A 72,089-nucleotide genomic window follows, 5' to 3' on the forward strand; every position below is an offset into this window, starting at 1 on the left:
CACAATACTCCAAGTGTGACCAATGTTTTGCACATTGACATCACAATTTACACTCAAGTCTAACAAAGAAAGGGACCATAATGTTGGGCACTCAGCCATGTCTATCATTTACAAGTCATTAAATGTTTCTTCTGTTTTTATATCAAAACATTTGGTATTAAACACAATAATTTCTAAACACAATAATTTAAACATTTTGCATTTCAATTAAAAATGGTCTCAATTGCCACTTAAGTGCATATTGCCTGGATTGGATATTTGGAATAAGTTGAAGTGTATTTGAATAAAGAGATTTGAAGCTCCGAGGCATTGTTTTCAAATATTTATGAAAGGTTGTCAAATTATAAATTAAAGTATGATGCAAACCAGTGTGTAATAAGTCATAAATGCCAAACTCCTCAGAAGCCCACTCCAGGAAACAAACAGATTATGCTTTTTGATTAAATATGCAACCACTCGACCCGGGTTCGATCCCGACCATGGGTGCTGTCTGTACGGCGTTTGTAAGTTCTCCCCATGACCGCGTATATGTTTGTCCGAGATCTTCGGTTTCCTCTCCCACTCCAAAGACGTACAGGTTTATAGGTTAATTGGCTTGGTGTATGTGTAAATTGTCCTTAGTGTGTGTAGGATAGTGTTAGTGTGCAGCGATCGCTGGTCAGTGTGGAATCTGTGGGCCAAAGGGCCTGTTTCCATGGTATATCTCGAAACTAAACTAAACTAAACTTGTAGAGTTGGCTGTCTAATTTCAACTATTCTGTGTTTGAAAAGTCTTTCATTCCTTCACCTAAATCCATCAGCAATCTGTGAGGAAGGAAACTAGAAAACATATAAAATGTTAACGTGTATAATGTGAGTGACTCATGGAAATAATTGCCAGGTGCCCTGGCCTGCTATGTCTTTCGAAGCTTTCAATCAAATCACTTTGTCCAATTGTTCCTTAGCGTGCAAAACTCCCTTGACCTCTGACTTCTAAATGTAAGTATCATTTTATAAATATCCTTTTCTTGTAAACCAGCATCTACAGTTTTTGTATCCACATTTTACTGCGCTACTGAGAAATCTCTTCAAGGTCAGCCGACTACGTGCCAGGCTTTGTCCTGCTCCTTCTAGCTTTCATCCCCTCTGTTGTTCCAGGTGTGGACTCCTATATATCTGTGACACAAAGCGCAGACTTTGCTGAACTCCTACGCTCAGTCTGCCTTAGACTACGCAATTTCCTGAATGCCAAACATTTTAACTCACCTTCCCATTGCCAAACTGACCTTTCCGTCCTGGGCCTCCTCGGAGTGAGGCCGCATGTTAATTGGAGGAACAGCACCTCATACAGTATTTCGCTTGGGCATCTTACACCCCAGCAGTGTGATTTCTCTAATTTCATGTATCTCTCTCTCTTACCGTCCGTCCCCCACCCTAGTCGTGCTGCTAGTTCCACTGTTCGCATCCACACATCACCTCTTCCACAGCCAACAATGGACCATTGTGGGCTCCACCTGTCCTTATTCATCAGTGCCGGCTCCAATTTGTTCTGAACCTTTTCGTACCTCTAGTTTCCCTCTCCCCTGAATCCCAGTCTGAAGAAGGGTCTTGACCTGAAACGTCACCTATTCCTTTTCTCCAGGGATGCTGCCTGACCCGTTGAGTTACACCAGCCTTTTGTGGCTATTTTTGATGGAAACCAGCATCTGCAGATCCTTTCTACACACTTTGTTTGATCTGATACCGTCTCCAAAACCTCCACATCCTTCCAGTAATGCGATGACCAGAACTACACACAATACCACAAATGCAGCCTCTGGATACATGCATTACAATTGTATTGGACACAGAAGTTAAGGAAGTGTAACTTGTGTCTATAATTGTTGTCCATATTAACCAGCGGGATCAGTGAGTGGGATTTCTCGAGTGTGGATGGATAATAGGACTGGCTCTATCCTGTGGTGTAAAGGAAAGCAATAATCAATAGCAATGTGGCAGGTTGAAGAGCTATAAAGTTCAGTAAAAAAAACTATCAAGAAAGTGGTAGGACCCGTAAACAATGTACATGAAGAAGCTGCTTGAGGTTAAAATCATGGGTAGTTTGGTATTAATGTGCAAATTCATAGAAAGTGGATAGATAGAAATATGAACCCCTTCCATTTGAATAAAAAATAACAGCCAAGATGCAAGGTTTCACTACAAACCTCAAGGTTAAAATATCCTTTAAAACTAAGTGCGTCGGATGTTACAAAACAAAACCAGGTAAAGGGATAAAGAGACAAATTAACCTTGATCTCACTAAATGTCATTGCAGGCTTGAGTTGCTGTCTTATCTCTCTTGCCTCCATATTCCCTTAATTAGATTTTATGGAGCCAGTAGCTTATACTTTTCTTGATTCAATCATTTATTAAAACACAAAGATACCATTTGCACAGTCTGGCTAGAAATCCCCAGCTAGTTCTCCACAATGAAGGTCTATACAATGAGCTCTTTGCTGTCCCTTTCGCTAATAATATTTGGAGAAAGATTATTTACCATGCTATTTACTTATTGACTCTGGTTAGAAGTGAAAGAATAAGATATGGTGTGCAGATCCATGTTCCCCTCTTTCTCTGCTGTGACAGGTATCTCAGACTCCAAATTCACCACATCATCTTTTCATTGCAGTGGGGCGATTTCATCCTTTAACACATCCATCAAATCTTTCTCATCTATTCTGATATGAATGGTTCTTTATTGTCACGTGTACAGATGTACAGTGAAATTATTTTTTTGCACACAGTTCAGTAAAGGATTGTCAACGAAGCACAATCTCTGATGAGAACAAAGTTTATAGAATTAGTCCACTGAGACCGCGTACAAGAATCTCTAGGTTTTGATGCCATTTTCCTCCTGACACTCTTATGTTAAGCAGTAACTACAAGATACAAGATACATTTATTTGTCACATGTGCCAGTTGTCACAGTGAAATGTGATCACCAAACAACCATACAATAAAGTTCAGGAAGTGTAAATTGTGTCTATGATTGCCCTCCATTTAAACCAGCGGGATCAGTGAGTTGGATTTTTTGAGTATGAATGGATAACAAGACTGGCTCTATCCTGTGGTGTAAAGGAAAGCAATAATCAATAGCAATGCCACAGGTTGAAGAGTTATAAAGAACAGCAAAAACAACACACGATAGAGTTCAACATAAAACATCCCCACACAGCAGAATCAAAAGTTTCCCACTGTGAGGGAAGGCACCAAAGCCAGTCATCTTCCTCTGATGTTCACCCGTGGTCGGGGCCTCCGGAGCCCTCCTCAGTCGCTGCTACGGGCAGCCCGCCGCTCAGGCCAGCTCGCCAGGATGTTGCCACTACGACGTCAGAACGGGAGACCAACCTCAGCAGCTTGGACCTCCAAATTGGCCACTTCCCACCGGAGTCCACAGCTCCCGACGTCCCCTGGCCGCGCCGGGCGGAGATTCAACGCTGGCGGCCCTCGGCAAGGGGCCCCAAGTACTCCACGATGTTGGTCAGAGCCGCCCGTACTGAGAGCTCCATGAACCACAGCCCCGCGATGTTGGAGCAGCGGGCCCAATGCTCCGGAGCTTCCAACGGCGATCCAGTAAGGCATCGCCTGCTCCACGGTGAATCCAGTGCTGCGCTGCCGCTGCCGAAGTTCTGGTCCGGTTCCCGGTCTCCGGTAGGAAAGGCCGTGCCAATCCTTATGGTAGGCCGCGAGGTGGGGGGGCGAGGACACGACTCAGAGAAATAGTTGCATCCCCGCCAGGAAGTGACTGGGACGCGGTTATCCCCTTACCCCTCCCCCTCCCCACATAGAAAAACAAAAGAATCCCCAAACAAAACAATTTAGACAAACTAAAATTTAAAAAAAAGATAGGAAAAAACGGACATGCTGTAGGCAGAGGCGCCTTCAATGCAGTGCCCCTAAGAGCTAATCAGAGATGTTCCAAGTACACAAGCAGAGAGAGTAGAGGGGGAGAGGGGGGTTCCATCTTGACAACATCTTTCCTATAACATGGTGAGAAAAACTCAACACAATACTCTAAATATAGCCTCACAAATATCTTACATAATGGCAACATGACCTCCCAACTTCTATACTCAATACTCTGTCTTGAGTATAGAAATCTTGAGCACAATAACAAGCCCTTTGGCCCACATGTCTATGCCGAACATGATGTCAAGGTCATTACTTATTTACCTGCAAATAACCCATATCCCTCCATTCCCTGCATATCTATATGCCCATCCATAAGTCTTTCAAAAGCCACTAATATATCGGCTTCATTATCACCCTTGACAACACGTTCCAGTTGCTCACAACCCTCTGTGTTAAAAAACTTGCACTGCACATTTCCTTTAAGTTTTGCCCTTCTCACCTTACTGCCCCTGTCCCACTTAGGAAACCTGAACGGAAACCTCTGGAGACTTTGCGCCCCATCCAAGGTTTCCGTGCGGTTCCCGGAGGTTGCAGGTGGTTGCCGGAGGTTGCAGGTAGTGGAAGCAGGTAGGGAGAATGACAAAAACCTCCGGGACCCACACGGGTGGGGCACAAAGTCTCCAGAGGTTTCCGTTCAGGTTACCTAAGTGGGACAGGGGCACAAAGCTATGCCCATGCAGTCAGTTAATTTCGCAAGATTGCTTGGTATTTACATAATGTTAAGGTCTTTCGACTTCTTCAAGACATCATACATTTCAATCTACCTTGCCAGAAGAAATTGTTCCTTGTTTTTGTCAGTACTTATTTCCAACAGCCACTATATTTCATTCCATTTGAGGAGGCAATTGTTCTCTGGGTTGATGGAGAGCTTTTAAATTTGCCTTTTATTGGTTTAAGCTTCATGTTCATAAGTTATAGGAGCAGAATTAGGACATTCAGCCCAACAAGTCCATTCAATCTTGGATGATCTCTCTCTCTTCACCCCATTCTCCTGCCTTCTCTCCATAACCCCTGAAACCCATACTAATCAAGAATCCATCAATTTCCGCCTTAGAAATCTCAATTGACGTGGCCTCCGCAGCCTACTGTGGTAATGAACTCCACAGATTCACCACCCTCTGACTAAAGAAATTCCTCCTCATCTTCTTTCTAACGGTACGTTCATTTATTTAAGTATGAGTTTTTTTCCTGGTTCCCACAGTTTAGTCAATGGAATAATGCAGACTGATCCACATCAAGACCATCTCTTCTCTCCTTCCTTCGGAGAGCAGCAAAGCTCAGAATTGAACATTGAGGAGAGGGTCCTGACCTGAAATGTCGCCTGTCCCTGTTCTCCAGAGATGTTGCCTGACCCGTTGAGTTGCTCCAGCATTTTGTGTCTCATAATTGAGAATTTCCCTGGAGATGCTGCCAGAGGGCTGATGTGGAGATGACAGTAGAACCCCCATTAATCTGGATAAAATATCAATGTTTGTAATCAACGCTGTCCGCTATTAATCCAAATTGCCATTGATGATCTCTGCAGCAGTACTTATGTAATTGGGTTTTGAGATTCTTTTAAAATTAAATTGCTACTTTAAACTACTCCCCCAGCCACATCCATTGAACAATAATTCCCATTAACTGTAATCTCCTATGCACTGCCTTTGTTAGATTAAGTTAACATTATCTTGAGTTTTAGTTTTAACGCCATAAAAATTGAAGTTCCAAACTTAAAAAGACTTTCACACTCCAATAATTTTAACTGTGTTCCCATAAAGTTTCCTGGCAGGTATTAAGGTTCACATTTACCAGAGGTTAATAGGATTTTTTCCTGTAAAAATAAATGTGTCCTGAATTCATAGTTCACTCTGGGGTTGCACTAACATAGAGGGGATTCAGTTTACTTGTGGTTTTCCAATAAACGCATGGGAGACTTCTTGAATGTCGTGACACGTCAATGATGTCGCGTAAATGACACGCAAATGACGCCCAAGTGGGACAGGCCCTTAAATATTTAATTTGACATCCATTAATGGTTGGGACTTGCTCTTTTTACCTTACACATGCTATACACTGTCAGTTGACATGCAAAGTCAAGACATGACTCTTTTAGACTTTAGACATTGGAGGTACAGTGTTGAAACAGGACTCTTGGCCCACTGAGTACACGTTACACACTAGGGATAATTTACAATTTTCACTGAAGCCAATTGAACCTGCAAACTTGTACATCTTTGTAGTGTGGGAGAAAACTGGAGCACCTGTTGAATCTCTGGTGAACATGGATTAGTGCTATATTTTGGGTTAGGACCCTACCTCAGACTGAAAGAGGGTCTCGACCCGAAACATCACCTATTCATGTTCTCCTGAGATGCAGCCTGACCCCTTGAGTTGGTCTGGCATTGTGTCTCTTTTTGGGTCAATATCTATACCACTCAGCCCATTCACAACAGTTTAAGCGCAAAGGGTTTTTAAAAAATCATAATGATAATCAACACTTTAAGTGCCGGGTGCATTCTCTCACTTTGCCCTGTTCCTACCACAATTCATCGGCAAATAAAACTTTGTTAAGAAATATTTATGCCCTAGGGTTAATCCTGCTCTTATCCAAATAGGGTTCATGTTTTCTTTTGCAGAAGAATGAGCTAAAACAACAAGCTTTTCAAGAATTGGTCCCTACAAACCAATCACAAATATCAATTACATTATACTGTTATTGGCAATTCCCTAACCCAATTACAAAGTACCCCATTACAATGTTTCTACAGAAGCTTCTGGAAAGTAGTCAGTTAACCCAGGTAATGCAACATTTTCCCAGATTGTATAAACAATTCAAACGAGGTTTCACACTTCAACCAATCATCAAACAGCAGTACAAACTGCAACATTATTAACAGTATTTACAACTCCCCCTTATCTGGCCAATCCTGATCATGTATTTGCGACACCTTTGAGCTCCTCTGCAAAAGTCCTTATACATTTTAACAAAGGAAAGGACATCTGGACCTAACCTCATCCTAAATATTCATCTAGGGTCCAGACTTTGTGGTACCAGCTCACAGCTTGCAACTTCTCACAGAAAGAGGCCAAGCAGGCCTCGCAAATGCAAAGAACCTTCATTTGATAATACCTCTAATTTGGCCAATATTAACACCCCCTCCGTGTTCCATTATTGCAAGGATTTACTCTATGTTCCCTATCTGCCCTCCCTGTCCCAGATGACGGTCATTGGTCATTTAACTGGCTTTTAATTAGGGAAAGGAGAGCTACCGATCTCAATCTGCAATGAGAGAAACTTTTAGTGTTCCTTATTTAGCCTCCTTTTCACCAGTGAGACCAAGCAACCATTTTGCTGAACACTTGCACTTGGTCCCAAGACTTGAGGGATCTCATGGCTTGGTAACTATTTTAGCTCCCCTTCCCATTCCCAAACTGACCTTTCTGTCCTGGGGCTCCTCCATTGTTTCAGTGAGCCCATGTACAAACTGGAGGGACAGCGTCTTATATTCCGCCAGGGTAGTTTACAGCCTTATGAACATTAAATTCTGAAATTTTAGGTAAACAAACCACACCCTTTTTTACCCCACCACTGTGTTTTTGCATCCTCTCTTCTCTGTGCCTCACCTAGATGTGCAGCCCTATATTCCTTCTTCTGGCTTCACATATAATAGAATAGAATAGAATAGAATAGAATGCCTCTTATTGTCATTCAAACTGCTTGGTTTGAACGAAATAGCATTTTCTACAGTTTTACATTACAAAAAAAACCCAAAACCCACAATTTACGCAAACATCCGTCACAGCTCCTCCTCACTGTGAAGGAAGGCAAAAGTCTTATCTCTTCCCTTTGTTCTTCTCCCACGGTCTAGCAGTCCAACTGCAGCCCAACTGGGGCTCGCGATGTTAAAGCCCCCAGCAGGCGAAGGTAATTCCCGTGGCCGTTTAAGCCATGTCGGGCGATGTTAGGCCCCTCTCCGAGTCCTTTAAGCCCCGCGATTCCAGCGGAAGAAGTTACCATTGTGGGAGCTCCAAAATGCGGTCCCCCACCAGGGACCTGCACCAGGGACCTGCGAGCTCCCGATGTTCCTGTCCACCAGGTTTGCGGCCGGAGCCTCCAAAGCTCCGAAGTCGGGTCATAGCCGCGCGCCACCACAGCTCTTCCCGCTCCGAAGATGACCAGTTCCGCGATGTCAGGTCCGCAGGCTCTGTGACTGGAGCCCATAGGTTGGTCCCGGCCGGCTCCACGATATTAGGCCCAACGACATCAGAGACCCGACAGCGAAAAAGTCAGGTCCCCGTACAGGGAAGAGACTAACAGTTCCCCCTCCCCCCACAACCATCCCCCACATATACACAGATAAAGAAAAATTATAAAAACTAGAGTCAAGACATATATTTAACAAGGCAAACATTTATAAAAAGACAGACGGACTGTAGTCGAGCCGCTGCCGATAGGCGCCGCTACATCACACCGCATTTCATGCCTCTTCTATCTTTATCTCATATTTTTTGTTTTTTTAATCTCTGGCCTTTGTCCAACTATTTGCCAATCATAAAACAACCCTAACCTGTATCCACCTATCACTTATCAGACTTTGGCCTGTCTCCACCTCTCTTCGGGCTCTGTTCCCCTCATCACCACCACAATCAGTCAAAGAATGGTCCCGACCCAAAACGTTGTCTATCCATATTCTCAGAATATGCTGGTTAATCCAGCTCTTTGTGTCTTTTTCTGCACTGAGGAATTCCTCACAGGAAAGGAACAAACACATGCACTGTTTCCCAACGCTTTAGCTGAGAAAACTGCCTGTGTTATCCATCTCCTGCCAAAATTGAAATCTGTCAAATAGCTAGATTTATGAGATGAATAATGTGAAGTCAGTTTTACATGGAACTGAACTGACTGTACAGCCAGGGTGCCACACGTCGGAGATATTCAATAAACATGAAGCTGAAGTGCTTTAGGGTCATCGTGAAAAATGTGATAAGGTGTCATATTAAGTAAGTGCAAACATATTACATAAAAACAAAAGGCAATTGTTAGAAGATAGACACAGTTCATAATTCTGGAGTAACTCAACGGGTCAGGTAGCATCTCTAGAGGAAAAGGGTGGGTGATGTTTCGGGCTGCGACCCTTCTTCAGACAGAAACCGGTGAATTGTTTCAGTCTGAAGAAGGGTCCCGACCCAAAACGTCTCCCATCTTTTTTCTCCAGTGATGCTGCCTGATTCGCTAAGTTACTCCAGCACTTTGTGTCTGTCTTCAGCATAAAGCAACATCTGCAGTTCCTTCCTGGCCCCATAGCAGAAGCGTCCACGTCGCGAGGCTGGAAACTGGAAATATCCTGAGCTAATTCTGCTGCCACCATCATCTATTGCGACAAGTGGCGGCTTCCGCTGATTGTCGCCGGAAGCTTGCGTCCTTTTCAGGACGGACATTGACAGCGAGGTCAACGTTTGTAACAAGATGGACACAAAAAGAAGAAGCGTTCCTTCCTATACAGGGAATTATTAGAATTAAGTTTAAAAAGCCTTACAAATAATGATTGTAATTACATCGTGGAAAGACAGGAACCTTGCATAATTTCTCATGGATTTATTTTAAGCCTTACTTCTTATGGGTGGAATTCTAGACCTTTATCGTGAGGAGTTTACTGTTGTATTTTGCAGAACAGGTTTAATGCCAGATTTATAGAAATCACAAATTACAGTAGATATTGTAACTCCAATAATTGCAAGCACCAGCTTCGTACGATAAAACTATAGGAAATATATTATGTACTTTGTTCTAATCGACAAATATTTAGATCCCAGTAGATGTGATTTTATTGAACAAGCTGTTATTTGTATCTAATGGGGTTAATTAGTTGGTGAAATAGAGATAAATGAAAGACTATTCCTGTCAAATATGTCATAAACGAGCCTCTTTTGTCTCAAAGGAAATGAATGATTGGTACCCAAAGCATTCACAAGGTGAAAAAATGGATAACACAGGCCCTTAGAAAATAACATCAAGGCAAAATGAAGCCTTTGATATAAATGATTCAAAAGTCCAATCCAAGCTGAAATAACTTCAAAAAAATCCTCAGGGTGAATAGTACTTTTTCACAGAGTATTGAGAAGAGGACCAGTGAGGAGGAGAAATATTCCCCTTCAAGGTTCTTTCCACCATTCGTTGCAGTTCCATGCAGAAAACTAGCCAAAGGCTCAGAGACGTGACATTTATGACAATCACACAATTTCTCTGTGATTTTCCATTGGTTTTTTTTTATCAAAGATGCAACGACAAATTGGGGGAGCATCCGTGATTATTCAAGGCTACGCTTCATGCGATCCTGTCCCTCATTGTAAGTGACTGGAAGATGACTAAAAACGTATGAGTCAATTCAATTCATGTTGCTGCGGATAGTGCAGCTGCCTCACAGCTCCACTGCCTCTCATGTGATCCTGACACGTGGTCTCCCTGTGTTCACCTGGATTTCTCCTGGGTGCTCCACTTTCCTCCCACACCCAAAGATCTGCAGGCTGTTAGGTTAATTAGTCAATGGAAATACTGCCTTCAGCAGTATATTTGCTGTCTTATTGTGCCAGAGTCCCTGGTTCAACTTTGCACATTCTCCCAGTGACCACGTGGGTTTTCTCCTAATGAAATGAAATGAAATGAAATGCCTTTATTTGTCATTGTAAGCACTGCGTACAACAAAATTGTTATTGCCACTCCATAAATGTTTGTATATTATGCTTTGGTTTAGGCAATAGACAATAGACAATAGGTGCAAGAGTAGGCCATTCGGCCCTTCGAGCCAGCACCACCATTCAATGTGATCATGGCTGATCAACCACAATCAGTACCCCATTCCTGCCTTCTCCCCATATCTCCTGACTCCTCTATCATTAAGAGCGCTATCTAGCTCTCTCTTGAAAGTTCCAAAGAACCGGCCTCCACCGAGGCAGATAATTCCACAGACTCACAACTCTCTTTGTGAAAACTTGTTTCTTCATCTCCGTTCTAAATAGCTTACCCCTTATTCTTAATCTGTGGCCCCTGGTTCTGGACTCCCTCAGCATCGGGAACATGTTTCCTGCCTCTAGCATATCCACACCCTTAATAATCTGATATGTTTCAATAAGATATCCTCTCATCCTTCTAAATTCCAGAGTATACAAAGCCAGCTGATCCATTCTCTCAGCATATGACAGTCCTGCCATCCTAGGAGTTAGCGTTGTGAACCTACGCTGCATTCCCTCAATAGCAAAATTCTTCCCACATTCCAAAGATGTGCAGGTTTGTAGGTTAATTAGCATCTGTAACGTGTCCCTAGTGTGCATGATTGAACTAGTTTGTGGGTGATGGTAGGTCGGCGCGGACTCGGTGGACTGACGGGCCTGTTTCCAAGCTGTATCTCTAAACTAAACCAAAACTAAATATACATTCTGCCTGAAACATGACTCAGCAAAAAATATTTCAATGTTGTCAACTTCAACTCCAAGAAAAAAATCGACATGTAAAAAGGAATAATATTGAAACTACAACTTAGTTTGTATGCAGCTCTTAGTGAGATGTACTGTAAGTCTTTGAACACTTGATTCTCAACCCATTTATTAATGTAACAAGCAGAAATAGGCATGTCTAAATCATAAAAGGTAAAAAATCAGCATGCCATCTTGACCTGACAACAGCACCAAATATAACTGAACAGTAAAAAAATACAGATGGTGTTTGTAATGCATCTTTAATGACTTTAGGTCTTCATAAAGTGATTTTTCAGTCAATTCAAAGTTTCAAAGCATCGTTCATGCTGTAGTATAATTATGTAGAATCATTATACATGCTGCATTTTTCAGTTAATTCAATTAAGTTCATACGTTCATAGGTTATAGGAGCAGAATTAGGCTATTCTGCCCAAGTCTACTCCACCATTCAATCATGGCTGATCTATCTTTCCCTCTCAACCCCATCGCTCCTGCCTTCTCTCCACAACCCTGACACCCATATTAATCAAGAATCTGTCACCCTCCGTCTTAAAAATATGCATTGAATTGGCCTCCACAGCATTCTGTGGCAATGAATTCCACAGATTCACCACCCTCTGACTAAAGAAATTCCTCCTGATCTCCTTTCTAAAGGTCTGTGTAGACTTCAGGAATTCCAGAGGCGGCACGCACACCCCCCATCTACATTAACGGGACGGAGGTGGAATGTGTTTCAGGTTCCTGGGTGTTAACATCTCCGATGACCTCTCTTGGACCCACAATACCTCAACTCTGATCAAGAAGGCTCACCAGCGTCTCTTCTTCCTGAGGAGACTGAAGAAGGTCCATCTGTCTCCTCAGATCCTGGTGAACTTCTACCGCTGCTCCATCGAGAGCATCCTTACCAACTGTATCACAGTATGGTATGGCAACTGCTCTGTCTCCGACCGGAAGGTATTGCAGAGGGTGGTGGAAATTGCCCAACGCATCACCGGTTCCTCGCTCCCCTCCATTGAGTCTGTCCAAAGCAAGCGTTGTCTGCGGAGGGCGCTCAGCATCGCCAAGAACTGCTCTCACCCCAACCATGGACTGTTTACCCTCCTACCATCCGGGAGGCGCTACAGGTCTCTCCGTTGCCGGACCAGCAGGTCGAGGAACAGCTTCTTCCTGGCGGCTGTCACTCTACTCAACAACGTACCTCGGTGACTGTCAATCACCCCCCCTCCCCCCCGGACACTCCTCCCACAGGAAAAACACTATGTCTGTATATATGCTAATGTAAATATTTATTCAAATCATATGCTATGTCGCTCTTCCAGTGAGATGCTAAATGCATTTTGTTGTCTCTGTACTGTACACTGACAATGTCAATTAAAGTTGAATCTGAATCTGAATCTGAATCTGTGGCGCATCCCAGAAGCCTTCTGCTGTAAAGGATTTTCTTGTCTACCATATTCAGCTTCAATTCATTTCCGCATAGCTTGCTTTGTTACTGAATACTTCTTAACATATTTCTACAGTCTCTTACCTTTCTCATAGTGATCTATTTTTAAGCTCTAGAATCTGTGCATGCTATGCACCCCCTCTATCTTTGTTTAATTTGTCGATCAATCCGATAAGTCTGTATTTGTGGCTATGTGGAATTATTCATCATGGGCGCTCAGATTAAGTGTGTTCCAATTTATTTGTTCATATGGTGCGGGCATACAGTTATGCAAATAACGTGATAACAAATTAGAAACATGTGTTTTGTGATTTCAAGTTCAGGATGATAATTGTATTTTCAGGTTTAGGTTTAGATTAATTATTGTCAGGTGGATCAAGGTATTGTGAAAAGCGTAGTTTTACATGTTAGCCAAACAGATCAGATATGCTATCCATAGATAAAATCAAGTCAAACTCAGTAACAATAGATGGAGCAAAGGGGAAGATACAGAGTGCAGCATATACTTCTCAGCATTGTAGCACATCAGCTTCATAGACAAAGTCCATTGTCCACAAAGGGGTTATGGTGAATTGGACAGCTCCCTTGCTTATAGAAGGACTGTTCAGAAACCTGATAACAGAGGAAGCTGTTCCTGAGTCTGGTGGTGTGTGTTTTTAAACTTCTGTACCTTCTGTCCAAATGGAGTAGGGAGTAGAAGGAATGACCGGGTGGGACGTCTTGGATTACTTTGACTGCTTTTCCAAGGGAGCATGGTGGGGATGGAGTGAATGGTTTGTGCGATGGACTGGACAACATCTACTACTCTCTGGAATTTCTGGCCATCTTTGAAAGAGCTGTTCCCAAACCAAGTTGTGATACAACCCGACAGTATACTTTCTATAGTGCATCTGTAGAAGTTTGTAAGTGTCATTGGAGTCATGCCAGATTGTCTCAGTCTCTTCAAGAAGTTGTATCAAGGTGGTTGGTCCATGACAGATCGCGGGTAATATTAGCGCCGACGAACTTGAAGCTCTCAACCATTCCCACTTTGGCACCATTGATACTGATTGGGGCATGTACTCCACAACATTTCCTGAGGTTGATAACTAGCTCCTTCGTCTTGCTGATGTTGAGGGAGAGGTTGTGTCTTGACACCTTTTGAACTGTGATAAGACAGTGGATTGATTGTTATCATTTTAACGGTAGACAAAAATGCTGGAGAAACTCAGCGGGTGAGGCAGCATCTATGAAGCAAAGGAAATAGTTTATCTTTTTAACAGTCAGATACTTCAACTCTGTACTGGTGTTTCCAAAGCTATTAAAACTCTTCTGTCTTTTTGAGGAAAAATGCTGGCCTTCCTAGTGGCACCAATGATTAATGAAAGGAGTGAAGTCCTTGCATTTTGCTTACATTTTGTGCATTAAGACAGGAAGGCTGCCTTGTCTGAATTTCATCCATACCCTAATCCATGTTTGTTTCACAATCCCTGGTCTGCACAAAATGATCTGGACATGATAGATATACTTAGAACAGTATGGAATAGCACGGCAAAAGGCCCTTTGGCTCGCGTATTGTGAATTAACTACCACACGGATACTGGGAACTAGAAAACCATGTTGGCTTAGTATAAGAAGCTCCTTGAACCATTTGATCAACACAAAACCAGGGGAGAGCTCTGACAAAAATGTTTTGTTCTTATTAGTGCACAGGTGATTTGATCCATGCTATTCTTCTGAACGTAGATCTGAGAATTAAGTACACTCCTTATGGAAGCGTAATCCCAATACATGTGTAAATAAGGGAATTAATACCAATACTGTTTATTTATATGTATCGTGATTATGCTCACAACTCTCACATCCATTGTTCACAGCTTGTTCACCGCAAGTGCTGTCAAGTGTTTTAGCAGCTTAACTGCGTGCATGTTTCCATGTTGTTCTTCTGAACTAAATGAAACCAAACTTCTTTGAGATGCAGGAGGAAACCTCAACACCCAAGGGAAACCCACATGGCCACAGGGAAGAATGTGCAAAATTCCTCGGGCTGATGGAGCTGATCATAAGTTATATGAGCAGAATTAAACCACTGGGCCCATCAAGTCTACTTTGCCATTCAATCATGGCTGATCTATCTTTCACTCTCATCCCATTCTCCTGCCTTTCCCCCATAACCCCCCGATACCCGTGCTAATTAATTTGTATCATAAAAATATCAATTGACTTGGCCTCCACAGCCTCACAGATTCACCACCCTCTGAGTAAAGAAACTCCTCCTCATCTTATTTCTGAAGATACATCATTTTATTCTGAGGCTATGTCCTCTGGTCCTAGACTCTCCCACTAGTGGAAATATCCTCTCCACATCCACTCTATCCAGGCCTTTCACTATTTTTAAAGTTTCAATGAGGTTACCCCCTCATCCTTCTAAACTCCAGCGAGTTAACTCCTGCTGTGAAGCAGCAGATTCCAGCATAGGGCACAGTTGTTGTAGCAGAAAGCAATCTAGGACCTTGTTGGTTTCTGGGATGGATTGTTAGCCGCAGGCATTGTCAAATGGTTTTTCTGGTCTGGCAATGGCCGCCATCTTGGATTGACGCCAATAATAACAATGCCATAATCTGTTGTGCTGCTGCAAGTAAGAATATCATTGTTCTATCTGGGACATATGACAATTAAACACTCTTGACTCTTGTCCATCTATACCAATCCCATTTGCCCGCGCAATGTTCGTTATCTTCTATTCCTTGCCCATGTAAGTGCTTGTCTAAATGTCTCTTAAACACAGTTGCTGTATTTGACAATACTATCTCCTCTGGCAGTGAGTTTCAGATATTATGCACTTTGCTTATAAAAGGAATTCTTCTCAGATCTTCTTTTGTACCCCTTTCTCTCACCTTAAATCAATAAATACCCTTTTGTTTTTGCTACCCCTAGCGTGAGAAAGTGATTCCGACTATCTACCTTACCTATGCTTCTTGTATTCCTATCAGGTTTTCACTCAATCTCATTTGCCTCAGGGGAAACAAACCTCAGCTATTGAATTACTCATCATCAAGTTCTCCAAAGAATATCCTGATAAATCCTATGAAATCTTATCAGAAATGAGATTTACCTGCTTGGGCTTTTAGTTACTTATTTTGGAAGATAGAAACCTTCAGAACTGTCTTGCCATTCATCATTTTTTCACTTGTTTCAATCTGCTATTGAGATTTGTCTTCAAAATATTGCTACTTTCACATGCCATTCCCAGGTGCAATTCTTTTAAGATTTGCCTCTCTGTTGCTTAAGAGGAACCATTTCCCCTTCTCTGGAGTTTCTTTAATTGCTTTATTTTTGATTTGATTACTGGTGGGAGAGGTCATTTAAAAATCTCCCAAATCAGAGCAAGAGGCACTGGAAAGCCTTCGAGGGAAGCAGGATTTTAGATGGGGAGTGAAGGACTTCTTCTTATGGTAAAGGAGTTAGAATTCAACCTGAAAAAAATAAGATTCGAAACAGGACAGATTTCTAGGCAAATAATGTAACATTTGCCTAACAGTTCATTGTTTCTTTATTATCACATGTGCAGAGATACTGTGAAATGTTGTTCAGCATGCTATCCAACAAATGATACCATACATTATGTTTACTATTACCATATGTACCGAGATAGTGAAAAGATTTGTTTTGCAATGACTGTGCTGGGTTCAATCCTGACTGTGGGTGCTGTCTGTATGGAGTTGGTATGTTCTCCCTGTGACTACATGGGTTTTCTCTAGGTGCTCCTGTTTCCTCCCACATTCCAAAGACGTACAGGTCCGTACGTTAATTGGCTCCATTAAGTTGTAAAAATTGTTACTGCACCGTATCTCTAACGTCTCAAGTCTAAAGCTGCATTCAATTTTAGTTTAGTTTAGTTTAATTTAGAGATACAGCACGGAAACAGGCCCTTCGGCCTACCGAGTCAGCACTGACCACCAATTCTCGCACATTAACACTATCCTACACACACTAGAGACAATTTACACATACACCATGCCAATTAACCTTAATATTTGTACGTCTTTGGAGTGTGGGAGGAAACTGAAGATCTCGGAGAAAACCCACGCCGTCACGGGAAGAACTCACAAAATCCATACAGACAGCACACGTAGCCAGGATTGAACCTGAGTCTCCGGCGCTGCAAGTGCTGTAAGGCAGCGACTCTACCGCTGCACCACCGTACCACTCAGTTATTAGCCAGGATTGGATCCACTCACCCACACCTTGTAAACCCTACTCCTTAAAATCAAGACAGTTCTAGCCAGGAGAGGGGGAGAAAGGAAGAGAGAAAGTGGGGTCCCTCCCAACTAACTGTCTCCCTCTTTGTAGGCGGGAAGGGAGGTAGACTGAGATGTTGGGCCTAGCCTGAGACTACAAACATCACCTCTTTGAGGCTGAGACTGAGCTGCGGGGACAAGCCTGAGGCTGCCATCACCTCCTCTATGAGGCTGAGAGTGAGCTGCCAAGACTAGCCCGAGATCACCAGCACATCCTTTTTAAGGTCAAGATTGAGCTGCCGGGACAAGCCTAAGGCTACCAGCATCTTCTCTGCAAGGCCAGGACTAAGTTGCCGGGACAAGGTTGAGACTGCCAGTGTTTCTTCACTTGCTCACAGAGGATGAGGTACTGCTCTCCACAGGGACCTGTACATTCTTGTCACCATTGTCCTTCACTGTGAATTAAACTTTTCACGAGTTCACCTGACCACAAGTGTGTGAGTGTGGTCACTGTTGACCCCATTGTTATGGGGAAAAGGCAGGAAAATGGGGTTAGGAGGGAGAGATAGATCAGCCATGATTGAATGACGGAGTAGATTTGATGGGCCGATTAGCCAAATTCTACTCCTATTTCTTATGACCTTATGACACGGCATCTTCCCGGCTGCCACAACCTCCACTACTCCCATTTTATCCGCTGATATTTTATTCAACACCCCGGATTTTACCACTAACTCACACCATAGACTTGGTGGAAATGCATGGCTACAGCTCTACTAGCTACACCATTGTGTCACCCCACAAATCATTAAGGTTATTTTCTCTTCTTTGTTCAGGAAATCCACTCGCAGAGGAAGTAGTCACTGGAAGTTTAAACAAAATAATCCATATTTTTGTTTTGTTTTGTTTTGAGGAAGAAGAAAGTTCTCTTTTTGCCTTGAGAAACACTCAACCTGCTCACTGTATCTTGAAAAGAAACTAAACTAAAACATTCAAAATTGTGGGAACCTCTGAGTCAAATAGTCATTGCATTTATCAACATAATGACAGTGGGATGCAAAGTATTCTGGAATGAACTGCAATCATGAAGTGACCTGAATAAATTTAATATTTTCATCAACATTCATTCAACATTTATGCTCATATTAATGGATGGCATACATATTTAATATAGGTTTTTTTTTTAAACTAAGTGTGGTACAGTGGCGCAACAGTGGAGTTGCTGCCTTACAGTGCCAGAGACCAGGATTCGACCCTGACTGCGGGTGCAGTCTGTACAGAGTTTGTACGTTCTCCCTGTGACTGCGTGGGTTTTCTCCGGGTGCTATGGTTTCCTCCCACACTCAAAAGACGTACAGGTGTGTAGGTTAATTTGTTTTGGTAAAAAAAATTGTAAATTGTCCCTAGTGTGTAGTATAGTGCTAGGGTCTGGGGTGATCGTTGCTCGGCGCGGATTCGATGGACCAAAGGGCTTGGATCTGCACTGTATTTCTAAAGCCTAAAGTAAAGTCTAAACTGAAATATAAAGAAGGACACAGACCAATTAAATTACAAAGTAGGCATAAAAAAGGTTAATGAAAACCCATATGCTTAAGAGAACAGAATATGACCTTTAAGTTTTTTTACATTCAAAGATGCTTCAGGTTATTACATTAAAATCCTTGAATGATAATCATTGGATGTACAACAGTAGGAGATGTGTGCCTGTGGCCCTTAAGATGAATAAAGAAGTTCAAATAAATTATTTTCTTCTAGGCATTTATTTAACACCCTCTGTGGTGAGACTCGGTACCCAATTGTCTACTCAATACCCAATTATCTTGCAAAGAATGTGGAAATAAATGATTTTTATACATCAAAGAAATCATTATTTTTCAGTATTCTCTGGTGCGGTGTGGATGTGTCAAGGACCAGTATCTAATAGTCACTCCTAATCACTATACCCAGGACCATAAGTCCATTAGACACAGGAGCAGATTTAGGCCATTCAACCCATCTAGTCTGCTCTGCCTTTCAATCATGGCTGATCTTTTTTTTTCCCTTTCAACCCCATTCCCCTGCCATATCCCCAGAACCTTTAATGCCCTTAGGGATGGTACAGTGGCATAATGGCACAGTGGGAGAATTGCTGCCTTACAGTCAGATGCCCGGGTTCAATCCATAATGCATGCATTTAGATGGACAAGGGCTGATTAGGGGATAGTCAATATGGTTTTGTGCATGAGAGGTCATGTCTCAAATCTGATTGCGTTTTTGAAGATGTGAGCAAAAATGTTAATGAGGGCAGAGATGTGGAAGATCTCAGCAAGGCATTCGGCAAGGTTCCACATGGTAAGCTACTCTGGAAGGTTAGAGCCCATGCGATCCAAGGAGAGATAGCTGAGTGGATAGAAAATTGGCTTCATGGAAGGAAGCTAAGGGTGATGGTGGAAGCTTGCTTGTGGGACTGGAGGTCTGTGACTAGTGGTGTGCCTTAGGTTTCGGTGATAGGCCCATTGTTGTTTGTCATCCATATCAATTATTTGGTTGAGAATGTACATGACATGATTAGCAAGTTTGCAGATGGCACAGAAATGGGTGGTATTGGAAGTAGTGAAGATGGTTGTCAAAAATTGATCTTGACTGGTTGGGCAGGTGGGCTGAAGAATGATTGGTGGAATTTAATACAGATAAATGTGAGGTGTTGTGTTTTTTGGAAGTTTATCATGGGTAGGATCTAAACAGTGAATGAGAATGCTCTGGCGAGTGTTGCAGAGCAGAGGGATCTCGGAGTGCAGGTCCATAATTCCTTGAAATTGGTGCCACAGGTAGATAAGATGGTCAAAAAGGCTTTTGGCACATTGGCCTTCATAAGTCAGAGTATTGAGTGTGGAAGCTGGGAGATATAAGATGTTGATGAGGCCACATTTTGAGTATTGTGTTCAGTTTTGGGCACCATATTATTGGGAAGATGTTGGTAAGATGGAAAGGGTGCAGAAAGGATTTACGAGGATGTTGCCAAGACTCGAAGGCCTGGGCTACAGGGAGAGGTTTAGCAGCTAAGACTCTATTCCTTGCAGTACAGGAGGATGAGGGATGATTTTGTACACAATCATGACAGGAATAGATCGGGTAAACGCAAAATGTCTCTTGCCCAGAGTAGGGGAATCGAGAATGATTGACACTAGTCCCACCTGTCTGCATTTGGTCCATATCCCTCTAAACCTGTCCTATCCATGTACCCGCCCAAATATTTCTTAAATGTTATGATAGTACCAGCCCAACTATATCTTCTCGTAACTCATTCCATACACCTATCACCCTTTGTGTAAAAAAGTTAAATCTCACCTCCCTCACCTTAAACCTATGTCTTCTGGTTCTCGAGTCCCTCACTCTGGGCAAGAGACTCGGTGCGTTGACGCAATCTATTTCGCTCATAATTTTGGCTGGTCTGTTTCCATGCTGCATCTCTCAACTAAACAAAAATAAGGTATACTAGACTAAGTGGGACCCGTTGGGTCCCATGTTCACATGGGAGGGCTGGTCCCCCAACGCAATATTCCGCCTCTCCACCAATTCCAATATTGGTGGCCATTGTTGGGGGGGGAGGGGGTTCTGGAGCGCTAGTATGGGTGTAGTGGGTCAAAGGGTCTGGTTTCCAGAGGGCTAGTATGGACATTGTGGGCTGAATGGATACTTGGGATGGCAGCTCAGTCACTCAGGCCTGGTGGGCTGGCAGCTCAGTCACTCAGGTCTGGTAGGCTGACAGCTCAGTCACTCAGGGTTGGTGGGATGGCAGTTCAGTTCACTTATGGCTATTCCTTGAAATTCCATTTCAAGCAGAGTGCAGGCCACCACATTCAATTTCATAGCATTTCAGGCAGAGTGCAGGCCACCACCACATGCAATTTTGCAGCATTTCAGGCCACCACATTCAATTTCATAGCATTTCAGGCAGAGTGCAGGCCACCAAATTGCAAAACAACTCATTGCATTTTCATTAAAGGCTAACAAATCATTTATTGCAAGTACATTGCAGACTCACAGTTCAGTTGATTCACTGCTTAAAATGACAGTTATGGACTCTCCCTCATGATCTTCCAGAGTGACTGACTCGCGTCCAGGCATATGGGGTTTTATAGACCTCCCCCCTCCCCGGAAGGGGCGTTACCTTCATCGTGGTGATTGGCAGGCGAGAGGACCAATCAGCTGATCTCAAGGTATTTTAAACATTCAAAACTCTTTTAATTTTCATCGATCGGAAAAATGCTCGAGGCTGCCTCAGCGGAGGCGGACTGTGAGTAAGATGACCAAAAATCATAGCGATATATGGTAGCATTTTTTCTAAAACCAATATACAGCGCAGACTGGTAGTGGTCAAAATGAGACTTTTAGTTATATAGATAATTTTATAATCTTTAATGGTACCATTGGAGAACATTTTGGATAGGAACCCGGGTTCGATCCTGACTGCAGGTGCTGTCTGTATGGTGTTTGTACGTTCTCCCTGTGACTGCATGGGTTTTCTCTGGGTGCTCCGGTTTCCTCTCACACTCCAATGACGTACAGGTTTGTAGGTTAATTGGCTTTAGTAAAAATTGTAAATTGTTCCTTGAATGTAGGATAGTGTTAGTGTACGGGATGATCGCTGGTCGGCATGGAATCAGTAGGCTGAAGGGCCTGTTTCTGTGCTGTATCTCTAAAATCTAAAGTCTAGTGTCAGTGACAAGACTGCCATTCCTAAGTGCTATTGAGAGATGGCTTCCTTGACCCACTGCAGTTCTTCTCATGAAGGTGGTCCCACAGTGTTGTTGGCTAAAGAACTCCAGCATTTAGACCCAGCAATTAGACCCAGCATCAACACCATTTGTGGGTGATAGTGCTAGTGTATGGGGATCACTGGTCGGTGCAGACTCAGTGGGCTGAAGAACCTATTATCACGCTGTATCTCTAAACTAAACTAAGTTTCAGTGTGGTTTTCAGATAGTTTAGTGTCTAAGTCCTTTCCATCTCTGCATCTCAACCCAAAACCTTGTCCAACCATTTCCTCCACAGATGCTGCCTGACCCATGGAGTTACTCCAGCACTTTGTTTTGTGCACACATTTCCAGCAGCTGCAGTACCTTGTGTCTTCACATCCCTAATCTCTGCCTCTCCACTTCTCTTTCCCTCTTTAAAATACTCTCCAAAACATACAGCTTTGAACAACGATTTGGTTATCTTTAATTGTGTCTCAATGCCAAACCACTTTGTCAAATAACTTTAGGACATTTTGCTACGATAAGGTGCTAGCCAAATGTTGTTACTGGAGTAGCACACTGTTCTTTTTGTTATATCACATTAGAATAATGAGATCATTACAAAGGAACAAAAGTATCTCAGTAGGTATCCTCGACCATCGAGGTGCGGCAGAGATTCACTTGCCGCTCCTCCAACACCATCTACTGTATCAGTTGTTCTCAGTATGGCTTCCTATACATCAACAAGACCAAGGGCAGACTGGGCGATCATTTCGCCTGACATCTACGCTCAGTCCGCCTTGGCCTATGTGATCTTCTGATTGCCCAAACATTTTAGCTCCCCTTCCCATTCCCTTTCTGTCCTGGGTCTCCTTCACTGTCAGATGGGGCCACACACAGAACAGCACCTCATATTTCACTGCATCTTACAATCCAGTGGTATGAATATTGATTTCTCTAATTAAGAACATTCCCTCTCTATCTCCACACCTCCTCCACCCTCGTTGCCTTGCTAGTTCCACTGTTCACATCCATATGTACCTTCGTTATCACTTCTTCCCCAGCCAACAGTGGACCATTGTGTGCTCTACCTTACCTTGACTCTGATATGCTCCCTACCTTTTCATGCCTCTATTTTCCCTCCCCACTGACTCTCAGTCTGAAGGTCTTGACCCGAAATGACACCTATTCCTTTTCTCCAGAGATGATACCTGTCCTGCTGAATTACTCTAGCATTTGATGTCTATCCTCATCTCCAGTTCTTTATCACATACCTTCAAAGCCATTAGTTTTCACAAATGCGTGCATAGTTGATTGAATGTGTGGGTGGGTGGGTGAGGTGGGACAGTGGGGGTGGACATGCAGGGTTGGGAAAGATGTAGAATTCTTTGCCACAGAAAGCTGTGGAGGCCAAGTCAATGGATGTTTATTAAGGCAGAGATAGCGAGATTTGTGATTAGTGTGGGTGTCAGGGGTTATGGGAAGAAGGCAGGAGAATGGGTTTAGGAGGGAGATCAGCCATGATTGAATGGTGGAGTAGACCTGATTGGCTGAATGGCCTAATTCTGCTCCTATCACATGAGCTTATGACCATATGATGTAGATCACGAACAGGTGGGATTAGTTTAATTTGGCATTATTGTCAGCACAGTAATTGTGGGCTGAACGGCTTGTTCATGTTCACCACTGTTCTATGTTCCACGATGATGCATAATTAATTGCCGTACACCGTATTTGAATTATGTCATCAATCAGGGCCAAGCACCTCTTTACATCATGTGACGCATTAGATAGAAGATAGACACAAAGTGCTGGTACGACTCAGTGGGTCAGGCAGCATCTCTGGAGAAGAAGAACAGGTGACGTTTCAGGTCGGAACCCTTCTTCAGACTGACTCAGACTGTTTAGAGGTGCTCCTTGACCTGTTGAGTTGCTCCAGCACTTTGTATCTATCTGCAGTATAAACAGGCATCTGCAGATCCTTCCTACACACCCTGGCCCATTAGATACTTGCAATCCATTATGATTGTATGATTCACTGCTTGATTTTCATTTGAGTGCTAGCTAAAATTAAGACAGTGGAATCACAAATCTAGTGCAAAGATAAATACATTCATCATGTACATTTCCTTATTCGACTCAGTGTAAGGCAATTTATGTGAGTGCTGCCAGGACCCGAGGGCCTGAACTATAGGGAGAGGTTGAACAGGCTAGGACTTTATTGTTTGGAGAGCAGGAGGATGAGGGGTGATCTAATAGAGGTGTACATAATCAACGGAGGAATAGATCAGGTAAACGCAGACCTGGGGTTTCAAGAAGCAGGGGACATAGGTTTGAGGTGAGAGGGGAAGACACTAATAGGAATCTGAGGGGCTGCGTTTTCAATAGGATGGTGAGTATGTGCAATAAACCGCCAGATGAGGTAGTTGAGGCAGATATTATCACAACATTTAAAAGACATTTGGACAGGTACATGGATAGAAAAGGTTTAGGATATGGTCCAAACGCAGACAGGTGGGCCTAGTGGAGATGGTGCTTGGTCAGCATGGATAGGTTGGGATGAAGGGCCTGTTTCCACACTGTATGACTATAAATGCAGATCAAATTCATGGCACTTTAACTTCAACTGGTAAAGTTGAGTATGTGATATAATTGCAATTAAATGATTTTGAGACAAGATTCTTTCAACCCATCTCATTCACATTTCACATGTAAATGCAAATTGTTGCCACAGTAGATGCTGAATATTTTTGAACATTATTAAAAATAATGGATTTAATACTCAGTTCAAAAAACTTTAGCCGGAGAACCTCACAGATGAAGGCTCATATGATGAGTGTTCGAAGACATTAGGCCTGTACTCGCTGAAGTTTAAAAGGATGTGGTGGGACCTCGTTGAAATTTACCGAAAGGAAAGGCCTGGATAGAGTGAATGTGGAGAGGATGTTTCCACTAGTGGGAGAGTCTAGGACCAGAGCCCATAACCTCAGAATATAAGGCCGTACCTTTAGAAAGGAAATGAGGAAGAATTTCTTTAGTCAGAGGGTGGTGAATCGGTGGAATTCATTGCCAAGTCAACGAGAATTTTAAGGCAGACATTTGGAATATTACCACCATCACCAGACGCTAAACAAACTTCTTCCTGCAGGTGGAAATGGTGTTAGATCTCCCGTACTTTTAGTTATATACAATTTCTTGAGCAGAACAGATAACAACCTGGGTAATTGTAAACATAGTCCACATCGCATCTCAATTCTAAAAGAGGCTATCCCCAGCAGTGGTGGCCTTTATATTGAAGGTTTTTAATTAAGCTCCAGCTGAAAGCCAGAAGACATGCTGTGTAGATAATTGAAAGCACACTTCAAGGGTGTTGATTCATCATATACACTGTCTCTGAACTGGACAATGAAATTCTTACTTGCTGCTGCTTCACAGAAGAAAGTCAAGGTCCAATTATTATGAAATCATGAACGTTTCACTGACTGCAGTGTGGAAAGTTTCTGTGCATCATGAGTCAACACAGGGAATCATTTTGGCAAATTTAATCTGTATAAAATAAGCTACCATGAACTGTAAGCTGATTTACATCTCTCCAAGTTAATATTTCCAATGATTGCTGGAGGCAGGGTTTGGTGTCTGAAGCTGTGAGATGAACTCTCTAGAAGAAGAAAAAGAAGAAACAAGGAACTGCAGATGCTGGTTTACACCAAAGATACACACAAGTGCACACAAAGTGCTGGAGTAACTCAAAGGGTCAGGCAGCATCTCTGAAGAAAAAGGATGGGTGACGTTTCGGGTTGGGACCCTTCCTCAGACTTTTTTACTGTCTCTTTACAGTCAGACCAGAGGAAAGATTATTACATTCAAACTGTCCCAAATGAACAAAAAGCAGATGCCTTCCTCGTGTTTCTGAGGACTGGCGACTATCCAAGTTATCAGTATGAGCTGCAGCTTTATGAACTTTCTTGAAAATTGGCAGAAGATGGCCGACTTTATTTGCCTCTTGCTTCAATTAATGTTGTTTAATGACATTGGCAGGTAAGCCTTGGGACCCTAATTTTCTTGGCTTTGCCCACTCCAAAGCAGCCAGCTTTCAACAAGTTCTTGGTTATCTTTCATTGTGTTGCAATGCCAAAATACTTTGAAAAATACTAATTCACCTTTGGCCATTTTGCTAGGATAAAGGTACTATACAAATCATTATTTATATTAATGTGAGTGCAGGTGGCATTGTTAGTAAGCGTGTGAGTGCTACTAAACTTGGTGTAATTTGGTGCTGGAGTAAATACACTCCCCTTTTTTGTTATATCACAGTAGAATAACTCGAGGAATATGAAAGAACAGAAGTATTTTTGGCAGCATTAATTTTCAGGATATTTGTCAAGTCAAGAGAGTTTATTGTCATGTGTCCCAAATAGGACAATGAAATTCTTGCCTGCTGCAGCTTGACTGAATATTTTAAGCATAAATACAGATCAGATCAGATCAATGTGACCATATACCATAAAATATATATATACACACATAAATACACAGATAAAGTGCAATAGGTTGTTATAGTTCATAGTTTGTTTGAGGTTGCGTTTCATAGTCCGATGGCTGTAGGGAAGAAGCTGTTCCTGAACCTGAATGTTGCAGATTTCAGGCTCCTGTACCTTCTACCTGATGGCAGCGGAGAGATGAGTGTGTGGCCAGGATGGTGTGGGTCCTTGATGATGCTGGCAGCCTTTTTGAGGCAGCGCCTGCGATAGATCCCCTCGATGGTAGGGAGGTCAGAGCCGATGATGGACTGGGCAGTGTTTACAACTTTTTGCAGCCTTTTCCACTACTGGACGCTCAGGTTGCCGTAGCAAGCCACAATGCAACCGGTCAGCATGCTCTCAAGTTTTTGAATATTTTTATTACATTTTTGAAGTCTTTGAATATCAAGTTTAGACCATGTAACATAGAGAACATAGAATATTGAATAGCACAGAACAGGAACACAATGGACACAATGTTTGCGCTGAACTCGATGCCGAGCTAAACTGATCACAAATGCCCGCACATGATCCAGATCACTCGATTCCTTGAACTTCCAAGTGCCTGTCTAAAACCCTCTTGAAAGCCACAGCAACTTTGCTCTCAATATCAGTAAGACCAGAGAGCTGATTGTGGACTTTAGAAAGGGAAAGCTGAGGATCCACCGACTTATCTTCATTGAGGGGATGTTGGTGGAGAGAGTCAACATCTTCAAGTTCCTGGGTGTGCATATCTCTGAAGATCTGTCCTGGGAGGAGCACATTGATGCAATCATGAAGAAAGTCCGTCAATGGTTCCATCTCGTTAGAAGATTGAGGAGATTCAGTATGTCGATAAATACTCGTTGAAGTTGTACAAGGTGTACAATAGAGAGCATACTGACTCTATGCATCGCGGTCTGGATCGGTAACGTGAAATATCAGGGATGAAGGATATTACCAAAAATGGGGGACACCACCTGGTCCATCACAGGTACTATCCTCCCCATTATCAAAGGGATCTATCTGAGGCACTGGCTCAAAACTATGAACTATGGACGTTGTGCCATTTTGCACTCATATTGGGGATATTAATTTATTGAATTTGTGTTTATCATATATCCTCTATGAGTAAGATGGATTTGAAAAGCTGGAGTCAATCAGCGAGTCAGGCAACATCTCTGAAGAAAAGGAATAGGTGACATTTGAGGACGAAACCCTTCTTCAGACAGTCCATCTTTAGATGAGTATTGTGCTTACAGGCCTGTTATGGCGCTGCAAGTAAGAATTGCTTTGTTCTGTTGTCAGTACATATGGCAAGTAAACACACTTGATCCTTGACTCTATGAAGTTTAATTCACACTTGGGTTCCTGAAACTGTGGGGGAGCATCCGGAATTCAGAATGGAATTAGTGGATTGTTATCAAGAAGGAATTTGTATGCAGATATCTTTGGGGCAGAAAATCCCATCTTGTCCAGTCTAAGTTGGATTTCAGACATACAGCATCTTGTATGATACTGCTTATAGCTAGGGCAGTAATTTTCAAATATTCTAAATATTACTCTTAATGGTAAGAAAATAATTCCCAAATAAAGCATCCATTAATTAGTTAAAAATACCATAAATGCATATTTTTTAGCACAGCTAGGCTCTATGCCTTACATAACATTTATCAAATGAATTGTGTAAGTAATTAAAAACAATTCTAAAATAGTGCAATTTTTGAAACGCGAGCAGGGGGAACGTGAGCATCTGAAAAGCTGAGGCTTTTCTCATTTCTCTCCAACCGTTCCTATCCCCCCCTACCCCCTCCCTCGCCCCCCCCCTCTCTCCCCCCCCTCTCACACCCCCCCCCCCCCCCTCGCCCCCCCCTTCTCCCCCCCCCTCTTACTTTCAGTCTGAAGAAGGGTCCCCACCCAAAGTGTCACCTATCCTTTATCTCCAGGGATGCTGCCTGACCCGGTGAGTTACACCAGCACTTTGTGTCTATCTTTGGTATTAACCAGCATCTGCAGTTCTATCTTTCTACATGTGGAAAACTCTGTTCTACCTTCACTGTTAATTTTTCCTCTCAATCCAAACCTTTCGAGTGGTCTGACGGCTGTGTGGTACAGTGTATTCCCTTGATAATATTGACGTCCTTTTGTTTCAGCTTCTGTATTCTTGAAATCCTCCAGGAATCATGAAAGGAGAAAAATCAATGATGTTGTTCTGTTGGCTCCTCGTGTAAAGTAGACCAGACACCAGGTTGAGTGACATGAAAGAAATGACAAGCCTTAGAACTTGCAAACAACTGGCTGCAAAGACAGATTAAAGAATCAGACTAGGTTATGCCTTGGCATTGATTTGCAGCGCTCCATTTTCCTTTAGATACTCAGCCAATTATTACTGTCGAATGAGAACTTCACAGAGTGGTGGAACTTTGGCTCAACTGATGCCTTATTCTGTCAATTTGAAAAGAGAATATTACATTATTTGCTCCGTTTGAACGTTGCAAGAGTCTTCACATTGAACGCATGTATCATTTTCCGTATGTCATGTGTATCAATCTACACTTGGTAGCTATGTGCGGCGGCAGGCAGTAAACGGGATTGCTCAGTGAACGTTTGTAACTTTGTCATCGCCAAGTCATGGTAACACTTGTTTACTGCCTAGGTCAAGTCTGCTGCTTGACTTTACCAGGTTGTACGCAAAACAAAGCATGGTACCTTGGTACATGTGACAATAAAGTATAATTGACTCATTGAGTCATTGACTTGTTCTTGTTGCAGTTACTCAAGTGGGAGCGCAGGTACTGTTTACCCTAATATTATCAACTGTTGTACCGAGGTACTTCACTTCACAAAATATCTGACTGCTGGTGAGGGCAGAAGGCTTATTGCCCAGTCCCATTTAGGCGATTTTTCAAGTCGCTGGCAGTCGCCTGAAAATCCGGCAACTGGAACAGCGACTGTCAGAGTGGAACACACACGCACACACACACACATCGCTTCCTTCACCAACGCATTATGCAGGCGGGGGACAGGGCAAGCGGTGGGGGAGCGCTGTCCGAGTGAAATTCACACGGTGCAAAGCCAAGGTGATACAGACACACACCGCGATGAACAGGAAGGTTAGCATGTAACTAAGATGGTAAAAGCACAGTGTATGGAAGTCCTTTAAAAGAGGGGGGTGGGAGAAGGGGGAGAAGGAGTGGAGACAACTTTTAAGAAGCCAGAGATACGCGGCGTGTTGAAAAATTTGCGGCGACCATAATGAGGCCGCACCTAGTTCCCAGAATGCGGGAACTCCTCACGACCATGTAGGCGACTCCCCAGCAATCACCCGCGAACATGTGGCAACCATGTGGTGACCGCAAAGTCACTGGCAGTCGGCTGAAAAGTCACCTAAGTGGGACAGGCCCATTAAGCGCATGTCCTGGCACATTCAGTGACATGGGCTGTAAATGATTTTGACCCAATTAAGCTTCCATTGAATGATCCAGGAGGCTGCAAGATTTTGTTCAGGGCCTTTTGCTGGTTTTCAATGAAAATTGATCAGTTGGAGAAATGTCAGGTGGCAGGAAGAGTGGGGAGAAGGAGGAGGAAGATTTATAACCCTGCCTGAGAATCATGGCAAGTTAACAAGAAAATAAGTAAAGAGAGTGAGGGTGAGACATCCATTCTAGTCAAATCTATCATTCGATCAGATCATGGCTGCCTCAATTCCATTTACTGTAAATCCCTTATCCCTTGAAATCTGTACCTGCCAAAAATCTGTAAGGTTTCAAATGGCCCAACATTCAGGAGGGCACAGTGGCACAGTGGTAGAGTTGCTGCCCTACAGCGCCAGAAACCTGGGTTTGATCTTGACTACAGATTTGTGTGGAGTTTGTACATTCTCCTCGTCACTGCGTGGTTTTTTCTCCGATTTCCTCCCTAATTCCAAAGACATATAGGTTTGTAGGTTAATTGGCTTTCGTAAAATTGTAAATAGACCCTAGTGTGTTGGATGGTGCTAGTGTACGGAGTGATTGCTGGTCGACTCGGACTCGGTGAGCCAAAGGGCTTATTTCAAGCTTATCTCTAAAAGTAAAGTCTATCCCAGGGTTATCTCGACATTAAAGGATCCAGGGCGAAGGCAGGAGAATGGGGTTGCGAAGGGAAAATAATCAGCCATGAGTGAATGGCACAGCAGACTTGATGGACCAAATGGTCTAATTCTGCTCCTATGTCTTAAGATCTTATGATCTACAATGGCAATTGTGTCATGTGGATGAAGGGAATGGGACAAGGAGCACAAGAGTTCTTAATAGCCATTGCTTTTGTGTGAAGAGATAAGAGTAGAGGGTGTTTCTTAGCAAGGTAACATTACCCTAGAAAAGTATTTTTTTCTGAGAAAGGATGTGCAAATGATAAAGAAACAGCTCCCCTTTTGCCTCAATGAGAATAGAAATGTTGTCCAGTTCATATGGTGCAGCGGTAGAGTTGCTACCTTATGGCGCCAGAGACCCATGTTCGATCCTGACTACGGGTGCTGTCTATGCAGAGTCTGTATGTTCTCACTGCGACCATGCGAGTTTTCTCCGGGCGCTCCGGTTTCCTCCCACACTCCAAAGATGTACAGTAATTGGCTTCAGTAAATTTTCCCCAGTGTGCAGGATAGTGCAGGATAGTCCACGGCGATCGCTGGTCGGTGTGTGGACTCGGTGGGCTGAAGGGCCTGTTTCCGCGCTGTATCGCCAAACTAAACAAACCAAAACTAAAATTTGTTCAGACAACCTACCTCGTGTAGAGCAAAATTATTCTAAATCATAAAATGAATATAAACTTTTGCAAGATTATTGCTAAAACAAGATTTCCACGATGATAGCAATTTGAAAATTCTTCCATGATATTTGAATTGAATTAAATAATTACTTGGCAAGCTCTGCTGTACCTTCGATTAAATCCTGTATTCATGCATAGACAAAGGCTGTCTAGTGTTTGAAGACGTGTCAATTTAACTAAAATTCAAAACTTTTAATTTTGTGTTAAAAAATACAGAATCATATTATTTTATAATGATTACATTAAGTGTGTAATGTGTAGGTTCTCAATGTTTACTCATTATTTGCTCAAATCATTGCATTGCCTGTGTTAAGTATATAGAGAATAATCATCTTCAGAAGCTGCTCATGTCCATAACAGCGTGTGTCCAGTTACTGCCCATTTATCTTGGTGTCCTCAATACCAAATAATAGTTCCTATCTCATGACTTGCAGGTTCAATTAGTGAGTTGAGACAGTTAGATATTAAATGATAATGAAATGATTAGCAGATAACCAATGACGTTGGCTCAAAATCATGAACATTTCAGAGGACACCCAAGTATCTAATCCCAATTGATTTGCTGCCCAGCAACCACCTTAAATGTTACATTTTGCAATGTTTCTTATTAACCTGAACTGATAGTTCTGTAAATTGAACTCATTATGAAGCTGGTGAATGGATTGAATGATCTTCTTTCAATACACGCGCATGGTGTGAAAGAATTGTGCAAGGTTGAAGCATTTAAGCAGTAGCTAGATGAGGGGGAAATGCACACCTCCAGATTCAGGGACAGTTTCATCCCAGCTGTTATCAGGCAACTGATACATTCCTACCACAAGCAGAGAGCAGCGCTGACCTACTATCTACCTCTTTGGTGACCCTCGGACTATCCTTGATCAGACTTTGCTGGCTTTACCTTGCACCATAAGTTATTCCCTTATCATGTATCGATACACTGTAAATGACTTGATTGTAATCATGTTTTGTCTTACTGCTGACTGGATAGCATGCAACATAAGCTTATCACTGTACCTTGGTACAGTGACGATATACTAACCTGAATAAACAGAATAGCAGATGCTGATTGATGATGAGGGAAGGGAGGGAGGGAGGGAGGGAGGGAGGGAGGGAGGGAGGGAGGGAGGGAGGGAGGGAGGGAGGGGGCAGGTAAGGTTTATGAACATTGAATTCAGCAGCTGATTCTAAGAACGTTCTGTACTATAGTCTGTGTAAAATTATATAATATGTGAAATACACAGCACTTAAAGAAACAAATGTCAACTACAGAATAGCAAAGATGGGTCCATAGAGGATCCATTATGATTGCACTGAAGGACAATCTAGTTAATCTTATTCTTTGCCTTTTATCACTTAGCCTTGCAAGTTCTTTGTTACAGTTTTTTCATGTAATTTTCAGTAATTGAAAAGTACTCCAGTAACCAGTGACTCAGTATTGCTACAATGGGAAAATAACCGGCAAAGATGAGCAAACAGGAAAAAAAATGGTTGGAGAGAAATTCTTTGCTAAATTCCATGGGGTGCAATGGATGAGAACCAATAACTCAATATATATGTATTTTAGTTTAGTTTTGGGTTTAGAGGTGCAGCGCAGAAATAGGCCCTTCCATCCATCGGGTCCATGCCGACTGCCAATTCCTGCACTATCCTACATACTAGGGCAATTTACAATTTTTCTAAAGCCAATTAAAGTATAAACCTGTGCGTCCTTGGAGTGTGGGAGGAAACTGGAACACCCACATGGTCATAGGGAGAACATACTAACTTTGAACAAACAGCACCTGTGGTCAGGATCAAACCCAGGTCTATGGCGCTGTAAGGCAGCAACTCTACCGCTGCAACACTGTGCTGGTCAATGCCGGTCAATATATCATTGAAAGTCTCCGATTGAACCTGCGATAAATGGTTAGCATGTCTACTCTGCCATTCAACCATGGCTGATCTATCTTTCCCTCTCAACCCCATTCTCCTGCCTTCTGCCCATAATTCCTGATACTCTTACTAATCAAGAATCTGTCAATCTGTGCCTTAAAAATACCCATTGACTGGGCCTCCACAGCCTTCGCTGGCAATGAATTGCACAGATTCACCAACTAAAGAGATTCCTCCTCATCTACTTTCTAAGGACAAGGTCAAGGCAGGTTATGAATCATGTGTTCTGCCGAGACTCTTTAACTATGGTGCCTGGACCAACCTTTAAACGGTGACCTCTGGAGCCCCATTGCTCATTGAATTAAATATTTTTATTTCACAACTTTCTTCTAATCCTTTTATAATTTACAAACATCCATCCATCAAAGTTACAGATCTCCCTGCTAAAAAAAATGTCCTTTCCACTCCCCCCCGTCTTGGCCTTTCAAAATGTATCCTCTTCAACCCATTGATTATATAATTTTATTTATGGTATGCATTGGTTAGAATTCATGACTGTACCAAAGATCAAATAAATAATAAAAACCATAATCACTGTCATCTCTTTCTACTGTGACTATTAACAAACCTTGCACATGCATAAAATATAGATTACACTCACAAAAATCAATTAAGTGTAAATTGGCTATGTTGCCATTTTCATTTATTTTATTGATTGAATTCAATCTCATCAATGTAATTGACTATGGCATCCATATAGCTTTGCCACAAGTTGCTGTATCCTCACAGCAGTCAATCATTTGTTCATGGAATTTCGAAATATTATTTGCTCTTTGTACGCAACAAGAGAGACATAACAAACACGATTGACAGAGAGTTCAAGACAGACAGCAACTTATTCTGAAATGTAACTGAGTGTGTATGGTAAGGTGTAGTGTCCTATATTAAAACAAGACACAAAATGCTGGAGCAACTCATGGGGTCAATTGTTCATCCCAGTTTGGAAAAAGAATAAATCAGGGAAGGTAGTGCATCCGTGGATAAAAGGGAAATCAGGGATAGTATCAAAACAAAAGATGAAGCATACAAATTTGCCAGAAAAAACAACCTACCTGAGGACTGGGAGAAATTCAGAGTCTAGCAGAGGAGGACAAAGGGCTTAATTAGGAAATGGATAATAGATTATGAAAGAAAACAGGCAGGGAACATAAAAATGGACTGCAAATGTTTCTATAGATATGTGAAGAGAAAAAGATTAGTTAAAACAAATGTAGGTCCCTTGCAGTCAGAAACAGGTGAATTGATCATGGGGAACAAGGACGTGGCAGACCAATTGAATAACTACTTTGGTTCTGTCTTCACTAAGGAAGACATAAATAATCTGCCAGAAATAGTGGGGACCGGGGGTCAAATGAGATGGAGGAACTGAGTGAAATCCAGGTTAGTCGGGAAGTGATGTTAGGTAAATTGAATGGATTAAAGCCCAATAATACCCCTGGGCCAGATAGGCTGCATCCCAGAGTGCTTAAGGAAGTAGTCCCAGAAATAGTGGATGCATTAGTGATAATTTTTCAAAACTCTTTAGATTCTGGAGTAGTCCTCTCCTTCAAAGTCTGCAGTAAGATGTTGCAGATGCTTCACCAGTCGGTGGTAGCCAGTGCCATCTTTTTCGCTGCCGTGTGCTGGGGCAGCAGGGTGAAGGCTACAGATGCAAATAGGGTCAACAAACACATCAGGAAGGCTGGCTCCATCCTGGGGGTGGAGTTGGATTCATGGGAGGTGGTCTTGGAGGGAAGGGTGCTCCTCAAACTGTGGAGCAACCTGGACAATACAACTCACCCCCTTCGTGACGCACTGGTCAACCTTAGGAGTACCTTCAGCAACAGACTGGTTCCACCAAGATGCAGGACAGTTCAGCACAGGAGATCTTTCTTCCCTGTGGCTATCAAACTTTACAACTCCTCCCCCTTCTGTTACGGGGTAGATTGAGACTGAGACAGAGACCGACCCTTCCCTCCCTCACCCCCTCCTCCCCAATCTTTTCACTCGTCACTTTAATTTAATGTTTCATGTATTATGTTTCTTATGACTGTTGGCATCAATTTCCCTCCTAGGATAAATAAAGTTTGATTGCATCGTATCGTATCGTATTGTATCTTTGTATCTTATCGTATCTTATTGTATGCAAGGTTTCTAGACAGATAACAATTTATGGCAGGGTGAAACTGGTACAAGTTTTGATCAAGTTGAGATCTTGATTTACTTTTCTGCCTCTGTTTTAAACTCAAGCATGTCTGTTAAAGTTTGGTTCTGAAAAGTGTTTTCCATAGATTAAATGGAACTATACACCAGGAAATGAGCTCAACACACACATTACCAAATTATGCGTTTGAGTAGTGGTAAAATCTTCAATGTCTTTTAATGCGAGGGAGATCTTCTAACCACACCTACATAATGTCAGTCAAATCCGGAGCTGCAGAAGAAAGCCATTGAAAAGCAATTTACAGAGATCCTTGTTTTGTTTTATTTGTTTCTGGCTTTTCAACACAAGTGGATAAATAAGGGAATAATGAAAGAAAATAGACTAGGAGAAGATCTAGAATGACTGGAGACTGAAGGGGCACTTATCAGTGAAATAGCCTCATTCGATGCATTAAACTGAATGTATCACAAGAATGGACAGTGTAGACAGAAACCTTTTAGTGTCTGCAGTAGCTTTGTGCAAGACTAAACCACATTTTTCTCACTGTCCTATCCACTTCCTGTTGTTGCCTGTGTGCATCCATCCACTTCAATTACTTATCTATTCTACCTCTAATAGATGCAATCATTTCAGACTCAAAGACTTCCTTTGGTGAAATACTGTCAGCCTTGTGCCTATTATAAAGCAGTACTGAAAATCAATGGTAATGAAAGAAATAAAGTGTTTAGATGTGTACTTGAAGAGCGACAAAAAATGCCGGAGTAACTCAGTGGGTCAGGCAACATCTCTGGAGAAAATAATAGGTGACATTTTGGGTTGAAACCCTTCTTCAGACTGAGAGTCAGGGGAGGGGGAAACTAGGAGTATGAAAAGGTTCAGAACCAAACCAGAGCTGACATCAATGACTACCATTGTTGGCAGTGGAAGAGGTGATAACAAAGGGATGTATGGATGCCAACAGTGGAACAAGCAGGACGCCTAAGGTGGGGGAGGGTCAAAGAGAGAGGGAATGCAAGGATGACTTGAAATTCGAGAAATCAATATTCATACTGCTGGGTTGTAAGCTGCCCAAGCAAAATATGAGGTGTTCTTCTTCCAATTTGTGGCCTCACCTTGACAGTGGAGGAGGCCCATGGGCAAAAAAGCCAGTATGGGAATTGGAAGAGGAGTTAAAATGTTTGTCAACCGGGAGATGGCGTATGCCAAGATGAACTGAGCAGCGGGAGTCAATGCTTGGTATCGCTGATATACAGGAGTCCGCGCTGAGAACTATGCCTGAAGGGCAATGGCCGACAGGACTTAAAAGACAGGATTAGGCTGGGTGACAGCTTGTCAACTAGTGCAGCCAGAATGGGCCAAATGGCCACCTTTTCTTGTCTGATTGTATGAATCGATGAAACAATTGGCATTCATATGGATTTCTTGATCTCAACACCCATTAAAATAATTCTTGGAGTGTAGTCATTGCTGTAAAAGAAAATAAAAACAACATTATGTCCTTAAGTCTCCATCATGAGGTGTGGACTCATGGATTTCAGATACAGGATTGGGCAGACACTGAACTAAGCATGATTATAAGGGCAAGGAGTAACCAGTCAAAGAAATAAAACTAGCTACCTAGTTTTCCAGTATGTAACTCATCTTAGCTAGCTACCTAGCTATCTAGTATGTTGCTCAGTCTAGCTATCTAGCTATCTATTTAGCTATCCATTTATGTAGCTCAATCTAGTTAGCCACCTAGATATCCAGTATGTAGCTCAGTCTTGCTATCTACCGAGCTATCCAGTATGTAGCCACTTAGCCAGCTACCAGGTTATACAGGATGTAAGCATCTGGTTGGCTCAATTGTGATGATGTTTTGTCTTTCTGCTAACTGGTTAGCTCGCGACTCAAGCTTTTTACTGTACCTCGGATGTGTACGTGAGACTACATTAATGAGGGGGAAATAATTATATGAGATTTCTTATGTGGATTGGTGTAACAACGCACCAGTTGTTGTAAAGCTTCAATTGGTGTTGTTGCTCATATTGTATTTCTCATTTATAGGTGCTTTCCCCTAAATCTACCCTTAATTTACAGATGCTTCCCTGCTGCACCATTTAAAGGTGCCCTCCCCTAATTCACCATTTTCAGATGCCCTCCTAATTCAGTTTAAAGGTACCCTCCCATAAATCCTCCTCCCGTATACATGCCCTACCCTAATTCAGCATTTACAGGTGCCTTTCCCTAAACCGCTCCTATTTTGTCGCTTTTCGTACCCTGCATTTTCGTCGTTTTTTTCGCGTGCTGAATATTCGTCGCCTTATATCTCCTGAGGTTCGGCGCTTTTCGCATCCTGAAATTTTGTCACTTTTCATGTGCTGAATTTTCGTCACTTTTCTGGTGCTGAATTTTCGTCGCTTTTGCATCCTGACAATATTTCAGGACACAAAAAACGATGAAAATTAAGCACACGAAAAGTGACAAAAATGAAGCACGCGAAAAGCGACAAAATTTCAGCATGCAAAAACGACATAAATGAAGCACGTAAAAAGCGACGGAAATTCAGCATGCGAAAAGCTATAAAAATTCAGCACGCAAATAGCCACGAAAATTCAGGACACGTAAAGTGACGTAAATGCAGGATGCGAAAAGCGACGAAGCCTCAGGACACATAAAGCGACAAAATTTCAGGACATGAAAAGGGATGAAAATTTATCCTGCGAAAAGCGACGGAAATTCAGCACGTGAAATGTGACAAACCTTCAGGATGCCAAAAGTGACGGAAATTCAACACGTGAAAAGCAACGAAAATTCAGGGCCTGAAAGGCGACAAAAATTCAAAATGCCAAAAGCTACATGAATTCAGGATGCGAAAAGCGAAGAAGTTTCAGGATGCATAAAGCATCTAAATTACAGGACGCGATAAGCGACAAAATTTCAGCACAGGAAAAGCGACAAAAATTAAGCATGTGAAAAGCAACAAAAATTCAGCATACGATAAACGACTTTGCCCCCTGCCAAGTATCGCGCACAAACCCCCACACTGCAGCAGAGCCACTGTTGTGCCGCTGCCGGTCGGAACGCCTGTTGAATGTTTACTAGAGTGTTAAATTTGTTCATGATACATGTATTTTTTTTTTTTATTTCTATTTATTTTTCATGCACACTGAATGGACACTGGTTGAGCAACGTTTTTTTTGTTTCCTCTGGGTATGCGAATACTCAGGAAATGACAATAAAGATATACAATACAATACAATACAATTTTGGAGGAAGCCAACATGACCAGCATCGCCACCACAATAATGCAGCACCAACTTCAATGGACTGGCCATATCATCCGCATGTTCAACACAGGTCTCCCTAAACAAATCGTGTACTCTCAAATGAAGGAAGGTCGGCGGGCCAAAGAAAAACTTCAAGGACAACACCTAGAAGAGTTTGAAGAAATTCCACATCACATCAAGCAACTGGGACTGCATTGCACTAGACATGCATTCCTGGAGGATGTTCATGCAGGAATGCGCTGCACTTCACGAAATGGAACCACGCCTTTCGCAGAGACAAAGCGACAGCAGTGCAAGGAGAGAGAGAGAAGGAGGCTCGACAACTGCCAACCGCCGCCAGTCTCCACTGCCCACGTTGCACCAAGGTATGTGGATCGTGGATTGGCCTGCAGACCCACAAGTGGACGACCCTATGGAGAGGACAGTCATACTCTTTTCGACTGACTGCCGATGATCGCAGAAGCGAGATAGTTTAAACTGTTATGCCAAGTCAATTTATGTATATAATGTAAATAAATGAGCTGGATATCAATGCTGATTGGTTAAGTTTAATTTCGAGATACAGTGTGTTGATGGCCCCTTCCACCCACCGAATCCGCACCGAGGAAGGAACGGCTGATGCTGGTTTTCACCGAAGATCAACACAAAAGCTTGAGCAACCCAGCGGGGCTGGCAGCATATCTGGAGAAAAGGTATTGTTTTGGTTCGAGACGCTTCTTCAGACTGAGAGTCAGGTGAAAGGGAAATGAGAGGTATGGGAAGGGACAGAATAAATCAGGCCAAAATGATGGCCCAGGGAAGGTTGAGCCCACAATGGTTTATTGCTGGTCATGAAAGAGATACAAACAGGGAAACTAGCAGAACAATAAAGTGCGGGGAGGAACAGACAGAGGGAAAGCAAGGGTTACTTGAGGTTAGAGAAGTCAACGCTGGGGTGTAAGCTGCCCAAGCGAAATATGAGGTGCTATTCTTCCAATTCAGTTGTTTGTAACTATGAAACACCAGTATGTAGCTAGCTATTCAGTCTGTAGCCATGTAGCTAGCTACCTGGTTATCCAGTTGGTAGCTCAGTCTCAGTAGCAACCTAGCTGTCCATTATGTAGATCACTCTAGCTAGCTACCTAGCTATCCAGTATGTAGCTCAGTCTTGCTATTTACCTAGCTATCCAGTATGTAGCCATCTAGTTAGCTACCTAGCTATCCAGTATGTAGCTATCTAGCTGGCTGAATTGTGATCATGTTTTGTCTTTCTGTTAACTGGTTTGCTCGCGACTAAAGCTGTTCACTGTACCTCGGTACACGTGAGAATAAATTAATGAGGGGGAAAGAATTATATGAGATTGTTCTGTGGATTGGTGTAACAACACACCAGTTGTTGTTGTAAAGCTTCAGTTGTTGTTGTTGCTCATCTTGTATTGCCCTAAGAGCTGCCTACGCACCTGCATTCAAGGTCCAGCTCCAGACGGCCATGGAGGCCAAGTCAATGGCTACATATAGGGGAGGGTGCCTAGAAATATGGGGGGGGGGGGTGTAGGTAGGGAAAGGCACCTGTAAATGTGGATTAATGTTAGGGCATGTAAATGGGAGGGGGGATTTAGGGGAGGGCACCTTTAAATAGTGAATTAGGAGGGCATCTGTAAATGATGAATTAGAGGAGGGCACCTTTAAATGGTGCAGTAGGGAAGGCATCTGTAAATTGTTAGGGTAGATTTGAGTTTTACAAATTTGTTCTGAATCACTTGAGATAAACATGGTACACAGTAGACTGTACTCCATTTCTGTCGGACCATTGACAGTTGTAGTGGCCATTTGGCTTGTTTTGTGTGTCATTAATTATGGCATTTGCTTTTAACTTTTGGGCTGCCCGTTATTATATGGGTGGGATTTAAGACGTATTCTAGGGTGGGTTTCTTGTGCAGAAGCTTCGTTTTTAATTTAGTTTTAGACTTACATGAGGAAGGCATACCCTTCGACCATGTGAAGTGTAACGGCGACACAAGGAGTTTTCTAACATTTAAAGCAATATGTTGGAGTTTGACGAAGATTAAAGCATATGAGTCGGAGAAGAAGGTCGGATGTATCTTATTGTGTTTTCTCAACAATAAAGAAACTATTAATCAAAAGACTGTGTTATGAAGATTTACCTGTGAAGTAGCTCTGAAGGTCTCACGGAGAGCTCACATGCGTATTACGACATTCTCCTTAATCATGTAGTTTACTTTAGTGGCTAGAGGGAGTAATCTTTTTAACAAAATAAAAATCTGCCGCTACAACAGTGTTTCAACCATATTTTAGATCCAGAAATCAACAAGATGCACAATTGTGTATGTGTGTTTAGCACTGCTCTCTGAGATTGCAACTCTCCATCGAATAACTACAAGTGGTGCTAAAGGAGTAGAATACCATGCAAAAGCACAGGTAAGTCGCAGGAAATATTTAAATGGAATAACGTATCCAAATGAAAAATGAAAAATGAATAACGTTTCCAAATGAAAAATGAAAATACAGGTTCACCACCGATTTTCTGGCATCCTTGGTTTTAGAGCCTTTCTAGATTATCCGTTTTGCCAGACCAACTGAGGTCACGGCCTCTGTGAAGATTCCAAATGTACCAGAATGGTCTGCCTGGGCAGCTGAAGGGCCAAGATACCGGCCCGCAAAGTCAGCCTCGGAAGACGGCTATGGGAACGGATCTGCTGGCTTCGGCAGGTGTCAAATCCGACCCACCGATCGGCAGTGGAAGCCCCAACGAGGTTGAGATTGGTCATCTCACCCAGCCCAGATACCACATTTTCGGTGGGACCTCCGGAGGGAATTACAACTGTGCTCTCGTAATTTTGTCTGGATTAAAGGAGGTGCCGGACCACCAGTTGCCAGAAAATTGACGGTACACCTGGGCAATGAGAGAGGTGAATGGTAACGCAAGGAGGAAGTAAAGCAGCAAATGCCCAGAAAGATACCGCTGAATGAAATATAACGTAAAAACATAGGTGAGCCAATGCCACAGTTGGTAAGCCGCTGACCCGTAGGACCAACAACCTAGGCTCAGTTCTGACCTCCGATGCTGAATATGTGGAGTTTACATGATCTTCATGTGACTGTGTGGTTTTCCCTCGAGCGCTCCAGTTTCCTCCCACATCCCACCAACATGAAGGTTAGTTGCCCACTACAAATGCTCCCTGCCGTGTGGATGAGAGGCTAAATGTGGGAGGAGAATAGAATGGGAAAGGGTAGGATTAGTGTGAAATTGGTGTCTTTATGGTCGGCACATTACTGTGCGGCATCTTTCTGCGGCTCATGTTAGTACAGAATTGATGGTGAATAGAACAGAAAATAGTCATTCCATTGTTATCCTCATGTAGGAAATGTTATCTAGTTTAGCACGTGCAGAGTGTACCTTGCTTGTGTGATTTTCATACCAGTACATTTAAAATTCTCTATTTAATCTTCTCCCACTCACTGTTGGTAAAACTAACATTCATGCTCTATTTCCGTCGCATGTGCTTCAAGTGCTTGCTGATTTTAAAGCTGTTTCCTAATTAAATATCACACCTCGATCTGAGGGACTTCCACGTAAATAGTAATTCTGTAAAACTGCAGGGATATGCTTCATTGAAATGTCACGGAAGCACCCACAGCGCATGGATTCTCATCAGCTGTGGCTCAGATGGTAACTCACTGATCTCTGAGTCAGGAGGCTTGACATCCAGATTTCACACCCAAAACTTCAACACTAATCAGACATGATTCTCCTGTGTACTACCAGGGGGAAGCACCATTATTGCTCAGATGAGTTGACTTTAGTTTAGTTTATTGGCTTGTGTCGATAGGTACAGTGTAAAGCTTTCGTTACAAGCCATCCAATCAGAGGAACGACTATGTGATTACAATTGAGATGTCCACAGTGTGCAGATACAGGATAAAGGGAATAACGTTTAGCGCAAGAAAAAGTCCAATAACCTAATTAAAGATAGTCCAAGGGTCTCAATTGAGGTAAATGGTAGCTCAGGACTGCTCTCTAGTTGTTTCTACGATGGTTCAGTTGCTTGATGACAGCTCGAAAGAAAATGTTCCTGAATCTGGAGATGTGCGTTTTAACACCTCTGTACCTCTTGCTTGATGTGAGAGGGGAGAAGAGGGAATGACCGGGGTGAGACTCGTCTTTTATTGCCTTGCTGAGGCAGCGTAAAGTGTAGATGGAGTTAATGAAAGGGAGGTTGATTTGGGTGATGCTTAAGAAGGAACTGCATATGCTGGAAAAATCGAAGGTAGACAAAAATGCTGGAGAAACTCAGCGGGTGAGGCAGTATCTATGGAGGGAAGGAATAGGTGACGTTTTGGGTAGAGACCCTTCTTCAGACTGATGTGGGGGGGGGAGGGCGCGAGAAGAATTGTTGATTTGTGTGATGGTCTGGGCTGCGTCGATGGAGCTGTTCCCAAACCATGTTGTGATGCATCCCGATAAAATGCTTTCTGTGGCGCATCTGTAGAAGTTGTTTGAGTTGTTGGGGACATACCAAACTTCCTAAGCCCTCTAAGTAGGTGGAGGTGTTGGTGTGCTTTCTTGGCCATTGCCTAGATCTGGCTGGTCCAGAACAAGTTGCTGGTGATATTTACTCCTAGGAACTTGAAATTTTCAACCATCTCTACTTTAGCGCTGTCAATGTATACTGGCTACACTGCTGTGTGCTACTTCACTTTCTGAAGTCAATCACCATCTCCTTTGCCTTGGTGACATTGAGAGAAAGGTTGTTGGCTTGGCACCGGGTTACGAGTTTCTCAATCTCCTTCCTATGTCAATGATTCAGATGAGAATTCACATGATTAATAAGCTTGCAGATGACACTAAAGTAGGTGGTATCATAGACATGAAGGTGATCATCGAAAATTACAGCAGGATCTTGATCAGCTGGGCAAGTAGGCAGAAGAATGGGAAAGGGCAGGCTGTGACATTCACAGCCCAGAGTAAAGCTTTCTCCCAGGTAATACATTTTGTGTATTTGTGGAGTTGTGCCAGGAAGCAAATAACTGGACAGTGAAAGGTCAGAAATAAAAAAAGGTTTTCACTTTTGTAGCTACAAATACAACAAGAATCTTGCTTGCAGCGACATCACAGGGACATGGACACAGGCAACACACACAAAAATAACTCGCACATAAATTCCACACGAGAGTGCAAAGAAAAAGACTGAAAAAAAACCAAGATACAAGTACAAAACACAATGAGAAAACTTGTCTATGGAAGTGCAATAGACGGCCTGTGGTGTTCAATTGCCGATAGTCTGTTGGGTTTAGGGTAATGCAGATTGAAACTGGGAAAGTATTTGTTCTTGAACCAGCTTGTGAGGAACTCCAAGCTTCTGTACCTCTTTCCTGACAGAAGCAGCAAAACGAAGGCCCCGTCCAGATGATGGGGATCCTGGATGTGAGATGCTGCCTTCCTGAGGCAGTGACTCATACAGATGCTTTCGATAGCTTCCACACATTTTGTTATGTCCACAATGTAAAAGGCTTCACAGCTGTCGAGTACAGTAAACCTTCATTATTACAGCCTCTTTATAATGGCTTTGGTTATAATGGACGGACTCGTCGACCTTCATTGCCAGGCTGGGCAGCCGGCGCCACCCCCAACCTGTACCGCTTCCCCTGCCAACACCATCCCCGGCACACACAGCTTCCTTGCCCGCTTCCAGGCAACGCCTGCCGCCACCACCAACCCTTCCCTGCACTTTGACCGCCCACCAGTGACTCCGATGATCCTCGCCACTTCCCCCGGCCACCACAACGTCAGGGCCGCCTACGCACCTGCATTCAAGGCCCAGCTCCAAACTGGGAGCCTGAAGAATTTGAGTCTAAACGTCGCCTATAGATAGATAGATAGCCTTTTATTGTCATTCAGACCGAAGTCTGAACGAAATTGCAGCAGTCATACATATAATACAATACAATAAAACAACAATAAACACATATTAACATCCACCACAGTGAGTCCACCCAGCATCTCCTCACTGTGATGGAGGCAAAAGTCTTAGGTCTATCCACATGATGATGCTAAACCTGCTGAGCTACTCAAGCACTTTGTGTCCTTTTGTGTATTAACCAGCTTCTGCAGTTCTTTGTTTCTACTACTTGTACAATGATAATCCCTTACTTGGTTATAGCCGATAATCGGCAATATCCCACCCCCCTCATCTATCGTGCATTGTACCAAGGGATTATTGTACTTATCAGAAACACAGCAGCCAATTTGCACACAACAGCATCTTGCAGACAGTAGTATGATAGAGATCATTTCACTTTAGCGGTTGACCAAGCAGTAAATGTTGACGAGCATATTGCTTTTTATTAGAACGGTGCCATGATATCTTTTATTTTCATTTCCGAGAGAAATGATGGGACTTTAGCTGAACATTTGCTCTGTAAGACAGCTCCCTGACATTGACAACTCTGCAATGAAGCAACACCATTAATTACACTGAATTAAACAGGTTTGACATTAAGGAAAAAAATCATGTTATGTTTTGTAACTCCTGTTTAATTGTCAAACCATGAAAGTTCAATGTCTGACATTTCTACTTATTATGTAGAACTTCACTCTCGAAGATTAGATCAATTTTACAGTTCTCTTGATAAGGATGATGGCCAACAACAAAAGTTTAGTTTAGTTGAGAGATACAGCGTGGACACGGGCCCTTCGGCCCATCTAGTCTGCATTGAGCAGTGATCCCCCGCACACTAACATGATCCTACACACTAGGGACAATTTACCATTTTACCAAAGCCTATTAACATGCAAACCTGTATATCTCTGGAGTGCGGGAAGAAACCAGAGCTCTCGGAGAAAACCCACGCAGGTCATGGGGAGAACGTACAAACTCCATACAGTCAGCACCTGCATTCAGGATCGAACCCAGGTCAGTAAGGCTTGCAGGGCAGCAACCCTACCACTGCGCCACTGCTGGAATGAAAGGGTATGTTAATATGAATAATATCATAAGAAATGGTCACTAGGTATTGCTAATTCCCAGTAGTGTGGCCAGCTAGTTTATAGCAGAAGGACAGTTATGGGTCAATTCCATTACAATGGATCATTACATCGAGGCCAGATGGACTGGGACTTAGTAAATCAGCAAAGAGTTTTTTTTTCCAACAACAGCTGGATATTTCAGTCATTATCACAATCACAGTGACTTACACTTTAACAATGCTCTTCCCCACTTCCTAATCCTGATCCCCACTCCACGAGGTTCAACCTTCCAATGGTTTTTATGAGGACTGCTAACTTGTACATAGGGACGTGAATTGTGTTCACGTCGTGACAGGGAACCGCAGACAAAGCCTAAAAGTAGAGATGTGGAAGACACAGAGACATAAAAGTAGAGACACAATGATGACACCCAAGTTTCAGGAATTTCATTGATTGTGCCACAGCCTGCACCCATTGTTGCAACGGAAAATTGGATCTCTTGCCAATGGCTTGCAGATAATCATTTATTCTGTAATCAAGAACTCGTTTTGCAGTTACTCGAGTTTCTGTGTAATCTTGTCCACTGAGAATATAAAAGCTTTACCAATGTTAAACTCAGCAGATCAGCTTTGTCTTGCCTCCTGGTGTGCACCGGTTTAAAAAAAAATCACCCCTTACTTCAGACACCAACTTTGCGTGGCCTTTCCATTTGCTCCTACAGTTCCAACTTCCAATATTCCACGCCTCGACAAAATGCAGACTATCTGACAGTGCTATGTATCTTCCTGGCCCTTATTTCCCTTCAGTCGTTAGTGCATCCTGGCTAATTGCCTGTTCAATTAGGAGAAAACCCACGTGATCACAGGGAGAAAGTACGAACTGCGTACACATACCACCCATCATCAGGAGTGAACCCGGGTTTCTGGCCCTGTAAAGCAGCAATTCTACCACTGTGCTGCCAAGCATAAATGAACAATAAAAATACTTCTGGGGGAAATAAAAGGGGTCGTTTGTATGGGAGAAGCAGTTTACAGGACTGGGATCAAAGTTCAATCTGTTCAATGTTTCACATCACTCACCTGGCAGAATTAAACCAAATGTTTCTTGATACCAATATTGTTTTGCAATTACTAATTCAGTGCATTCCAGTCTTTGATAACGTGTAATTAAATATTTATCATTGTGGTTTGTGAAATCAATTATGGTTCATGTTTCTAATTGTTTTGGAACACATGAGAGCAAAATCAATCTGAAACTGGAGCTTGCATCATTTAAAGGGATTGATTGAGTGTGTTGATAAAACAGTGGATTTGTTTAGTTTAGTTTTTAGTTTAGAGATACAGCGTGGAAACAGACCCTTTGACCCACCGAATCAGTGCCGAACAGCAATCACCCCGTACACTAGCACTATGCAACAGACCAGCTACAATTTACAATTTATACCAAAACCAACTTAACGCACAAACATTGTATGTCCTTGTGGTGTGGGAGGAACCCATAGAAAACCCGCACGGGGAGAATGTACAAACTCTGTACAGACAGCACCCGTGTTCAGAATCGAACTCGGGTCTCTGGCGCTGTAAGGCAGGAACTCGATCGCTACATCACTGTGCCAGCCTGAACTACCAGGCCGTTTGTGATATCTTGGTTCGGGAAAAGCAGGAATGTATTTGCAGTGTCGTAAAAGGGCTTTATGCCTGTCACTGATCCAAGCACAGCCCCTCTACACATCCATAGTATTGCTTCCAATGTCCCTCCCCAACGTTTTCAGGGTCTTGTCCAGCACTGAACGACAGACTGCTGATCAGCTGCCTTTCGTCAATGGCCTGTACTCGATCATGTGCCGGGAAGCTTCTGACAACAGGAAGACACGGATGCTCTGGTTATCCGTGCAGGAGAGTAGTAACTGGAATTCAGTCCTTGGGAAACACTAGGTAATACATTTGGAGCAACAGGAATGTGGTCAAAGAGCAGGAGAAACCCAGAGGTGGTGCAATGAGAGAAGGTCTCACAGAGGAGAAAAACCTCTTCCATAGTCTTGGAGAGATTTAAATGAAGTAATATAATGGAGATACATGAGGCAGAAGAACTAGAGCTGTTGTTCCAGATTCCAGTAACTGCAGACCCCTGTATCTCCAGTCAAAGCATTTGGCAAGGTGCAAAAAGGCATGGGAATGCATAGTAAATGGAAGGCCATTTAGTAGTGTGATGGAACTGAGTGACTTATGTCTTCAGGTTTTTAAAGGTAACAGGAAAGGTTAATTTGATAGCTGCTCTCCTATATTAACTATGGGCTGTCCCACTGTACGAGCTAATTCAAGAGTTCTCCCGAGTTTCCCCTGATTCGAACTCGGAGAATTACGTAATATCGTAGACATTTTTCAACACGTTGAAAAATCTTCGCAAGTTTTCACGAGCTTACTGCGTTTCGCGAGTACCTGCCGTTAGCATTACGAGCCGTTAAGTGACGTCCCGAGCTCCGACGTATCCGCAACATACATTCTACGTACTTACCACGAGTTTGATTTTTTTTTAACTCGGGAGAGCTCTTGGGTAAACTCGTATAGTGGGACAGGCCCATATATAGAACATAAGAGCAATGGGGTTACGCTGAATCTGAACATGTTAGGCCACAACTTTAATACTATTTAGAGTTCTTGCTGCCACATTAGATGAAATACATCATTGCACTGAAGATTATGCTGAGTGCCGAGGAGATTTACATGTTGCCAGGTTGGGAAAGTTACACCTACTAAGAAATTATTCTCATTTCACTCCTGCCATCACTAAGAATATATAGGAGTTTGAAAACTGAAATGTCCAAGTTCAGGAGCAGCTTCTAACCCAACAGGCTATTAAACACTACAACCTTCAAATAGGGTCCAAACTATGTATAGGCAGGAACTGCAGATGCTGGTTTATACCGAAGATAGACACAAAATGATGGAGTAACTCAATGGGACAGCCAGCATCTCTGGAGAGAAGGGATGGGTGACGTTTTGGGTCGAGACCCTTCTTCAGACTGAACTATATAGACTTGAGGGCATTAATATTTTTACTTTGCACTTTTATTGTTCTACATATACATATATAGATCTATGTTTACATATCTGTCGTGCTGCTGTAAGTAAAAAATCAATTTCTCTGTTTTAAGACATATGACGATACAACACTCTTGACTGTAGTGCATTTTACAGTTGATACACACCACAGCCATTGTGCTCTGGTGATAGAGGGAATGGATGCTTAAAGCAGGGGATGAAATGATAATGCAAGCTGTTTTGTCCAAGATGGTATGAAGCTTCTTAAGTGATGTTGTAGTAGTGTTGATCCAAGCAAGTGGTGAGTATTCCATCACACTCCCGATTTGTGCTTTGTGGATTATAGAGAGGTTTGGGGAAATCAAGAGATAAGTCACTCACTGCAGCATACCCAGACTCTGAACTGCTCTTGTATCCACAATATTTATGTGACCATACCAACAACTAGAGATTAAAAAGCACAATTGAATTTTATTATACACACAGTTGCCAGAAACCTGTCTGCGCCTTTCAGTGGAATAAACAAGAAATGAAGTTTAAAGTGAGTGGGGAAAGGTTTAATAAGAAGCCGAGGATATTTTTTTTTTAACACAGAGTGGTGGGTATATGGAATGAGCTGCAGGAGGAAGTAGTTGAGGTAGATACCATGACAATAGTTGAAAGACATTTGGACAGGTACATGGCTTAGAAAGGACTCGAGGGATATGGGCAAATTGATGGCAGATGGAGCTAGAGTTCTTGGTTCTTGGTTTCCCGGTCCTCCAAAATATTGCAAATGGAATTTAAATTGGAGGTGGTGGAGGGAGGATTTAAGCCAGAAAGGGTTCTTGGGGAAAAAAGAGCTACCTTAAATTTAGTTGCATCTGGTTGGGTAACTATGGTAGGGTGAAGACTATTCCATGTTTTAATTGTGCGGGGGAAGAATGAATTGCTGTACACATCTGTCTTGGCAGCTGGTATCTCAAATTGGATCAAATGCCCTCGGTGTTGGTGGGGCATATTGGCCAATTTGGGCTGAAGGGCCTGTTTCAAGGCCCGAGTCATAGTCATAGTGTGAAAACAGGTCCTTTGGCCCAACTTGCCCACACTGATCAACATGCCCCATCTACGCTAGTCCCATCTGCCTGTGTTTGACCCACATCCCACCAAACCCATCCTATCCATGTAAACTGTCTAAATGTTTCTTAAACATTGCAATAGTACCAGCCAATTCACAATGTTTGTCAAGGCACAGAGGAGAAAAAAGTTAGGTAAAATAATTTAAAAAGAGCCATATCCAATTTTCTACCGCCACTTTAATGTGAAAGAGAAATAAATTTGTTGTTTGTGCTCTTTAAAGTAGTTAATTAAACATTTTTGATGCTCAAATAACTACAAAGGTTTGTTGCAGCTGAATGTTTAACGGAAAGATTTATCATCGGTTTCATTTGAGATAAAAGGGTTTTTGCAAATTTCTCTTTTAAATGGCAAAGCTTATTATTTTGCTTAACATTTGAAAATTAGTTTTACATGCGCAAGTACCCACTCCTAGCTCACTGAGACGCACACTGCGCGAAAGGAGATTGTACCAAGTATTGACCTGGAACGGCTGTTTGGAACAGCGTGATAAATTGAATCTATATAATGTCAAACAAGATGGTCTTATAAGAAAAATACTGCAATATTTCTTTTTTTGTCAATCAGTCAGCATGAAATTCAGTTCCAAAGATGTGCTGCAGCATAAAATGCTTTTGAAATGTTAAGAAATGTCATTCTGCAGATTTAATTAAGTGATCAACTTGATGTTGTGAAAAACCAAGCCCATGTTTTCCCGATTAGATTCCTTTATTTCAAAGAACGGCAGAGTGTCTGAAATGTTTTATCATCTCAAGAGAAGCGTCCAGCTGCTTTTATTGACACTAGTTATTAAGTTGAATAGAATTTTACCATTTGTGATAAGAGACACTTTCTCTGACCATATATCTTGACTTGCACTCCATCATGAAGGATAGAGGTACAGTTTCTGAGTTAACTGAGATTAGTTCATTCACTTCTGCAAAGAATTGTTCTGATGCAGTTGATTATTCAACCAAATCAAGTCTATCACGCTCCAGGTAAGAAATTCAGTTTGTCTCATTTTCCCCATTCTTTCCCCCTATCTTTGTGAAATTACTTTTTCTCAAATGATCCATTTCATCACATAAAATGAATCATTCCACATCCTTGCTGGCTGTAATTCCAGACTATGAGTACAATGAAACTCAAAGTGCTGGGATCAGGCAACATATGTGAAAGGAATAGATAGACGGCGTTTCAGGTCGGCACTCTTCTTCAGACTGATGTAGAATCCTGGCCCATTACACCATCTGTCCATTCCCTCAAAAGATGCTGCCTCACCGGTTGAGCTACTCCAATAATTTGTGTTTTGCTCAAGTTCCCAGCATTGCAGCTTCTTGGGTATCCAGAATATGACTTCTCTCTGCATAAAAGTCTGTTACCTTTCCCCCAAAAATATAAATCTCTACCCCTGGTTCTTGCTTCATCTGCTAACAGAAACTGCTCCTCTGTTTATGCCATCTAAACCAAACATAATCTTGAAAGGGATTATCAATGACAATGAAACTATGAAGATATCTGCATCTATCTTCTCATTGAGCACAGCCTCTGCCTTCACTGCTCACTGAATGTTTGCGTAAGAATAGACTAGAAAAAGTAATCTCCCCGCTTCTTTTCCAGACGGGAACCTTAACTGCAAGGCCAGAGATTCAACTACGCTATCACTTTGCAAGCAGTTTTGCAAAATTGTGACCATTGAGTCAGAGACACACAGCATACAGGCTCGATGGCCAGCTTGCCCACATGACCAACATGCCCCACCTACACTTGTCCCACCTGCCTGTACTTGTCCCACCTGCCTGTACTTTTCCCCTATCCGTCTAAACCTATACTATCCGTGTACCTGTATAAATGTTTCTTAAACGCTGTGATAGTACCTGCCACAACTAACTCCTCTGACAGCTCAAAAAAAAATGTGCACAGGTTCCTACAAAATCTTTCCCTCCTTACCGTAAACAGTTCGGAATGGAAGGCAGTGACTAGTAATGTGCCGCAAGGCTCGGTGCTAGGACCCCAATTATTTACAATATATATTAACTAATTAGATGAAGGAATTAAATGAAACATCTCCAAGTGGGCAGATGCTTGGCAGATACAGTATAATGTGGACAAATGTGAGGTTATCCACTTTGGCGACAAGAACAAGAAGGCAGATTATTATCTGAATGGTATTAGATTAGGAAAAGATTAGGAGGTGCAACGAGATTTGGATGTCCTTGTACATCAGTCACCGAAAGTAAGCATATAGGTACAACAGGCAGTGAGAAAAGCTAATGGCATGTTGTCCTTCATTACACGAGGATTTGAGTTTTGGAGCAAGGAGGTCCTACTGCAGTTGTACAGGGCCCTGGTGAGACCACAACTGGATTATTGTGCACAGTTTTGGTCTACTAATTTGAGGAAGAACATTCCAGCTATTGAGGGAGTGCAGCGTAGGTTCACCAGGTTAATTCCCGGGATGGCAGGACTGATTTATGATGAAAGAATGGATCGATTGGGCTTGTATTCACTGGAATCTATAAGGATGAGAGGCGATCTTATAGAAACATGTAAACTTCTTAAGGGATTGGATAGGCTAGATACAGGAAAAAAATTCCCGATGTTGGGGGAGTCCAGAACCAGGGATCATAGTTTAAGAATAATGGGGAGGCCATTTAGGACTGAGATGAGGAAAAACATTTTCACCCAGAGAGTTGTGAATCTGTGAAATTCTCTGCCACAGAAGGCAGCGGAGGCCAATTCACTGGATGTTTTCAAGAGAGATTTAGCTTTTAGGGCCAAAGGAATCAAGGGATATGGGGAAAAAGCAGGAATGGTGTAGTGATTTTGGATGATCAGCCATGATTGAATGGCAGTGCTGTCTCGAAGTGCCGAATGACCTATTCCTGCACCTATTTTCTATGTTTCTATGTTTAATAAGTGACACAGTGGTTCTTTACTCAGTTATTAACAATTCCATACATTTTTAGAAAATGAAAACAGTGAGGTATAATTGTGCATAATAAGTAGCCAGCTGTAAATTATTTACAACTGCAATCATGAATTGTTGGGCAAAATTCATTTTCAGATTTTTACCTGGCCATATTAATGAATTTGAGACATTTCTCTCGGCAATATCCTATAAGCAAATAAAAAAGACATAAAGACACAACTCAGGCGGCATTTCTATATTTAATGTAAGTTTCTTCATAACATCAGAATGCAGCTGAGAGTGGGAGTAATTATGGATATAACATTAGGGTAAGATGCGAGGCAACCTTCTGTCTATTGCTGCAGTTTCCAAAGATATTGAGTGTGTTTTAAAGCTATCAAAGAAATAGCTGCTTCATGCTGTTAATGCATGCATTGTTCTTTAGATTGAAAACGCTTTCATTCTGAAGATGAAAGACCATACATTCTGAAGCGCTTGAGTGGGTGAAATGGCTACTTAAGAAGCTCCCCTGTCTCATTGATCGCAGGAGTTCAGGAAGTGGGATTTAAGTAGCCAAGGTGGAGATCAGCGTGAGTGCACTAGTTCCTGTAGAAATCGCTGGTAAACAGTTGGCTTTGACAAGATGACAAAGGACAGCTGGCAATATTAATCTTATCCTTGCTTCATCTTGTGTCTAAATCCTTGGTTGATAGAAATCAAGGAAATGTCATTCTTACAGTCATTGGGACTTTCTTCTTGGGTTGAAGATAAATTGTGCCCTCATAGAGTCACAGTTATAGTGTCATACTAGACCAAGTGCAGACCCGTTGGGTCTGTTCCCCCAACGTGCGGTTGTGGGGGGGGAGGCGGCATGCAGCGTCACACACCCTAACTATCCCCCCTCCCCCCCCCCCCGCACTCACGCTAATTACCCCCCTTGATATTATATTAATATTATAAATTTGCTTGAGAGGAGGAGAGGGGGGGGGGGGGGGAGAGGGGGGGGGGGGGGAGGGGGGGGGAGGAGAGGAGAGGGGGGGAGGGGGGGGGGGGAGGAAGGGGGGGGGGGGAGAGGGGGGGGGAGAGGAGAGAGGGGGGGGGGAGAGGGGGGGGGGGGGCTAGAGGAGAGGGAGGGCTAGAGGAGAGGGGGGAAGAGGAGAGGGGGAGAGAGGAGGGGGGGGAAGAGGAGAGGGGGGGGAGGGGGGTAGAGGAGGGGGGGAAGAGGAGAGGAGGGGGGAGAGAGAGAGGGGGGAAGAGGAGAGGGGGGGGGGGAGGGGAGAGGGAGAGGGGGGGTAGAGAGGGGGGTAGAGGAGGGGGGGTAGAGGAGATAGAGGAGGGGGGGTAGAGGAGGAGGGGGGGTAGAGGAGGGGGGGAGAGGAGAGGGGGGGGGGGGAGGAGAGGGAGGAGAGGGGGGGGGGGAGGGGAGAGGGAGGGGGGGGGGGAGGGAGGGGGAGAGGGAGGGGGGGGGGGGGAGAGGGGGGGGAGGAGAGGGGGGAAGGGAGAGGGGGGAGGAGAGGGGGGGGGGAGAGGGGAGAGAGGGGGGGAGAGGAGAGGGGGGTGGGGAGAGGGGGAGGGGAGAGGAGAGGGGGAGAGGAGGGGGGGAGAGAGAGAGAGGAGAGGGAGGGAGGTGGGGAGCGAGGAGAAGGGGAGGGGAGGAGAGAGGAGGGGGGGGGGGAGGAGAGAGGAGAGGGGGGAGAGGAGGAGGGGGGGGGGGGGGAGAGAGATAACCCAAACCTCCCCCAAACAACCATTTGCAGGCAGTGCTTTTTTCCTTCAAACTAACCATAACCATATTTTCATTTTCAAACCAAATTAAGGCTACTTACTCACAACTGTGTAGACATTTGTTCATTTGTTCAGTCATTCAGAGCTCAGACCTCCATGTTGTAGAGACTGATTGAGGCACACCACTTCCTGGTTTTATAGTCCCTCCCCCATCCCACCAGCAGGAGCAGCAGAGAGAATGGGTAATTTTGTAAAATCATTAATATCTCTGTCATATTTCATCGACGGGAAAAATCCTCGGCACACATGTGGCGGAGGGGGGCTCTGAGCGAGGTGGCCAAAAATGACGGCCGTAGGTGGCGGCGTTCTCTCGGAAATCGCAGCACAGATCGCCAAAACCGGTCAAGAACAGAGTTTTAGTAATATGGATAGCACAGAAATAGGCCCTTTGACCCAATTTGTCCATGCCGACCAAAATGCCCTATCTAAGTTAGTCCCATTTGCCTGTGTTTGGCCCATATCTCTCTAAATAATAATAATAATAATAATAATAATAATAATAATAATAATAATAATAATAATAATAATAATAATAATAATAATAATAATAATAATAAATGTATTTGTATAGCATGTTTAAAAACAACTCTCCTTGACCAAAGTCCTTCACATCAGTGCAGGTACTAAATTTGATACATATAACAGTAGACAGACCTAATGATACATACATACGCTGTTTACAGCGGTTTACTCAACGGGGCTCAAAAACGCTTGGGTGTAGAAATAGGTTTTGAGAGGTGATTTTAAGGAGTCGATGGTGGGTGCAGTTCTGATGAGGAGCGGGATGCTATTCCACAGTTTAGGTGCTGCAACCGCAAAAGCGCTGTCACCCCTGAGCTTAAACCTAGACCGTGGGATAGCCAGTAGCCCCAAGTCGGCCGACCTAACGGCTACTATCCATTTCCTAAATGTTTCCTATCCATTTCCCTGTCCAAGTATCTTTTAAATACTGTTATAGTATACGCTTCAATTACCCTCTGGCAGCTTATTCTATATACCCATCTCACCTTCTGAGCGAAAAAGGTTGCCCTTCAGGTTTGTATTAAATCTTGTCCTTTTCACTTTGAATATATGTCCTCTGGTTCTTGATTCCTCTACTCTGGTGAATGTCCCATTCACCCTATCTATTCTCCTCATGATTTTATACTCCTCTATAAGATTTAACTTCCTGCACACCAATGAAACTTACAAAATTCTTCAGGGGTTGGACAGGCTAGATGCAGGAAGATTATTCCCGATGTTGGGGAAGTCCAGAACTAGGGGTCACAGTTTAAGGATAAGAGGGAAGTATTTTAGGACCGAGATGAGAAAATCATTTTTTTACATAGAGAGTGGTGAATCTGTGGAATTCTCTGCCACAGTAGGTAGTTGAGGCCAGTTCATTGGCTACATTTAAGAGGGAGTTAGATGTGGCCCTTGTGGCTAAAGGGATCAGGGGGTATGGTGAGAAGGCAGGGATGGGATACTGAGTTGGATGATCAGCCATGATCATATTGAATGGCGGTGCAGGCTCGAAGGGCCGAATGGCCTACTCCTGCAACTATTTTCTATGTTTCTAGCAATACAATTCTAGCCAGCTCAATCTCTCCATGTCAAATCCTGGCAACAAACTTGTAAATTCTCTCTGTACTCTTTCCAGCTTAATGACATCCTTCCTATCACAGGGTGACCAACACTGAACATAGTTCTCCAAGTGTGGCCTCATCACCTTCGCCATTTCTTACTACAAAGTCTATCTCTAATTCACTCCCTTCAAATTTCACCTGATGTGTTGAATGTTTCCAGATATTCTGGTTTTATTACTATGAGTTCTGAGATGGCTAATGAATCCTAAGTGGTATCTTATGAGATACAATGGGAGAAGCGTGTGCATAGGATTGAGAGATCCTAAACTCTTTCACAAGTTCACGGTCACGACTTCTAGGAGCTGAATTAGGCCATTAGGCTCATCAAATCCACTCTGCCATTCAATCATGGTGTTCTATCTTTCCCTCTCAAGTTTCTGTGAGTTCTCTCCTCATCCATCTAAACTGTAGCGGGGCCAGCCCAGTGTCATGAAACACTCATCATATGTTAACCTAATTATCCCTGGGATCATCCTCGTAAATCTCTGGATAATCTCCAATACCAGCACAACCTTCCTCAATTATTGGGCCCAAAACCTAATTGTGTTTCCTTGGACTTTCAAACACATTTGGCTCTTCAACGTGCTTCTGTGACCCCCCCACCCCCAAATAACCATTATCCATTTCAATTAATCATGGCCTGGGTTTTACATAAATTGATGATAATTCTTCCAATTTTTCCAGAAAGTTTTGAGAATGATGTGGGTCCTCCTGAAATTCTCTTCCCATGTCCGTGCTTGGAACACACAGCCTCTTTCAAGGATTTAGTGGCAGACACTTGGATGATACGTCCTACATTTTGTGACTTAGGGCACAATAAGTGGAACAGAATTTAGTTGCAGCAGTTATATTTAAGGGTGGCACAGTGGTGTAGCGGTAGAGTTAGTGCCAGAAATCCAGGGTCACTCATGCCGATCTCCACCTTGTCAACCTATGCCCTTTAATGTTGGTCATTTCCAGCCTTGGAAAAAGACTCCAACTGTCTACCCTATCTGGGGCTCACATAATTTTATATACTTCTATCAACCCCCCCCCCCCCCCCCTCCCCCCAACCTCCGACGTTTCCTGATTGTATACCTTGTTGTCACCTTCTTCTCAGTTAACAACGATCAATTTTACATTTTCCTTGAACTTTGTCCCCTTTGATCAATGCATGGTCCACACAATTGTGGACCAATGCCTTGCTTCTCAATGCATGGTCCACACAATTTGGACACATAACATCAAGTAGAGCCTATCAAACAGTATGCTTTTTGAATCTTCTCAACTTGTCTTGCTATCATCAAGAACATGTGAGTATTTCTGCTTCCTCCAACCCTACCCTCTGATCTTCACTGCAAACATCTCTGCTAAGTTTGTGCTCTTTGCTTTACACTCGCATTGCTCATTGTTGCATCCAAAATGAGTCACTTCACACTTGTCAGCATTAAGTTTCATCTGCCATGTGCCTGTCAGCTTATTTCCTCCTACTCCATCATTGTCCCACCAACATACTGCATTTCCAAGTTTTATGCCATCTGCGAGAATCTCAGCTCCCCCGCGCCGGGCAACCAACCCCAGGTCGGGGCTGGTAGAGAACCTCTGCGACTGGAGCTTCCCAACATCAACCTCTACCCGAGACTGCGAGCTCCTCAATGGCGAAATCCGCAGGCCGCGGTTGGAGCGTCGATCCCAGGCAAGGAATTACAGGATTCAATGGTAAGTCCACGGCCCCGCGGTGGGGCTCAATGTCTCGAGCAAGGCCGCCAGCTCCATGATGTTAGGCCACAAAATGACCGGAGATACAATCCGGAAAACAATCGCATCTCCAGCAAGGTAAGAGATTGAAAAAAGTTTCCCCCAACCCCCCACATAAAACAAACCAGAGAACATTAGCATATACTTTTAAAACACACTAAAAATAACAAAAAAGACGAAAAAACAGACAGACAGTTGGCGAGGCTGGCATCACTGACGGCGCCTCCCGGTATGGACATCCATTCCCGTCCAATAAATTTACAATAATATAATAAATGATCAGTTATACTAGGTAACCAGGCCCTAATAGTGCGTCAATGTACATAGTCCAACATACAAAGTCAGACACAAAGTGCTGGAGTAACTCAGCGGGTCAGGTAGCACCTCCAAAGAACATGGATAGGCAACGTTTCAGGTTGGGACCCTTCTTCAGACCCACAATTCTGAAAAACTTCAGTTATTCAGTGCTGAGATAGGATTATGGTTAGGGTAGTGCAGTGTGGTTCAAATACATGATGCTTATGGAAAGAAGCTGTTCTTGAAACTGGAGATAATAGTTCTCAGACTCCTGTACCTTCTTGTTTATGGTAGCAGCGAGATGACAGCATGGCCAGCTAGCATTCCAGGGGCATCTAAATCAGAAATTCCTCCCATTTTCCTTGTGAGTGCATGAGTTTCTTCCAGGGGCTCACGTTTCCTCCCACATCTCAAAGACAAGCGAGTATGTAGGTTTGTTTATGAAGGAACTGCAGATGCTGGAAAATCGAAGGTAGACAAAAGTGCTGGAGAAACTCAGCGGGTGTAGCAGCATCTATGGAGCGAAGGAAATAGGCAACGTTTCGGGCTGAAACCCTTCCTCAGGCTGATGAAGGATGGGGGGAGGTTGGGGGGGGGGGGAGAAGAAGAAAAGAAGAGGAGGAGCCAGAGGGCTGAGGGAGAGCTGAGAAGGGGAGGAGACAGTGAGGGATACCTGAAATTGGAGAAGTCAATGGTCATGACGCTGGGGTATAAACTGCCCAAGCGAAATATGAGGAGCTGCTCCTCCAATGTCCGGTGGTGCTCACTCTGGCCATGGAGGAGGCCCAGGATAGAAAGGTCGGATTCGGAATGGGAGGGAGAGTTGAAATGTTGAGCCACCGGGAGATCAGGTTGGTTATTGCGGACCGAGCGGAGGTGTTCGGCGAAGCGATTATGTAGGTTAATTGGGCTCTGTAAATTGGCCCGACTGTCTAGGAAGTGGATGAGAACATGAGATAACATGGAACCAATGTGAATGGGTGATGGATGTTTGGCGTGGACTGGGTGGGTCGATAGGCCTATTTCCATGCTGTATCTCTAACCTAAACTAAAATATCTTATCGCTCATTAATTGCAACTCGATAATTCTTGAAACCACAGTCATGCCATTCATTTCTAAGAAAAGCAAAGTGTTGCCCGTCCATTCATTCCACAAATACTGCCTGACCCTTTGAGTTCCACTAGCACTTTCTGCTTTTCTGAAGATTCCAGCATCAGCGGTTCCTTTCGTCTCCATTTAAACTTATTAGTTGAGTGCAATTTAGAATTACCATTTACTTTGTTATATAAACCAAAAATATCAACAGATGTCACAGTTTTCTGGTTCCAGATTACCATTCTCAAAGGTGTTCATCATAACATTCTGTCCAGCCACGTGAAATTATCCAAGAGATTGGCGCAAGGCGACTATATTGCTCTGAACTTGATTGATTGACAAATCTATCTTTACTGGCATTAATAGTTTAAATGCCGTGTATTTGATTCTCTTTCTGAGCTCCAGTTGGATTTCTACAAAATGGTCTGAATAATAATCTTGTAAACTTTATTATCTTCTATGGGGCATATAAATCAGGATTAACAAGTAGTTGTATTATGCGACATATTTAAAGCAGGAAATAATCTCAAGGCATTAAACAGAAGAATACAGACTAACTGCTGAACCAAATAAAAGTCATATTAGGAAGGTTGATGACAAGCTTCATTCAATGCATGGAATGTTAAAAATAATTGTAAAGAGGTAATTTGTGAGCTTGGATTAACATGGTTCAATGGTTCTTTATTGTCATGTATGTACAACACAGTGAAATTATTTTGCACAGCCCACAAATGCACAGGCACCATTTACAAAGAGAAAGAGCAGTCCGTATGTTGGAAGCACTGGAATACCCCCGATCCAGGTAAACCCAGGTAAGCCCAGGCGAGCTCAGGTAAGCCCCAGGCTGCTGCTGATGCACTATTAGACACTCCTCTCCTCGCCTCTGTGTCTCCTGCAGTTGATTTTGAAGGCACAGGAGGCAACACCAAAGAAGCCAGATGCAAAATTTCTATTTAATTGCACTGCAATGTCATTATTGCCCAATATAATTTCTCCAGTAAACACCAGAGACCGCAGATACTGGAACCCTGAGCAAAAGAGGAACTCAATGGGTCAGACTGCATTTGTGAAGGGAAATTGACAGGTGATGTTCCAGTTTGAGACAATTCTTCCTGACCCAAAACATCACCAAATCATTTCCCTTCAGAGATGCTGCTTAGTCTCTACAGCAGATTGCTTTTGCTTTATAACTTCTTAGACTTAGTCCTTAAGGACACCACATTAAAATTTGATAATCTTTTGTTTTGCATAAATATAGATTTCTTACAGTGTATTTTTATGTAGGTCAGCTGACATTTTTATATTAATATAATGTCTCAGAGTGAAAGGGAGAACACACAAGGCATTGGGGAATGAGGAACATTAAATTCTTATACCGGCCTGGATGAGATGGTAAATTGAATGGCACAAGGGCTATTGAGGGATTTGAATTGACTATTGGGAAATGCACTAATGGCTGATGAATGCTTGTCCTGGGAGAAAATGGTGTTCTGAAGCTACAAGGAGTTGCAGTGAATAAGAGCAGGTGAATATTTGAATCAGAATTAAATTCCTGAAAGTACTCGGGCAACGTCTGTGTAGAGATAAAAAGTCAATGTTTTAGAGTAATGACGTTGGGACTGGGAATGGACCATGTTCTGAGTTTCAGGTAAAGAAGAGGAGTGTAGAGAAGAAATACAATATTTGTAATTGGGTGGAGATCAAGAGAGGCAGTGATGCACATGGTGATGCGGATAGAAGATGCTGAATGCTGGTGAACTATGGCTGATTTGCCTGGTGAAGAAGTAAATAAGGATTATGTTTAGTGTACTTTAGTGTACTTTAATTTAATTTAGTTTTCTATCGATTAGTTTAAGGTTACAACGTGAAAACCGACCCTTCGGCCCACCGACTCTGTGCCAAATAATGATCACCCAAGCTCTAATTCTATCCTACACACTTGGGACAATTTACAGAAGCCAATTAACCTACAAACCTGTACGTCTTTGGAATATGGGAGGAAACCTATGCAGATCACAGGAAGAACCAAAAAACTCCATACAGACAGCACCCAGAGTCAGAATCGAACGTGGGTCTCTGGTGTTGAAAAGCAGCAACTTTAGTTTATTAGTTTTACAGATACAGCGCGGAAACAGGCCCTTTGACAAACCAAGTCTGCACCAACCAGCAATCCCCGCACATTAACACAAGCCTAAACACATTAAGGGCAATTTACACTTATGCCAAGTATACGAACCCCAGCCAATTAATCTACAAACCGCCACGTCTTTGGAGTGTGGGAGGAAACCAAAGATCTCGGAGAAAAACCACGTGGTCACGGGGAGAACATACAAACTACATACAGACAGGATCGAACCCGGGTCTCTGGTGCTGCAAGCGCTGTAAGACAGCAACTCTACCATTGCATCATCATGCCGCCGAACTCTACCGCTGCGTCACAGTTGCATAAGGCAAAGGAGAGCAAAAAAACGGGGCTCGATCTGTGAGATAAAAACATTGCTGTTGCTGGGAACCTGAAATAAAAGAGAATGCTGACAATACCAAACAACTTAGGCAACATCTTCGGTAACAAAATAAAACATTAGAGATTGATGAATTTTCCTTAGAACTGGATAGTTCCCAAACAAAATGGAAAGACAATTATTGAATTTAATGTTGAGTCGTGATGGCTGTGAAGAGATGCTGCTCTGTAAGCCAATGATAACCATTCAAATAATGAAAGAGGCCAAAGACTGAGAAGAGTGGGAGTGGAATGAAAATATAAAATGACAGCCAACTGGAAACTCAAGGCCAACTTTGAAACTAAGTGTGTGCCATAAAGTGGTTATCCAATGTATTTTTTAGCATTTACTGTGTAGAGAATTACACCTAATTATAAGAAGTGGTAGTGAACCATTGCTTCAACTGGTTGGAGTATTTGTGTTCTTGGGTATTGGGAAAATAAAAGGTAAAAGGGCAGGTGGTGTATCTTCCATTAGTTGCATGGAGAGTGCTAAGGGAAGGGGATTGTATTGATGGAGTGAATGAACCAGGGAGTTGTAGAGGCAATAATGTCACCATGATTTTTTTTACCACAGTTTCTGGCATTGGACCAGTACCCACAAAAACAGATACATAGGGGGTTTAATACATCAATGTCTGCTAAATCTGGAACCGTTTATAAGAGTTTTTAAATTACATCTCTTAAGGTTGGTTAGAAGCAATCATTCCCACTTTTGAAAATCTGATTTGTACCAAAGAATTATTTGCTGCAAATCGTCAAATGAAGCAGTACTGTAACATAAGATATAGTTATATATAGACATGGTTTGCAGCATTTTGTTATGCCATTCTCAAACAAGCTAAGTTTCTGATGTGGTTTTTTTTTGCATTTTTTGCTGCCAGTTTTCTCTCCCAAGTGATTTCTTTTGTCAGTTTCTTTTTAATCAAACTTTTTTTTCCGGAACATTGCATTGAAATGTTTCAGACCAATGTTCAAAGAACTCTTCAGGTGCATTTGACTGTCAAAGTCTTTCTCGCTGCAAGTGTCTATTGTATAGGTTTTACACTCGCCTTGAGACAGATTTTTGGTTTATCAGATTTCAAAGTTTAATAAAAAACATTGTTCTTTGCTTAGATTGCTGCATGTATATCTCCAACATTCTCCTGCATGATCCTTTCAGAATCTTACTGGTGGACTAGAGGGCCTGTCCCACGAGCATGTGACTGCATGCGGCGAGCGCAACCAAACCGGAAGCGGGGGCCGCGCAGAGGTTGAGTGATGACGTGAAGTTCGAGCGAAGTCCGCGGGAAGTTCGCGCGTAACGTACGGCGTCAAGACGCTGCACACGCCCGTTGAGGCGGTGCGTACAGTGTCGAGGCGGCTGCGGGCCGGTAGGCCGTTGCCGCGCGGAATTTTTGAACAGTGTCAGTTTTTTGGAGCCCCGCGCGATGTCGGGACCAGCTCCGCACAACTCCATACGGCTCCGGCGATCGAAGTGCGACCGGCCCCACGAAGCCGTACGGCTCAAGCGACCACGTTAGGTTGCGCTTGCCGCATGGAGTCGCATGCTCGTGGGACAGGCTCGTAACCGTTCATGCTCACAGGAGGTCCGAGATAGAACAGGGTGTTATCGTTTTCCATGTAGCAGTATGTACTGCTGCATTATTCACAGAGAAACAAGACACTGCTGCGTAGGAAGGAACTACAGATGCTGGTTTAAACCAAAGATAGACACAAAATGCTGGAGTAACTCAGCTGGACAGGCAGCACCCATCCTTCTCTCCAGAGATGCTGCCTATCCTGCTGAATGACTCCAGCATTTTGTGTCTAACAAGACACTGCGGTTGTAATAAAAGATGCTGTGATGTACATGTAACCCTCATTATAACAGACCATGGGGGGGAATGGTGTCCGTTATTACCGATTGTCCACAATAACCGAGTAAGGGGGAGGGGGTTAAAATGTACAGTATTGGTAAAACAACAAATAAACATACACTAAACAAGACACACAAAAACAGGAATGGACACATAATACACAATACTTTAAACAGTGTAATTACATTTAAAAAAGTTAACATAATGTAAGATTCACTCTAACCATCTAGTGATCCCTCCGTGAATAAAAATAAACTAGATCCCGTGTTCTGGTAAGAATGGATGCCTCTGTTACAACAGATTCTGCCCGCTGTAACCAAAATCCACTATAAAGAGGTCCATAATAAGGAGAGAAGACTGTAGTAGGAATTATTTATGGTAGACTTATGAGGAACCACCATTGAAAGAAATGCAGGCTCAGTAATTGAACTGTTCATAGCACATTATGCTTAGTAGTAAATTAAGAGTGCAGAGTACCACAGGCGGTAGAGTTACTGCCTCACAGAACCAGAGACTTGGGTTTGACCCTGACCTCAGGTCTGGATCAAACCCAAGTCTGTGTGGAGTTTGCACCTTCTCCTTGTGGTTTCCTCATGGGTTTCCTCCCACATTCCAAAGACATGTGGGTTTGTGAGTTAATTGGCTTCTGTAAATCATCCCTGGTGTTTATGCAGTGAAAGTGCAAGTGGTATAATATAGGACTGGTGTGAATGGGTGATTGATAGTCACCATAGACTCAGTGGGATGAAGGGCCTGTTTCCATGAAGTATCTTTCAATCATTCAATCAAGCAAATGCCAATGTATGGGAACCCCTGCCTTACTACCACCACTTTCTTTCTGTATAGTGTGCATGGTCCACCTCCAGGGGTTTGAGTGCTAAGCCTTGGCAAATGCATTGTTTTGTCCATCCATGCGCAATAGTGGCCAGAAGTTGCGAAGTCTATGGTTACGCTGGGACTACCCATACTAGTTTGCGGCATTCCTGCACCTCTGATGAAGAGTTGCCCACGGGGTCAAACCACTGAGCGATGAATGTGCAGCCCGTGAAACATTGAGCTGAGTAAAACATGGAGTGTCTTTGTTTCAGTGGCATTGACTTGGACCTCCTTTGTGGGTGAAAGCAAAGATATCCTCTGCATTCAAAAACTCAGAAAGATGGCCAAGGTGAAATATCAATGGAAGAGGCTGAACAGAGAGATCAGCTTCACAGCTAAACGCCTGCAGGCTTGATCCTAGAGCATGGAAGGTTTTAGTGACCAGACACAAGGTCAGTGAAAACACTAACTCCCAACTTCCAACAAATGTATTATTACCATGGATGGCACAGAGGCCAGAGCAACGTTTTTAAACTCTTGAGTAGGAAGGAACTGCAGATGCTGGTTTAAACCGATGATAGACACAGGAAGGTTTATCCGGAGATGGTGTCTGACCCGCTGAGTTGCTCCAGCTGCCTCTGTCCTTCTCTTTTTTAACTCTTGATCTCCCTTTGCATCTCATGCAAGGATAATAAACCAATCTGGACACAAAGTGCTGGAGTACCTCAGCGTTTCAGGCAGCGTCCATGGAGAACATGGATAGGTGGCGTTTTGGGTTTGGAAACAGAGTACACTCTACAGACCTACAGTCTGAAAAAGGGTCCCGACCCAAAACATCTCCTATTCATGTTCTCCAGAGATACTGTCTGACACGCTGAGTTACTCCAGCACTTTGTGTCCTTCTTTGCAAACCAGCACCTGTAGCTTATTTCTACAATAAAAATAATCTGATCTGTATTATAACATGCAGATGGTTTAAACATGTTTCTCTCTCCATTGCCCTAGTTTATTTTACCTTTATCATTTCAGATAAAGAAAAAACAGCCATACTTTGGATGATTAGGAGACTGGACTGGAGTGAGGGACATGGACTTGAGATATAATCTTTCATCACCAAGATCCACTGGTCATTCTGGACTGGTTACAGAATTAAAAATCAGATTGGTTACAGCAATTACCTGACAGACAGGAAGCAGCATGTGAGGCTGGGTAAGCACATTTCAGACCCGCAAACGCTCAGCATAGGAGCACTTACCGCAGCTGAGGAAGCACAATCTGCCACAGGCAATGATGATCCAATTCCACATGACCATCGTAGAGTCTGTCCTCACCTTCTCCATCATGGTCTGGTTTGGCTCAGCCACCAAGCACGACACCAGGAGGCTGCAGCGAATCGTCCGATCAGCTGAGAAGGTTATTGGCTGCAACCTTCCCTCCATTGAAGAACTGTATACTGCAAGGGCCAGGAAGTGAGCGGGCAAAATCATCTCTGACCCCTCTCACCCTGGCCACAAACTCTTTGAATCACTTCCCTCTGGAAGGCGACTCCGGACAGTCAAAGCTGCCACAGCCAGACATAAAAACAGTTTTTATCCACGAATAGTTGCTCTACTCAACAGCCAAAAATCTGTAGTCTCCCTTTGATCTGGTATTTTGTTGGTTCACATGCTTGATCAACGGTGTTTTATCATTAATGTTTTATTATTATTAATGTTTAGTGTTTTCTGAGTCATTCGTAACTGTCACTGTATGTCATGTTGTTACTTGTGGGTGGAGCACCAAGGCAAATTCCTTGTATGTGAATACTTGGCCAATAAACGTACTTATTTATTAAAAATGGCATTGGTTTATTATTGTCACGTGTCCTGAATACAGTGCTTGAACATACATGAGAACAGCAGGTAGTGCAAAGAGAAGGGAACTGAGTATTACAGATACAGAGAAAGTACAGATAAAAGAAAAGTACAAGGGCAGTAAAGAGTTAATGGGCTGAGCTCAGTGAGGAATTGGTCATATGCTTCTTGGGGTTTGAGACTTGATCAAGAGGATATTTATATTGTGGTTACAAGATCGGTCCAGTTAATAATTTGATGGAATGCTAGCTATTTGGTGTTGGCAAATGGAGCCTTGAGCAGCACACAGGTGTGGTTAATCCTTCCCTGAATCTGTGGGAATCTTACAATCTAGACAGTACAGTGGTGCAGGCACAGAATTGCTGCCTTACAGCGCCAGAGACCCGGGTTCGATCCTGACCATTCTGTCTGTACGGAGTTTGCACGTTCTCCCTATTTGTGGGTTTTCTCTGGGTGCTCCGGTTTCCTCCCATGTTTCTAAGACATGCAGGTTTGTAGGTTGTTTGCCTTCTATAAATTGTCCCAAGTGTGGTATAGAACTAGATTGAATAGGTGATCGCTGGTTGGCACAGACTCTATGGGCTGAAGGGTCTGTCTCCATGCTGTACCTCTAAAACTAAAACTAAAAGCTAGACTAAAACTAAACAATGTGTTAGATTTAAGGGACGAGGAAGTTCTGTGTGACTGTGGCTTTCACTTCTAGAGATAGTGGGTTAGTCACTGGAATTCTGCCTGCATTAAGTTACACACCTCTGTCACATAGAAACATAGAAACATAGAAATTAGGTGCAGGAGTAGGCCATTCAGCCCTTCGAGCCTGCACCGCCATTCAATATGATCATGGGTGATCATCCAACTCAGTATCCCGTACCTGCCTTCTCTCACAATTGCCATTGGCCCCTGCTGCATTTCTCTCCAAATAGATTGAGGTAAGAGTGTGGTTTCCATATTACTCCTAGTCAGACCTCTTCTCCCTCTCCTCCTCCCCATTTCCGTGCAAGAATGTTATTGTGTTTAAGACCTCTCCGCTTACCCTGACCATGCACGTGCACCAGATGGACCAGAACTAAAGTATCTTAAGCTATAGGAGCAGAATTGGGCCACTGGGCCCATCACGTCTACTCCACCATTCAATCATGGCTGATCTATCTTTCCCTCTCAACCTATGCTCCTGCCTTCTCCCCATAACCCCTGACATCCTTACTAATCAAGAAGCTGTTCTCTCTGCCTTAAAAATTTCAATTGACGACCCTCCACAACCGTCTGCGGCAATGAATTCCACAGATTCACCATTTTCTGACTAAAGAAATTCCTCCTCATCTCCTTTCTGAAGGTACATACATATTCCAAGTCTATGGCCTCTGGTCCTAGACTCTCCAATTAGTGGAAACATCCTCTCCACTTCCACTCTATCCAGCCCTTTCACCATTTGATAAGTTCCCCCCTCATCCTTTTAACCTCCAGCGAGTACAGGCCCAGTGCTGTCAAACGCTCACCATACTTTAACCCAATCATTCCTGGGATCATTCTCTTAAACTATCTCGTACCCAGACAAACCAATAAACATCCCATCCTCAGAAATATTCTGAGCTCTGCAGAATTGTTGCATGTCCAATCTTCTGTATGTCTGGCTTCAACAAGCTCAGCTGCAGCTGGCTCCCTACAATTAATCGATCCATTTAAATAGGCCAACCACCAGGTTTAATCCTGCTTATTTTCTGTGCGTGGTTGACATTATGTGGTAATTGCATCTACATCAATCATTTTCACAGCGGAGGTGACAAATGCACTTTGTGGGAGGACTGATATCACCCACGTGCACATCTTGCATTTCCAGTGTGTACGCACAGCACTGGGAGGCTGGACGTTGAAACACAACATGCATCAGTAGCTCCCAATTGCATTAAGTAGCCAGTTCTCCATTATAATTCAATCCAGTAGTGGCATTAAACATGCACCATGTAATTGAATTTACAGGTTGAAAAATCTATGCTGTGATACAGTAGCTGCAAATGTGCAATGGGGGCACAAAGCAACACTGAGAGTTGTAGAGGAAGGTTAAATTATGGTATGGTCCCATAGAATAAAAACAGTTATATGGACAGAAAATAAATGGCACCATCGTACAAGTTATTATTAAGTTTGATTAATGCAATGTTATTCTTTATTGTCGAGTTTACTCATGTTGTTTAGAGACGCAGTATGGCCCTTCGGCCCATTGGACCCGTGACGACCAGCCATCTCATATGAACTAGTTCTATCCTACACTCTAGGGGCAATTTACAAAAGCCAATTAATCCTACAAATCTGCACATCTTTGGAATGTGGGACGAAACCGGAGCACCCGGAGAAAACCCATGTGGTCACAGGGAAGATGTACGAACTCCATCTAGACAACGCCTGAAGTCAGGATCGAACCCGGGTCTCAGGCGCTGTGAGGCAGCAACTCTACCGCTGTTTCACTGTGCTGCCACTTTATTGACATATGCATAAGCATGGTGAGGTACAGGTTCAATGTGAAACCTTGCTTGTAATTTCATCACAGGGACACACTCAGACAAGCACACAAAAACCCATTATGAATGAATGAATGATTGAATGAATGAATGAATGTATACGTTTATTGACCGAGTAATCACATACAAGAAATTTGCCTTGGTGCTCCTCCCGCGTGACAACCTGACATACAGTAACAGTTAAGAATGATACATAAAACATTAAACATTAATAATAAAACATTATTGATTAAACATGTGATTTAAATAAAATACAAGAGCAAAAGGAGGCTACAGATTTTTGGTTATTGAGTAGAACTACTACTCGTGGAAAAAGCTGTTTTTATGTCTGGCTGTGGCAGCTTTGACAGTCCGGAGTCGCCTTCCAGAGGGAAGTGATTCAAAGAGTTTGTGGCCAGGGTGGGAGGGGTCAGAGATGATCTTGCCCACTCGCTTCCTGGCCCTTGCAGTGCACAGTCATCAATAGAGGGAAGGTTCCAACCAACAACCTTCTCAGCTGATCAGACGATTCGCTGCAGCCTCCGGGTATCGTGCTTGGTGGCTGAGCCAAACCAGACCATGATGGAGAAGGTGAGGACAGACTCTATGATGGCCGTACAGAATTGGACCATCATTGCCTGTGCCAGGTTGTGCTTCCTCAGCTGCCGCAAGAAGTACATCCTCTGTTAACATCCACTTAAGGTCCTTGGAGATGATGGTCCCCAGGAACTTAAAATATCCCACAGATGTGAATGTGGTGTTGTTGGTGGTGAGTGGGGTGAGGGGAGGGGGAGCTCTCCTAAAGTCTCCAATCAATTCCACTGTCTTAAGAGCATTGAGCTCCAGGTTGTTGCGATGGCACCAGGAAGACAGCTGTGTCACTTCCTGTCTGTATTCCTCCCCATCATAGATCAGTCCAATCAGGGTTATGTCTTCTCGAAACTTGAGAAGCTTGACAGAGGAGTCAGTGGAGGTGCAATCCTTGGTGTAGAGAGAGTAGAGGAGAAGGGAGAGTACGCAGTCTTGCGGTGCTCCTATGCTGAGGGTTTGCATGTCTGAGATGTGCTTTCCCAGCCTCACATGCTGCTTCCTGTTTGTCAGGAAGCTGCCGATCCACCGACAGAGGGGTTCAGGCCCAGTCAACTCGGAAAGTTTGAAGTGTAGTAGCTCTGGCACAATGGTGTCGATTGCAGAGCTAAAATCAACAAACAAAATCCTTGCATAGCCTGGCGGTCTAGGTGCTGGAGGATGAAGTACAGGCCCAGGTTGACGGCATCATCCACAGATCTATTGGCCCGATATGCAAACTGCAGATGGTCCAGCAGGGGATTTGTGATATTTTTCAGCTTGGCCAGCACTAGCCTTTCAAGGGTCTTCATGACTGCAGAGGTCAGTGTGACAGGCCTGTAGTCATTAAGACCAGGAATCCTTGCCTTTTTGGGTACAGGGACAATAGTGAAGACTTTGAAGCAGCAGGGACAGTACAGGTTTGCAGGGACTGGTTGAAAATGTTTGTGTAGACCGGTGCCAGTTGTTCGGCACAGCACTTGAGAGTAGAGGGGGAAACATTGTCCGCTCCTGGAGATTTCCGGCTTTTCTGTCTACTGAAAAGCCTCTCCACCTCCTCTATTTTTATTGTTGATGAAGGAGACTGACAAAAACCTCCGGGAACCTCCGGGAACCACATGGAAACCTTGGGTGGGGCGTAAAGTCTCCAGATGTTTCCGTTCAGGTTCCCTAAGTGGGACAGGGGCATTACTCTAGCACTTTGTGTTCAATGCAAAATCATAATTTTTTAAAAACAAGTCCATGGTAGTGCAAGAGGTGGACTGCAGTATTTCATTATTGAGATAGGATTAAGAGTGTGCATATTGATTCAAGAACGTGATAATTGTAGGAAAGTTAGACACATTGTGTTTGAGTAACTCAATGGGTCAGGCAGCATCTGTGGAGTAAAAGGATGGGTGGCGTATTGGGTCAGGACCTTTCTTCAGACCCAAAACTAGCTGTTCCTGAAACTTGCGACGTTCGTTATGCTTTTGTACCTCCTGTCCGATAGGCAAAGTGAGAAGAGGCCATGGACCAAATAGTGAAGATCCTTAATGATAGACGCTGCTTTCTTGAAGCAATGCCTGGCTGAGTACTCTTTGTAGCCTATTACATTCCTGAGTATTGGATATATCAGGCCATAATGAAATCAGCCAGGATATTTTTCTACAGCTCTTGCATGAAACTATGCAACTATGCAAACTATACAGCTTGTCAGAAACTATGCTCTCCTTGGCTAGATGCTATTTTGAACCACAGACTGCAGAAGCCCTAATATCACTCCACAAGGACATTGGGCATGAGCATATTCAGACAACATGAACATGAATAGGACAGGTTGGAGGGATATGGACCAAATGCTGGCAGAGATGAGTGTAGCTGGGAAATGTTGACCAGTGTGGGCAAGTGGGCCGAAGGGCCTGATTCAACACTGTATCACTCTATGACTGTATGAACATTGTATTCTGAACCTATGTCCGGTGGGCGGCACGACTCATGTCGCAGCGGCCTCTGCAGTCCGTCTGTCTTTTTATTATTTTTTGTCTCGTTTGCATGTATTTTTTTTTTTTTTTTGTGTATGTGTGTGGGTATGTGTGTGGGGGGGGCGGGGGGTGGGGGAAACTTTTAAAAATCTATCCCCTGCATGGAGAACCCGACCTTTTCTCTGTCGGGTCTCCGTTGTCGTTGGGGCCTAGCACCGTGGAGCGGCCTCCAGCAGGAACGACCTGGGGCTCCAGTCACGGAGCCTGCAGACCTACTCACCATCGCGGAGCTGGCCGAGTTCAGAGCGGGAGGAGCGGTGGTGGCGCTCTGCTGCGACCCGACCCCGGGGATTCGGAGGTTTACCGCAGGTCTGGCAGACAGGAACACCGGGAGCCCGCGGGTCCCGGCCGGGAGACCGCTTTTCGGGGCTTCCGCAACGGCGACTTCACCCGCCCGAGTTGCGGGGTTGAAGAGTACCTGGAGTGGGGCCTTACATCATCGCCCGGCGTGGCTTGGAATGGCTGCGGGACTTTGCTAGCGTACGCCGGGGGCTCCAACACCAAGACCCGGAGCGTGGCCTTGCATCACCCGGCGCGGCGTAAATGGCCGCGGGACAATTACCATCGCCCGACGGGGGCTTTGACTTTGACTTTGACTCTGACATCGGGAGGGGAATGGGAAGTGCAGGGGAGAGATAAGTCTTTGCCCTCCATCACAGCGAGGAGGAGATGCGCTGTGACGGATGTTTGTGTAAATTGTGTTGTGCCTTGGTTCTTTTTTGTGTGTATGACTGTAGAAACAACATTTAGTTTGAACCTCAACGGGTTCAAATGACAAATAAATTGTATTGTATTGTGTTGTATTGTATTGTTGTATTGTGTTGTATTGTGTTGACACTGCAGCACTCACCATAGTGCAAAGGTGCCTTTCATTTGACAGTCGTAATGTGAAACAGTTATTTCAGAATGGGATTAATTTAGTCCTGATGAAATAAACATTCCCGTAATGACTCATTAATATCTAGTTCAAATAAATACACACAGAAAGCCATTAGAACCACT

The sequence above is a fragment of the Leucoraja erinacea genome, chromosome 19 (genome assembly GCF_028641065.1).
Source record: "Leucoraja erinacea ecotype New England chromosome 19, Leri_hhj_1, whole genome shotgun sequence".
Lineage (NCBI taxonomy): Eukaryota > Metazoa > Chordata > Chondrichthyes > Rajiformes > Rajidae > Leucoraja > Leucoraja erinaceus.